The 72,089-nt window shown below is 37.1% G+C and overlaps 2 protein-coding genes across 4 annotated transcripts in view; both read right to left on the reverse strand.

Moving 5' to 3' along the window:
• The window catches only part of LOC131428210 (protein-glucosylgalactosylhydroxylysine glucosidase-like), a 16,911-nt gene extending 9,330 nt beyond the window's left edge, over positions 1-7,581 (reverse strand). The window contains exons 1-6 of one of the 3 annotated variants that reach the window (XR_009229352.1): positions 7,218-7,571; positions 6,986-7,159; positions 5,956-6,295; positions 4,291-5,832; positions 3,723-4,204; positions 3,346-3,661 (exon numbers count right to left, since the gene is read on the reverse strand). Coding sequence is in view for 2 of the 3 variants with exons in the window: in XM_058591956.1 (XP_058447939.1) it covers positions 3,477-3,661; positions 3,723-4,204; positions 4,291-5,832; positions 5,956-6,053 (2,307 nt within the window). In the remaining variant the exon portion in view is untranslated. Of the gene's footprint in view, positions 3,662-3,722; positions 4,205-4,290; positions 5,833-5,955; positions 6,296-6,985; positions 7,160-7,217 lie in introns of all 3 variants that reach the window. The other 2 variants (XM_058591956.1, XM_058591957.1) reach the window with 2 other exon arrangements.
• Positions 7,582-12,692: 5,111 nt separating this feature from the next.
• Positions 12,693-39,331, reverse strand: LOC131428209 (protein-glucosylgalactosylhydroxylysine glucosidase-like). The gene is made up of 8 exons (XM_058591955.1): positions 38,867-39,331; positions 33,290-33,648; positions 32,598-33,005; positions 22,152-22,551; positions 21,856-22,094; positions 21,696-21,783; positions 13,465-14,195; positions 12,693-13,401 (listed from the first exon to the last, which is right to left on the reverse strand). Exons 1-8 carry the CDS (start codon positions 39,079-39,081, stop codon positions 13,253-13,255), a joined length of 2,589 nt encoding a protein of 862 aa, XP_058447938.1. The 5' UTR covers positions 39,082-39,331; the 3' UTR covers positions 12,693-13,252.
• Positions 39,332-72,089: the final 32,758 nt, after the last annotated feature.

Genomic DNA, 72,089 nt, shown 5'->3' on the forward strand with positions numbered 1-72,089 from the left:
TTTGAATGAAATTCAGCTTTTTTGTCACCAGCCGAGAAGCGACGCGTTTCAAACCCAAAACATCAGTTAAAATGTGTTCGGCTGATCCATAAGAGATGCAGAATAACACAGCAATCTCTCTAATCGGTACAGAACGATTTTGCAACACGATTTGCTTCGCCGATTCAATGTTTTCTTCAGTAACAGATGTTGTTGGGCGGCCAGGGATCTCATCATGATCCAAGCTTGTACGACCACCTTTGAAGCGTTTAAACCACTCGTATGCCTGTGTTTTTCCTAGACAAGATTCACCAAAGGCCTTTTCTAACATTTTCAACATTACGGAACACTTAAATCCATTTGCAACACAAAATTTGATGCACGCACGTTGTTCTAAATTTTCATCCATTATAAAAATCGCCACACGAAAATTTTTCAACTTCTTTGTATAGACGCCAAACAAAAACTAATCGTAAGATATGCGTCAAAATTTGACAGAATGTGTATAAAAGTGTTGCCAACGTTGAGAGAATAAAAGTTTACCGATTGGACAAGCGCGGGAATTTAAAAAATGAAAATTCCGGTTCTTTTTTCATCATAAGGTATAATATGCTCTTATACCGATTTCAAAGCTCGGTCAAATAAAATGGTGAATCAGAAGCGGTTATCAGAGCTGTGGGTCTTGCATAGTTTTAGAAACAGGTTTCCTAGGCAATTTTTGTTTGAAATATGCTTACTAAAGGTCGTTTTTTCAATTACAACATCATCAGCGTGCATTGCTCACAAGAGATGAGTCCCGACGAAGAGAAGGAAACTATTATGATCAGCTGGAATGACCCTAGTAAAGCAAAGCCTTGGTATTACATTATTTATGTCTAATTTGACCTATGAATCAGCCGATTCATAGGGTAGTAAAACCATTGCATGGTTGGTGTTACGATCCTACTGACGCTAATGGCGTTTTCTCATTTGAAAACACTGGTGGCGTGGATTGCTCTGGTTTTGCGCTTTCAAGCAGAAATGACAATAAAACACCGGTAAAAAATTGCACTTCTGCTCGAAAGTGCAACACCAGAGCAATCGACGCCACCAGTGTTTTTCAATGAAAAACGACATAAGAATCCTTCTAGGTCGGGGGCTCGGACATACGACTACTGACTCGTAAGATCAGTTACCTTTGCATTGAACCGCTAATTTGGGAAGGAATGAACAGACGATTAACTGAACAAATAAATAACACGGACATTGTGATGATGACAACATACATCGGATTGAAGATTGATTTAGGCGAATCGGTCTGTCTATGATGACGTCGAAGAATAACAATTGACATATTCATGTGTTTGCAGTAGGTAATCGTACAAACCCACGTACAATCGATGCGAGCTTCGTTTTGGAGGAACTTTTTGTCATTACTGTTGGGCTCAAGAAAGATTAGGCCCTGAGTACATATAAAAAGGCGGGTGGGTAATGTCAGAGACATAACTGGATGTCGTGAATACGAAAACAACTGACATGTTCCTAAACACTTCCGAATATCAATTAGTTGATCAATTGTATGAATTATGCAAGCATTCCCCTTTTCCACATTTTTCGCAAAAAAAAACAAAGAAGGCTTTACTTGATCTAGATTACTGTGAATTTCACACAGCAAAAAGTGCAAAAATCAAATCAAACAGTTCTAGATTTGCACCAAACTGAGGATATTTCCCTTCTATTTGTGAGCAAGAAATCCTAATATTTCTTTAGAAAACTTTTGGAGCCATTAGAACGGCTGATTTTGTGTAATGCTCTCCACCGTTGCTTTTTCACCAATGCAAATGACTGGCAGCGGTGACGTAATCGCTCTTGTCGGAAGCGAAACTAGCTTTGCAAACGACACAAAATACATCTGCTCGCAGTGGCGATAAAATCCAAACTGATTCAATTTTTGTTGAGAGGCTTGTTTTTACCTGATTTCGTTTGTAACTTTTTCATTAATGGGCGGTCATAACGGCTATAAAAATAGCCGCATACAGAATTTTAATGTCGATTATTTCTTTTCGGATTTGCCTAATTTATTGAAAGTAACTATCAATATGCTGTAGAGATTCGTTTCTAGCATTCAGAACGACTAAATTGAGGAACTCACTACGATATTCAACACTTTTCGGAACATTTTTCTCGATCTATTTGTTATACAGCAGCAGATATTTTGTTCTCTTCCTCAGAATGCGTTCTGATTGGCTGCTGTTAACATGGGTCGAATGAGACAGGTTTTTCAATGGTGTATTATTGAAATACTTCAATGCTTTTGCTATACACGTTTAAGTTGAAAAATTTCGATTCTATTGGTAATTAGATTATATAAATCCTTTCACAGATCACTGAGCTATGAGCTTTAAAAATACGAGCAAGGCAAACGCGCCTAATGGATCATCCCCTTTGATACTCGTTTATACCAAACATTTCAGAAAAGTTTAATTTTGAATTATTTGAGATTATGTCACACAAACGAAAATTTTATCATAAAATTGTGATCATATTTCCGATGGGGTGTAGCAAAAATTACGTTGATTCGTTAGATACAACAAAAGATATTCACGATCAAAAACTTATCACTCTCTCAGAGGGTAAATTTTGAAAAGGCAACCCATAGTAAAGTAAGTCGTATTCACGACAAAAAAATCTACTCCAATGGCTAATGATCTTTATCGACAAGACCAATAGAAGGGTAGAAGGATTATGGTACTGTTTCTGATGAACACTGATACACCCAAACCGCCATTTACGTACTTTACATATGTATTAATATACGTACGCATGTGTGAAAATGTTTGTATTTCTTAATACATATAAAGATTGGTGAAGTAAAAACGATCATTTATATGTATAAATATATACACATATATGCAGACAGGTGAGTGTGTAAGCATACATATATAAGGTTCATAAATGGAGGTTTGGGTGTAGTGTTTTCGATTTACGTATACTGTTTCTACAATAATGTAAAACAGAAAATGATATCAATGGTACACTAGTTAAGAGTAGTGTAATAAACGAAACCGCTCCATTACTTGGCTAAAACACGCTCAATATAAGCGTTTTGATTACAAATTAAACCAATTGAACGGAACAGCAAATGCTACTCCAATTGTTTTAGTAGATAAGATAACTCTACTCCCATTGTTTGCTATTGGATGGTTTAAAGAACGGTTATCGCAGAATTTCGTCTCAAATCGATCATCGATGGCTGCTAGTGTCAAGAGTCTGCAAACTGAATTATCTTTATCAATGCGCCTCCCGAAATAGAAATTGCAAAAGATCCTTCTGCACATTCTAATTGTTGTTTTTTTTTCATTTCGAAACCAAACAAAAATTTATTACCTACTACATTACAATCGTTACGACTGATGTCGTAACCGTTTGGGAACCCGCTGCATCTTTCGTTTCTTTCTACTGTTGTTCCCTCTACTAATATCATTTTCCGTACTCGGAACGTGATGTTGCATTAATGGTCATAACAACTTCCTCAGAATGAACGCTATCAGCAGGGTAATGATGACGACGGGGCTGATCCGTGATGTAAATCCGGAGTTGTCTTGGTCTGCCACTTTGATGCCGATTTGAGTTTCATGCAACTTACATCCTTTCAGTTCCGGTTCGATCGCTGGTCTGATCACCACACGTTTATTGAACGAAGCTGTAAATATTAGTATAGGTAATTGTTTTTTTGTTTCGATTGTAATACAATAAAGACTCACTCGAACAGGTTTCGCACAAGCTTTGCTCCACATCGTCAATGAAAATCTTTACCACATTCAATAGGGAACCTTGTTTAACTCCAATCAAAACTTGGTCCGGCTTGATGTCCAGGAAAAACTTAACACCCAAGTAATTGATTTCCGGAATGTACAATCGGGTAGTATGAGGAAGAACCCGTGGTGAGCTGATGACAAGTTCACCGTGTCGCAGACGAACTCCCGCGTACCCATTGATGACGGATTGTAGGAAACCACCGGCTCCAGTGATGAAATTCCCGGCACCCTCAGATCCATCACCATTCTCGCTCCATACGTTATACGGTTCTCGCATGTATTGTTTGTAACTTTTTTCGAACATGGTCGCAGCTAAATCAAATTGTTCCAAATCCAGGAAACCGATCGTGTGAATCGCCCAGGTCATAGCAGGCCCATCCGAACGGGTGACATAGGCGTAATACCGCAGATTGTTTTCCTTTGTGGATCTATAGAAGAAAATCATTAGATTGGGATTTTAAAATTTCAGAGGTTCCGGTTTTGAAAAGCAAAACATAAAAACGTAAACACTCACCCATTCATCGGGAACTCCAGTGGGTAACCAAGCAAAGCTACGTCAGCCTGTTTGATCATGGCACCAAGCGTGTAACCGGCATATTGCGGATGGAAATCCCTCATTTCGTCATACACCAACGTTAGAGCTCGAGCAATTTTCGTAAATTCTTGGCGTTCGCTTTCCGATGACTCGACGACTCCCTCGCACAGGCATCCGGCAAAACTTCCAAACATTAGATTATGTGCAGCTACAACATTGGTAAACACGTTGTTGCTAATATTGTGGTGATCCTCGTCAGGGCCCATGATACGATGAATGTCGTACAAATCCGTCTTGTTATTGTACTCAGCCCGGCTCCTCCAAAACTTGGCCGTTTCGTATGCCAACCGACAACCTTCCGAGCGCATCCAATCTATATCCTGAGTTGCGTAGTAATATAACCGCGCCGCGTATGCGACATCCGCGGTAATGTGATGTTGAAAGTTCGACACATGAGGACAACAATCCGGTGTTACCTCTGCCCCGGTAAAGGCAGACTCCCAAGGGAACTGCCATCCTTCGTAACCATTCTTGGCGGCATTATCAGCAGCCGCTTGTTGAACTACTGTTCGATATCGTAGTAGCTTACGAGCGTTCAGGGGATCCATCAACAGCACCGGTGGATACATCCACATCTCCGTATCCCAGAAGCCGTGTCCTTGATATTCTTTCAATTCTTCTCCGCCACGACCGAGACCAGAGGGTGACAGACCATAGAATGGATAGTTACTCGGTTGATAAGTGTTGGCACCAGGCAAAGAACTAGATAGAAAGAAAGAACTGGCCTTGAGAACGCGATCCAAGTTGTCGTTGCCTTCGACGGTGATTCCGTATTGACTCCAAATACGATTCATTTCTCGTATATGCAGTCCCTCAACGTCGGCATTGGCCATGGCACGGATTTCATTTTCTGCTGCCGTTGTCGTGGTGGCGAACACAGTATGGAAAAAGAATTCCTCTGCAGTTTTGTCCGTAGTTAGGTCCAGTTTCAGCGGCAGCTGACTAAAATATACGCATACATCGTGTCCGCTGTTTTGGTAGCGAGAATCTTCAACTTGTTTCGTGACACCACAATGCCGGTTGTAAATCACCCCGTTGATATCTACCAGTTGTGGTTGATTGAAGGTAATATCCACACTAGCTGAGCCTGGATATCGTTGTATCTGAACCGATATCAAATTTTGTGAGCTTAGACGCTGAATGCGGATTTTGTTGACGATTGCTTTATCGAAAAACCGATGCGGGTAGACGTCGTGCACCACCCGAAAATACCCAAGTGGATCATCATAAACCGTCCGGAACATGTTGTTCTTCATATCCAGCTGGTAGTTACAACCGGTGACATTGACAACAGTAGCGGCGCAGTTTACCAACTGAATGTTGGCATAGTTTGGAATTCGGGCTCGATGACTCACTCCTCCGAGGCCATTGTAGACGCCATTCATGTGAACAGCATCGCCGTATACCACGAAAGCGAGGTGCCCGTTTGCTAGCGTTGGGGTGACGGCTTTTTCCGGTAGGCTGTGCGAGGATGATATAAAAGATTATTGAAATATTTAATTTCCGGTCCGGAATGTTTCTATTTGTTTGATAAATTAAACTAAGATTCATCAATGTTTCATATATTATGTTGTTATTACTTACCGCTTGCTCGTAAATAAGAAATTTGCATCGTTTCCGGCTGCATCGGACACGGCCACTACAGCCGCTATGGCAAGGGCCGCTACAACAGCCAGCCACATCCCAGCACCTTCCGGTCGTGTTCAGTAACAGATAACCAATGAATTGCTGGAAGTTTTTCGCCCGACGTTTTGTACTTTTCCGGCTTTACAATTGACTGAGGCGAGCTCTGGTTACTATTGAAGTTTGCGTTATTTACAATTGATATCTATAATCATTTATTGCATTGTTCGATAAGATATTTGCGGGCTCACACTTGAACATCAATGACGCATCAGCTATGACGATTTGTGTGGTAATATTGCTATATAATTGAGATATGAAATTATTTAGTTGTGTTTAATAATGAGCTGGTAGTTGTGCGGATCAGGAAATTACATTCGCCGGGTAACCCGATGTAATTCAAAGATGTTGTAGAACTATTTATGGGATGTCAAAACGAATATCTTGAACATCATGTGTTCTTGATCATAATATTATTTAACCTACTCCTTCGTTAATTAAGTCGTGTACCAAAAAATAGACTAATCAACTTGCTTAGTACCAGTTGGCATCAATTATAACTATAAACGTTGTTTGTTTAGTGAGACATGCGCCTAACTCGTCATAGGTGAAGTATGCAAGAACTACTCATAGGTTAGTACCTCAATTGTAAATTTGCTTATTGATAAGATAGATTGTTTAAATAAAGCCAAATTCTGGTTGACACAACAACTAACCACACTCGAACCTCCGATTAGTAACAAAAAAAACTATAAATGTTGCTTTTGAGAGGGTGATAGGTTGAGTTAATATTTCGAATCCTATCACGTAGATCTTGGCTATTAATTTTTTTTCTTTATCAAAATTGCGTGCTACATATTATACGACTGTAATTGGAATTCGAGCACCATGTAGTTTTTCATGTGCCGGTTCTTCGAAAGTATACATGGATTGTTATACGGAGCATCCCATTAAATGCACTAATATGCAACTTGAAAAATAATCTTTTTACCTTTTGAAAAAGAAATTATTGTACTTGATCCTGTCTCATTACTTATTGAATAGGGGAATCTTTTTTTTCTCTCTGACTTTTACTGGCTCAGACCATCAGATCCATAAAGCCAAGTTTGAGAGGAATCTATATTGTTATACGTGTTATCAATGATGACCGGCTTACAGTTTATATCTAAAAAGAGAAAATCATAATCACTATGAAACCGGCAACGGAACTCTTCATTACTTACAGATTTTTCGTTACTTTTGTCTGTAGTCCTTCTTTATAACCAGTTAATTACTTAAGGAACACGTCATTATCAAAATACCCTAAGCAACTTAAATCTACAACCTTACACTCACAATATTAGAAATATTTTTTTTTTTTTTTTGTTTGTACTTGTCCCTCCAGACAGGCTAAGACCATGGTCGGTCCATCTTATTAGAAATATGTGCTTACCGGCTTCTATTAATCACTTTTTCCACTAACAGAGCACATTGAAGAGAAAAAATAAATGCGTTTCTAGCAGTTTTACACTAAACATTGACCGCTTATTCTGCAAAACCCGTAATGCACAATCTCAAAACTTCCAGCACATCATCTTCAGTGTAGCTGTCAGAATATATCGGTTTTTGTTATGTTTTGCTAGTCGCTTCTTGACGTTTCTCTCGCGGTGTCTTCCTTTTGACGTTTCTCGCGTGTCCCGAGCGCAAAGCGGTTCGAAACATAATCCATTATAAACGAATGCAGAATAAAATATTTGAATTTGAATTCAAATGAAAAAAAAAACGTCGACAATAGAGCATATTCATTGCATTCAAACAAACACTTTGCATTCAAAAATATAACGTTGTTTTGAAAAGAACGTTAGAAAATTTAATAGCATTTATTGGTTCTCTTTTGCAGAAATGTATAAACTCTCGATGAACATTAGAAAAGGTCCCAAGTGCAATTGAAAGTTGACAAAAAATCATTTTATCGATTTTTTTTCTGAATTATCGTTCAACAAAATAAATTCAAAGGTTTTGCATGATAAAAATAATCATTTGAACAAGTCGGTGAAGAGATATTTTCAGGACCCTTCTTAAAAATCATGATTTGCGGTGTCCACTGTATCTCAGCGCAGACTTATCAGAAGTGAACAAATCAAACCACCAGTTTTTCTAGACCCCAACGTTTTTGTTTGATTTTTCATTTTTTTAAAATTTTTGGTGGTTGTTCAAAGTGAAAACTACGATTTTTCACAAAAAAAAATCCGCCGTTTAATAGCTGTAGATTCTCCCCAAAGTAACAAACAACGAAAAGAAAAACGTTGGGGTCTTGTATTTTATATGTAGAAAGTGTGTGCAAATTTGAAATAAATTTGTGCAGTAATTTTTGAATGACGATGGACACGGACTTTCAGAACCTGCTTTCGAGAAAAATGCGTTTAAAATTTTTTGTCGATAAAATCAATGGAAACATTTTATTATTCAAGGGAGACCGCAGGGTCTAACATTTTAAAAAAGTTATATTTTTTCTTTCAAAATTTGTTATAATGAAACATTTTAAGAATTTAGGTCAATCGAAGCAGATAAATTGGGCCTGTGCGCCGAGCTCTTACTTCTTCGCAGTATGAGATAAGCAAAGATAAAGGCCCATAACTTTCTGAGTTTTGTTCCGATAGGCTTGAAAATTTCACTGAATATTCTTGAAATGTTTTACTATAAGAAAATACAAAGAAAAAAAAAGATTTTTCAAAAGTGTTAAACCCTACCCGCCCCTTAACGAACCAATATTTTTCACCAGACGGCGCATTTGATGTCACGGGCTGCTAAATTACATTCCCTCATACACTGGGGAATCTAGACGTATTTTATTTATGACCAAACCCTGTAAGTTTAGAGAGAAATCAGTCTTCAGCTCAGCAACGCCATCACATTTAAAATATAATGTAAAATACGTGGGTTCATAGTGCTGCTATTTTCGCGCTCATTGGTTTGATTATATGTGTTGGACACTTAGGTTTTAGAGCGCAAAAAATACCTGTCCAAAAATAAGTGTTCTTGAAAATGTTATTAAACTTTTTTCTTTAAAACAAACATCTGATCAAAATAAATTCAGAACTATATTATCGGCTGATATAACTGACTATATATATTAACTACAAAATATTGTACACAGATAATATGATTTGTTGTTGCAATATAGTATATGGTTATTTTATAATACGCTGTAGTAACAAAAACATGGAGGTGGTTAAAATAATTATAAAAAACATATAATCTGACATGAATTCACTATGACTATTATCGTTGTAGTATAGTTTTATACGGCTTCATTTAATAATGCTCCAACCAAGTACTGTTATAAATGAACTTTAACTTGAAAATATTCGAGTGAACAATTACTGTCAGATACACATTTAAGCACTTTTTATCGATTGTTTTAAATCGATGCTAAACAAACATTTGGCAGACTGTCCAGTCAGTCCAAACTGTGTGTTATCATCATGAGGACATGTTCAGGAGTGTTCCATTTTTAAATGCATATATTGTGTCAGTTTATCAGGAATTAATAACAAAAAAGCCGTTTTTCGCATCGTCGCTCTTAAATGACGATTTTAAACATTAAGCCCTTATTAACTTATCGATTCGGAATCGGATCCAAATCCGGATCGGAACCTTTCAATCCAAGTTTATGAAAATCGGCTCAGCCAACTCTGCGAAATCGAAAGGACCACAGTCATCTTTACGAAATCGAAAGGACCACTATTTGCGAAACCAGAAACTGGGGCTCGGTATAATGGTATACAAACCAGAATATTTTTTAAATTTTCCAAGAAAATTGTAGTTTCTGAAATAAATAATTTTTTTCGCTGATCATCCTGTTATTCCAGAACCGGAAGTCGTATCAAGATACAAATTAGGAATTTCGTAAATAAAATAACCAGAGACCATTTGCTAGAAACAGGAAATGAAAATTATAGCATGATAGTACTCAAGGGAGAGCAAGGATGTGAATATGTACAGAACGGAAAAGTGAGACGTGGCAGATGGTCATTTAAGCAAGTAGAAATCTTGTAGTAACCTAACTTTTACCTTTTACCAGAGGAGTCGGGCTTAGGCATCCGATCAATGCGAATCACCCGAGTCTCTGGTATGCCAGAAAGTAGTGAGAATGTGACATTTTTATACCCATAGCCGCCGTCATATGAGGATCGTTGCCGTCTCCTAGACAATGGACCTCGGGAATTAGGAAGGACATATGCTCGAGCTACATTCGTAACAAAATTGCTTCTAAGTGCTGTTGACTGCCCTTTTTCTATTCAATAATATAATGTTTAAGGTACACTGCTTAAGCTCTAAGATGCCAAGGGCTTTTACTAATTTTAATTAACGACTAACTTAAAACTGGGGTTGTATCATTAGGTAATGTCGTATTGTGGTTGCTGTGGTTGATTTGGCAGATCCAGTCTTCAGCTGGCGATCGGCACCGGCCGGTGGATTGAATATATCATGAGAGTCTTCCAGATAACGTTGGTATGTATCTATGTTGGCCGCATCCTTCGGTCCGTGTGGATCCGCGGTGTTGACTGCCCTGTATTACTTGAGCGCCTAAATGTCTATTCTCCAGAGAGATCACTTCTTCAACGTAACTTTTTCCTCCTTGAGACTCATATTTTAATCGGATGCACATAATAATACAAAACGCGATAAAACTGCAACGTATTCTCGGTAGCCGGCTACCCAGAGCAATAAACATATCGGCCCTTATTACCATTTTCACTTCCACTTTCACATTCACTTCACTTACATGTCACTTCACTTGATTTTCCCTATTACCAGTATCACGCCTAGTGAAGTGATCAGTGTAGTGGAAAAAACTATTTTTTTCAACAAAATGTTGGTGGCGTGATGTTCATAATGAGATCAAGTTCATCCAAGTAATTACTTTTGTCTCTGAAGCGGCTTCCGTAATAAGGACCTAAATTCACTTCACTCGATTTTCACCGTGAAGTGTTATTGATAATAAGGGTCACAATCACTTCACTTTGTTTTCACCGTGTAGTGATACTGGTAATAAGGGCCATCATATATTATAACTAATAAGTTGATCGCATTATCTATCAAGATAAATCCTGATCAATACTATGTCCCACTAACACTACTCCTTTCCTGTGACACTTGTGGTGATGCAGAGAATTCCTCGGTCACTAGTAGTAACAAGTGTTGAACTAACATTCCTTCTCTTCCCATATTGGCCTGCTTTGGCGTGGTTATTGATCAGTACACGTTATTGATCAGTCCACGTTATTGATCAGTCCATGTTCTAAGTCAGTTTAGGTTGCACGTTGAGCATGATCTATGACTCCCCAAGTATCATGCATGCAAGTCGTTTCTGATCAATAACGGGAAACTCAACCAAGCTAAGCTTGACCTTTTTTGTGTTGTCTTTCGTGATAATTTAGCTTGATCGGTTTAATTTTAAAATTTATTCATTTAAAAGACACCTATTGTCAGATGAATCATTATGATGTAATAACATAAATATACAAATATAACAACTCTGGTTTGATTCAACCTGTTTATTTTTGGTTTTTGGAACAACCATATTCTAGTTTTGAAACGAGCGTAACCCGGTTTGAAACTGCGATATCTCGGTTTGAAACAACTAATTTTTTTTGGTTTGATGAGCAGCTACATGAAAGTACAGAAAAATTGCACCGCTTTTTTTTCTCAACTTTGGAAAACTTCACAGAACTTCACAAAGTTAGAAATTATGACAAAGTTAGAAATTATAGCATTATCATTATTATAAAGGGTGATTTTTTAAGAGCTTGAGAACTTTTTTAAACAATAAAACGCATAAAATTTGCAAAATCTCATCGGTTCTTTATTTTAAACGTTAGATTGGTACATGACATTTACTTTTTGAAGATAATTTCATTTAAATGTTGACCGCGGCTGCGTCTTAGGTGGTCCATTCGGAAAATCCGCTTTTTTATCGACAAATTTTGTTCAGCGATGAGGCTCATTTCTGGTTGAATGGCTACGTAAATAAGCAAAATTGCCGCATTTGGAGTGAAGAGCAACCAGAAGCCGTTCAAGAACTGCCCATGCATCCCGAAAAATGCACTGTTTGGTGTGGTTTGTACGCTGGTGGAATCATTGGACCGTATTTTTTCAAAGATGCTGTTGGACGCAACGTTACAGTGAATGGCGATCGCTATCGTTCGATGCTAACAAACTTTTTGTTGCCAAAAATGGAAGAACTGAACTTGGTTGACATGTGGTTTCAACAAGATGGCGCTACATGCCACACAGCTCGCGATTCTATGGCCATTTTGAGGGAAAACTTCGGAGAACAATTCATCTCAAGAAATGGACCGGTAAGTTGGCCACCAAGATCATGCGATTTGACGCCTTTAGACTATTTTTTGTGGGGCTACGTCAAGTCTAAAGTCTACAGAAATAAGCCAGTAACTATTCCAGCTTTGGAAGACAACATTTCCGAAGAAATTCGGGCTATTCCGGCCGAAATGCTCGAAAAAGTTGCCCAAAATTGGACTTTCCGAATGGACCACCTAAGACGCAGCCGCGGTCAACATTTAAATGAAATTATCTTCAAAAAGTAAATGTCATGTACCAATCTAACGTTTAAAATAAAGAACCGATGAGATTTTGCAAATTTTATGCGTTTTATTGTTTAAAAAAGTTCTCAAGCTCTTAAAAAATCACCCTTTATAACTAATTATTAATTATTATTATAACAGCTGTTCCAATTATTTTGATAGAATGCTATGCATGGAATAGTGGATGCATATGCTGTGCAAAGAAAAAAACCACATATAATATGTTTGAAAATCCGCCTGAATTTCACTTATTAATGCATTAATGCAACTCAATTCAGTTTTCCACTGCTACTTATTGGAATTCTCCTTACTTTATAAAATAAACGCTAAGCAAAGTAGCAATACAGCTTATTTAATATAAAAATATGTGGGCCACATTTGTGTCATCCGTTTTGTTACAATATCATCACTTTCATGTACAATCGAAATAAAATATGGATTAAAAAAATACTTTTAATATAATTTGAACTTGTGATTAAAAAGAAAATAATGAAAAACGATAGCATTGCTGACGAATGCCTTATGAAAACCTAAGGGCGATAATAATGATTCTATGGACATCAGGTTATCGAAAATTTCTGGATGAACTTGTCATGAGTTTTCAGTTACGTTGCAAAGATGTGTTGAAAGTGTTCTCGTATTATTTAACTTTATTGAGGATTCGAAATGAGCTAACTGTTTTTCCGTATTTCATTTAGTATCGATGTTTTATCATTTTCTTCTTCGACATTTATAGGTGTAATTATTTCTTCAGGCAGCTGACAATACTCGTAAATATCACGAGTAGCTTTTATTAATACTGTAACATCAGATATGTGATCTGAAATAGAAAAAAAAACATTCCGTAACAGATCTCGATGAACAACATTGTACAATAACCTACAAATTTTGTGCACTAGCATCATTTTCCTTTTTTCGTTTCCTATTTGTATGCTCAAACTACGTCCAATATGTGTGGCTTCTAACATGACACCATTTCTTGTTATATTCAAACTCAAGCTGGCGTCCAAATATTTCAATCCTTTGATCGATAGTTGGGTAGAGTCGGTTGGTAATTGAGAGTTTTTTATCTGCAATCTGTCCAAAAATATTCTGATTCCACCGAAACCATAAACTACGGCTTGAAGAAATCCACCGGCTCCTGTAATGAAATTTGTTGCCCCGGTCATTCCGGTTTCGATTTCATTCCATACCAAGTGAGGGCCTTTCACATAAGGTTCGTAGCTTCTTTCAAAGTTTTCCAATGCTTGTGGAATTTCATTCAAATCCAGATGATTGATGGCATGCATGGCCCAAGTCATGGCAGGGCCCGAACGCCTAGTTACTGGCTCATAGTATCGCAAATCATTGCTTCTAGTCTGTGCTGTCATTCCTTGGTACTGCAGAGGGTATCCCAGCAGCACAGTGTCCGCCTGCTTGATAATGGTTCCCAATTGGTATCCGAGATACTGGGGATGGTAGTCATTCTCCGGGTCATACAGCAGTTTAATGCGTCCTGCCAAGGTGCTCCAGTTTGTGTCGCCGTCGTGATCGATTGGAGCCCTCTTCGATTTATACCCGATGATGACACTCTTGTGACTGATGGGCTTGCCGTTGCACAAACATTTTGTTAAGCTGTAGTAATAGATTAGAGAAGAGTCACGGTAATTTCGGTAATATGATATTAATATTTAGTATATTTCATGTTACGGGATACATAGACAGTGCGAAGACGTTTATTTTTCTGCAAATAATTGAGAAATTCTTCTAGGGTTGAATTTGTTTGGAAAGTTCACGTAAACGCAGTGGCGTACCGAGGAAATTTGGCGCCCGGGGCAAAATAAGAGATTTGCCGCCCCCATCGTTGGTTTAGTGACAAAAAAAAAAGCTGAGCTCCGGAAAGCTGACTTGGGCGATCAAAAAAAAAAACAAGGTCCCAAGGATTACTTTGCCGCCCCCCTAAAATTGATGAGCCCGGACAAATGCCCCCGTCAAAGTCCACCTCCCTCCGCTAGATACGCCACTGCGTAATTGGAAGCTGTTTTTGGGGGTCTGTGCCAGTGATGTCAGTGATGGAAATCTCCGTAGATCTACGGATTCGAAGAGTTTCTAGGAAATTGGATTTTTTCTCCGGAAATCTACGGAAATTTGTATTTATCAGCGGAGAACTACAGGTACTAAAAAGCGGGAAAAGCTTTCCACTGCGAGAGCTTCTGACAAAAAAGAGGCAAACTAAAGAAAGAATTTTTATCCGTACTTTGTCGACTCAACGTTGCAACACAGCGAGGATTTCGCTTATAGTACAGTGAAAAGAGAATCCATTGGACTAAAAACGAAAATTAACTGGAAATATAACCTAATCGGAAGTGAGGTGACGCCAACCAGAAAGAATAAAAAGTAGAAAAGGGTCACAGTAGGAATAAACTGTTTCTTTTTATATCGTTTATTTATACCCGCCTTTAACCTAATTTTGGTCGTTCGCCGGGTTGTATAAAAAAGTGAGCGGGGTGTGATATTATGTGTAGAAGGGGAGGAAAGGTATTTGTAAATTGCAATTTTGGATAAACTGTTCGTTATCAATAGGCGAAGTCTACTGATAGCATAAAAAGTAATTTACCTATAGAAAAAAGTTATCAGTTTCTTATGAAAAGTTTCTTTTCCAGAGTAGATTGTAAATTCTTTATTTAAAGAACGCGACTGTAGGGCACTTTTCCAAGTAACGTATGGATGAATTCATCACACACAACAATCATATGGAGAACATAAGTGACTAGAGTATCAATTCATCAGCATACCGTTCCTAAACTTTTCTAAAATAGTGGTCATAAGATAAATCCAACCAAAATAGCATTTTTTGTGTTGCCCCAAAAACAACGGGGGACGTTATGACAAAAATTTCACTTCGCTTTCTATAGATGTTGATAGCCTACCAAATGATGTATTTCGATGCGAATTTCAACATCTTATTTTTTAAAAAGTCTACTATCCTGGTCACTCATCACACACAACACCTTCGTGTAGAGTTTCCTAGTATGGGCATTGGAAACAAGTTATTTGGCATCCTGTAGAAATCGAAATAAAAGGACACCATCAGTGGAGGAAATTACTGAATATTGAAAAAGGAAACAGAACAAACGTCGATGACAGAGCCCTGTGGGACTGAAAACCTACAAGCAGCAACAGAGGTAGAGAACTTCTTCGCGCAGTTAAGGGGCGGGTAGGGTCTACACATTTGAAAAATCATTTATTATTTTCTTTATATTTTCTAATAATAAAGCATTTTAAGGATATTCTGTGAAATTTTCAAGCCTATTGGAACGAAACTCTGGAAGTTATGGACCTTTATCTATGGTTATCTCATTCTGTGAAGAAGCAAGAGCTCGGCGCACAGGCCCAATATTTTTACTTCTACTACTTTCTAGTCGAACAGAAAAACTTTTACTCTAACTATGTTGCGTTCATTATGCGGTTCACTTTTGATTAGTCTGCTCTGAGATACAGTGGACACCGCAAATCATGGTTTTTAAGAAGCGTCTTCAAAAATACCTCTTCGCCGACTTATTTCTCAATGTTTTTCCACGAAAAAATTACAAAATGTCGTTCAAATGATGCTTTTTATCATGCAAAACATTTGAATTCATTTTGTTAAACGAGAATTCTGGAAAAAATCGCAAAAATGATGATTCTTTCATCGTTTTGACCCGTAATCGTAATGAGCATAATCATGAGCCCTTAGAATTAAGGGAAAATAGTAATCTGGCTGGGTGAATAAAAATTTGAGGTGTTTAACCGAAAGTGGATGGCTTCAAATGAACAATTTCTTATCAATCTAAAAGTAGTGATAAACGAGCGGTCTATAATGCGAATGTTGATGGTATGAATTAGTAATTATCTGCTAGTAATATTAACAAAGGTAACGTGTCAACTGAGTTTCGTTTCAAAATTTTAAATTTTTCTAACGGAAAAAAATGGTGCAAATCAATGTAGGAATTGACTTTTCTGACAGCTCACTTACAACCACAACGGCAAACGAGATTGGTTTGTTTGCATCAGGAAATGTCAGTATTAAATACGATTTAGACGACTAATCAACTCCGGTAGACGCCACACGGAAAAGCCACCGAACGCAAAACAACTAAAATATTAGTTGTTTTTCTGAATTTGATTGGTTAAAATTGTTCAATTGTTATTTTAACTAAACTGACATACACCCTAAATTTATATGCGTTAAGCGTTTTAATTACATTGACATGAACTGACCGAAATTACTTTACTCGGAGATGAAATTAAAATATTTATACTGTAGGAATATCTTAGAGTGCCTATAACCAGAGTGACGATATGTCATCCGTAATGATGCCAACAATTCAAAACATTTGATCTGAAATGTTGGCAGTCGCATTAGCTTTGCATTGTATTTGACAGGTTGTTTGCTCGTTTGGAAGAAAGCTGTCATTCCAAACGAACAGCTGTCGTCACTCTGGTTATAGGCACTCTAGAATATCTATTCAAACTTGTTTTAAAATTCTGCATACTTTCCCTTATATGAAACGTCCACTACGTAACTGACATATATGCGTTCATTTACCATTGAAAATTTTCGTTTCTGATGGTATGAAGAAGATTTTCGTTCTGCGTTTTGCTATCTTCGTTCTCCGCAAAGTGACAGTACACAGTTGAATACAGTAATTTCGTTTAGTTATGGCAAAATCAACAGATATGTTAGTTAAATCAATAACATTTTAGTTGAAACAACAATTGAAAAATTGTAAAATCAAAATGTTTCGGACGTTGACGTTGTGTGTCTCCATTAGAATTGTTTACAATTAATGTTGTCGTTCCGTAACCGTCCCAAGCCGGTGATAGTTGGCTGATGCCACGTGTGAATTTCCCTTACATATTGTTCTGTTTTCATGACGAAATATATCGGCCTCCAATTTTTCATATGGTTCGTCGCTCTTTTTTTCCGACCGGAAATAGAAACTTCAATGATAAGGAATCAAACGATATTGACAAGAACATCTGTAAAGATTCTTAGTTCTTAGCGCTAAAACACAAGACGGGGAAGGGCCCTCTCTCTCATGTAGAATTCATAGGATCATACTGAAAGAAGAAAGAATTCTGTTTCTCTATCCCTAATAAAAATCAGATCAGATCAGTCTCGGATTGGGCCGGATCAAAAAATGATGAACAAACAATAATGACATAATGAAAACAATCGCCAAACGACCGCTTCACGAAATGACAACATCGCGCAGAGAGGAGAAAAGTTTCCCATGTAAAATCAATCAATGCTCCGCATCGGCTGGTGCGGTTCCGCTGCTCCAGCAAGGCCCATAGTGGATGAGAAAATTCGAAACCATGGCAATGGTTGGAAATCGGATTGGAAATGAAAATTATAGTGGTCGGTACGTCGAATGCAGTCACAGACAATAATTGTACACGGTTTTGACACAGGGCTTAGAGACGACGAGACGTTTTATGATTTATTTGCTCTATTCCGGGGGGATTCTTCCGTATTTATTGAGTCGTGGCGCTCTAATATGATTGGTAACGGTTTGAGTTTTCAATAATGAGCGGTTTGGTTGTAACTGGATTGGCTTGTGTGGTCAACTTTGTTTGATCGGTGAGAAAGTTTTCTGGTTTTATCATTGATAATAGTGGTGGATATTGGTTTTATGGTGATACAAATTGGTACTGTAGATCTTGGGGCTTCTGATAGCACACATTAGTGAACAGGGCGACAAACGATGCCTGGAAGACACAACTTATCAAAACAATTTAACTGTAGCGATTTCACAGGGATCGTAAAATAGCGCAATTTGAAATGCGTCTGATTGTCGCTCACCATAAAATGGTGAAAACTTTGAAAACATGGGAAAACATTTTTGTATTGATCAGATTAATTTGTCGATAAAAACCCGGTGGTACTGTAGGTGATTTGTATTTCTGAATCAAAACTAAACTGAATCTAACCCTTCTAATGCTACAATTCCTGCGATGACCTCATTATTGGATGCAAATGTCTGTTCAGCATGCTTCTTCTTTTAATCTGAGAACAAAAAGCAATCACGGGGGGCTAGATCTAGCGAATCTGGTGGACAAAGTAGGATTTCGAATTTCAATTGATGGAATTTAACCATCGTAACGGAAAGTCGTTTTTGATCATCTGTGAAAAACGTGACATTAATTTTGCTAACAATTGTCCCATATTTAAGTGCTCATTTCCTTCTGATATCTTTTAAGAGCTTCAATCAGCAGCCTCATTTAGACAACCAGATCATGGTGCATCATCGGTGTTGGCACGACCACGTTTAAATGTAGTTGAATTGCTTGTAAAAGAGATATTGATTATCAATCTTGTACATCAGTTTTTTTGCCTTTCTTATAAATGAAGCCTAGGTAATCACTGTGAAATCCGACTTTTGGACCGAGATCCGAAGGGCCGAGTGTCATACACCATTCGACTCCGTTCGTCGAGTACAAGAAATATCTGTGTGGATGAGTGTAGGTTTTCTCGGAGATAGCTGTTCCGATTTCAACAAACTTAGAATTTCAAATGAATGGTCTTTCATGGTCTGCTATTGAATTTTACCCGTATCGAATTTCTTTTCCTGGATATTGTTGGGATCCGACTTCCGGTTCCGGAATTATGGGGTAAAAAGTGCACCAACTTTTCTCGGAGCAGGCTGAATCGATTCTCACAAACATAGATTGAAATAAAAGGTTTTGCAGTCCCATACAAAATTCCTGAGTTTTGTTCGGATATGACTTCCGATTCCGGATTTATGGGGTAAAATGTGTAAAAAAAGAAAACAACTTTTCTCAGTGATGACTGAACCGATTTTCACAAAATTTGATTCAAATGAAATGTCTTATGATCCCATTGGAAATTCCTGAAATTCATCTTGATCCGACTTCCAAAATTACAGAGTGATTAGCGTAAAAATTTCAATTTAAAATTAATTATTCACTATTCTCAGATATGGTGGTACCCATTTTTACAAACTCAGATTCCAAATTTCATCTGGATCCGACTTCTGATTCCGGAATTACAGGATAAAGAATGTTGAACAAAGGCCGAACGTATTCATTTCGGCTATACCAGTTTTCGGTGTCCGGTTCCGGAAGCACCGGAAATACTGGTCTCAAACTCTAAAATAACCCGTAAGTAGGCTAAAACCAAGTATAAATGTATGATATAAAAAACCTCTAAAATGGAACGTACTCACTTTTCTCAGCGATACCATGCATAAATTCTGAATTTCATCCGGATCTGATTTCCGGTTCCGGTATTACAAGTTTATGAGGTTTTAAAATTTTAAACTGTCTTATAAAGCGCACCGGTACGTACATGCGGTGGTACGGAAGAAGAACACACAAGCCTCTACGAACGAAACACGCTGAATGTGGTTTTCGATTTCGTACACGCGATAAAAAAAAGATGAAAACCAACAGCGAAGCTCGATTTTGAAAATACAAGCGAGTTCATCGGCACCGAGCACACTTGAGCACGGGTTTTCAACCGTTTTGAAGAAAACAGAATCACGACACAGGCACGAATATCTGTTACCGGTGTTTGATTTTTGTTGAATACGGTGCTGAGGTAAAGACAGGATAATGAAGGCCAAAAATTTCTCACGACACCAAAAAGTACAAAATTTTCGAAGCAGATTGTAAAACTATTCGAATTTGCAGATCTGGGTATTCATTGGTCCTAGAAACCTACTGCAACTGCGACAGTCTCCCGATTCCGGATCAGGAAACAGTTATTCAAAATGTTCCATATGAAACTTGGATCGATTTCTCGTGAGGTTTTAATGAGATAGGCCATTACATTACTAGGTGGATTAAAAAGGGCGTTTTTTACCCAAAAAACCTGTTTTAATCCATCTAATGGTGTAATGATGCCTTTCTCATATCAATCATACTATCATATATAATACTGCGGTATTCATCAAAATAATTTTCTTCGATTCTTAAAAGAATAATCGAAATTAGTTTGTTTGACCGTCTACGGATAACAACTATAAATTGGAGATTTGAGGTCGATTTAGAAAACTTTTCACGGTTTTTCATCCCTTCCAGTGATGGTAAAAAAAATTAACACATTTCACCTTATATTTCCGGATCCGGAAGTCGGATCCGGATGAAATTCAGGAATTACGTATGGGACCACGGGACCTTTCATTTGAATCTAAGTTTGTGGAAATCGGTTGCGCCATCTATGAGAAAAGTTTGAACACATATTTTCATTTTCTTGCACATTTTACCCCATAACTCCGGAACCGGAAGTCGGATCTAAATAATATTCAGGAATTTTTCTATGTGACCACAAAACCTTTCATTTGAATCTAAGTTTGTGGAAATCGGTTCAGCCATCTGTGAGAAAAGTTAGTGCACTTATTTTCACAATTTTTTGCACATTTTACCCCATGATTCCGGAACCGGAGGTAGGATTCAAATAATATTCTGGAATTTTTTCTATGACAACAAGACCTTTCATTTGAATCTAAGTTTGTGAAAATTGGTTCAACCCTTTCCGAGAAAAGTTAGTGCAAAAAAACGTTACATACACACATACGCCTATACACACACACGCACACACAGACTTTTTGCGTACTCGACGAACTGAGTCGAATGGTATATGACACTCGGCCCTCCGGGCCTCGGTTCAAAAGTCGGTTTTCACAGTGATTGCATAACCTTTCTATATGAGAAAGGCAAAACATGTTTTTTAAGGAACCTGGCCTTAAAAAATATGTGAATCATTAGGCAGCTTGCTGCTCTAATGCAGTTTTCAGAAGTTAGTTCAGTTGCGTCACGTGAGTTTACAAGTTGCGTCACGTGAGCTTACCTTAAGAAAACGGGTGGCTTAGAATGCTATTGTGTGGTTACTGTTGCAGACGACAAAAAAGAACTATTGCCATTATTCGCACTGTATTAAACTCACTTTAATCCATTTTTTTCGTTGAAGTAAGCGGATGGTAAACGTGAATTTTCTTCGTTGTACCCCACTGACGATGTTTGAGAGCAGTCGGACGGAAGAAATCTATGGAATATTGGCTGCTGGATGGAGGTGCTGAAGTTATTTAATGAATGGGATAAGGTAGCAATGAAAAGAAAACCACTTACTCGCCAAAATACAGTGCATAAGCTGCGATCACATTGGTGTACGCGTTGTTGGTTACATTTTCATGATCTTCATCCGGTCCCATCACCGCTGCGGAAGAAGTAAAGAAGAGAATGGTTGATTAACTGTTTCGTGCGGTTTTATGCTGCTGTGGGAACTGACCCTCAATATCGTACAACCCTGTAACGGGATCGAACGATAGCCGGCTTGACCAAAATTGGGCGATTTCTTGTGCCATGAGACATCCTTGAGTTTGCAGCCAATCCAAGTCTTGGTTGGTGGCAAAGAAATTACGCAAAGCGAAACTGATGTCGGCAGAAATATGCTGTTGATATTTCGCCACTTCCGGACAACATGGCTGAGTAACTTCAACGCCCGACGAGGCGCTTTCCCAGGGATATCTAAAATTTTGATAACAATTATTTGTGCTCATTTTCAATTGTTTACCATTTTCACACCTAGCGCCAATGTAACCAGAGTTAAGCGCATTGTCCCGAGCTGCCGACAGTCTATGAAATCTATAATCGATCAACATCCGTGCCAATTTGCTCTCAATTATGTTCACAACCGGGAACATCCAAATCTCCGTATCCCAGAACGAATGTCCCTCGTAGTCGTCCAGATTCGTGCCGCCCCGACCAAGTCCCGTTGGGCTAAGCCCACCGAATCGGTAACTTCTGAAAGGTAACGGCCGGCTCAGGTCGCCTAACGGAAAGTTGCTTATCAAATAGAAGATACTCGCGTGAATCACTCGCTCCAATTTCGGATTACCCTCTACGTTGATGTCGAAATTACGCCAAAAAGTTTGCCAAACGTTCGTATGACGCTTCAATAAATATTCATTCTTCAGCAGGAAAACTGCAAATGTAAAGCTGCGTTAGCCTTTCTGAGGAATTTCCAACTTAACTCAATACGATATTTGTTTTAATTGCAGTATCACTTGTTCATCTGTCAATGAGATATTCATTCAAGTTTAGTTTACAACCTTCGGCAAGCTTTTGTTTTTTGTTGTTGTCTGATCATGACGCGAAAGCTAACGGACCGCGAATGGTCACAGCAAGTGAGTTATGTATTTTTACAAAGAAAGACCCGAACCGTGACCCGAAGAAAGAAATGGAATTTATTTTGTTAGTCTGATTTAGACGTGAAATAAGCATAACGGGCGGAATAAAAGAAGTGGAAAAAATATTTTATCATCTCGAGGTGCACAACCAAGGCGGCTTTTTAGTGGCTTTGCCAATCTTAAACTTGGGATGTTCAACTACTCTTCGCTGTCGCCGTAGCCATCGCTTGTTGGATTCAAGTTTTTTTGAAAAATTTTTTACACACATTCTAATTACTCCAGATATATTGATAACTATTCATCTCAAAACATTCTATTAACTCAACCTAACTGGAGTTTGCATTAATGTAAATTACTTCAAATTCAGAGGCTAATTAGAAAGAATATCAGTAGATTATGATTCTGATCATACAATTTCAAGTCAAAAGTAGCTAAACATAAACTCACGTGGTATGACATAACAAACTCAAGACAAATTTCTAACCAATGGAAACTAGACGTAGCTGAATGTTTAAAAACATATTTAAAAAAATTCAAAATCTCTTTAAACCAAGAAAATAAATTCTCCTGGCTTTACAAGCTATTACCTAAATATGAAGACCGAACAAACATAGGAAATACATAAAAATTCCAAAATACTACTTAAAAGTAGCTTAGCAAAATGAGTTACCTGTAATAAAACAGGAATTGATTTACCAGAACGAGTACAAAAGAGACAGCATCGCACCTTCTTTTCATCATACTTAATTAAAGTTGGCAAAAAGCACACCGAAATACTAGTATCCATGTTTGTTACTATTTCGTGACATTAGTGGCGAAAGATTTTTTAATATAGAAGATTCTTTAATAACTAGTGGAATTAAATGGAATTTATTTCTGCAAAAAAATTATAAAATCTCTAAAATTAATAATAAAAATAATGCTGCATAACTGTAAGGTTTTTTTTCCATCGAGACGGAAGTGTCTATTTTTCATGATTTCATGATCAGAATGATTTAACACATGGGCTGAAACATGTCCCGGTCCTAAAAAAGAGAACACGATGGTTTTGGTTCAAAATTAACTTTTTCCATCAACGTAATCTCCATCAAGAGCAACGCCATCATTCCAGCGCCGCTCTAACATTTCGATACCCCTTTTGTAGAACGATTTATCTTTTGCCTCAAAATAGGCCTCAGCTTCAGCGATAACCACTTCATTCGTGCGAAATTTCCTACCAGCAAGCATTTTTGCAGGTCTGCGAACAGCCAGTAGTCACTGGGAGCCAAATCTGACGAATACGGTAGATGTGGGAGATATTCGAAGTTCCATGTAGTTTTGTCATTGTTTTGATTGATATGTGACACGGTGCGTTGTCTTGATGAAACAATTTTTTTTCTTTGCCACATGAGGTCGTTTCTTTGCAATTTCAACCTTAAAACGCTCCAATAACGCTATATAATTTTCACCGGTAATGGTATTTCCTTTCTCAAGATAGTCGATAAATATTACACTACGCACATCCCAAAATACCGAGGCCATAACCTTTCCAGTTGATCGTTGTGCTTTCGGAGGAGCTACCACGTTTGGCATAAAGTCGTTTGGCATAAAGTCGTTTGACATAAAGTCGTTTGGCATACTAGTTATTAGACATAATGGTTATTTGGCATAACAGATGAACATGCTGCTTAATGAAAATTGTTTTTATTAACTTCAATTTTGAAAAGTCTAATGCGGCTACGCCTCATCGTTTTTAATGACCTGCTGTCCGACCTCACTGCCACTCATTCGGACTAAACTGAGGGATAGCTCCTAGCTTTGGGTAATCCGGGCAAATGCCCGTAACTAGACAGAGGTGATTTCTGCGGGGGCGCTGCCCCCCGCAGTAGCCGGCGCACTCGCGGCCTTCGGTCGTCTTGGCCTGAATCATCTATGACGAACAGAAGATTGTGCTAGCACTAAGTGAGTTGCTTATATAAAATTACAGTGTTCTGTTTACTACAGAATTTTAAAAATAAAAAAAAAATGTCATTTCACCTAATGTTATCGAAATATTCGAAACGAAAAAACAACACTCGATCGAAAAAAAACAACACTCGATCGAAAAACACACGAAAATTTACATTAGATTAAAATATTGCGAATCCAACTATTTTTATGACAAATGGCATTATGCCAAATGACCATTATGCCAAATAGCCATTATACCAAACGGCGTTATGCCAAACGGTATTATGCCAAATGACCTTATGCTAAACGGGCCGCCCCCGCTTTCGGGCACTTTGGACGAGGTTCACCAGTTGCTGTTCACTCAGATGACGATCGTTTTGATTCCGGAATAAAGTGATGAATCCATGTTTCATCCATTGTCACATATCGACGCAAAAATTCAAGCTTGCTACGTTCAAACATGGCCAAACACTGCTCAGAATCATCAACACGTGCTCGTTTTTGGTCAACATCGAGCGAACGCGGCACTCATTTTGAACAGAGCTATCTCACAGTCGAATGCCCAATGAATATAAAACCAACACGCAACTTCACTTTTCGATCATTCAAAACGATTGCGTGGATTCTTTTTAGGTTTTCTGGTGTTACCGCCTCATTTGGATGTTTACTTCGTTCTGCATAATTGGTGTCTCTACGACAACGTTTGAAGTCAACAAACCAACGTTTTATTGTTGTTTCTGATGTAGCAGAGTCTCCATAACAGTTTTAAACCCATTGCTTTGCTTGAACGGTGTAAAATTATAACACGAAATTGTTTTTGATCCATTGTTCTGAAAATAACAAAAATAGCGTCACTCTTAGCACAATAGCTCACAAACAAATGAATAGAATATCATGAAATTTTAACAGTTGTATTCTAAAGACTAGTATTAACTGAAAAAAGTGACTGCAATAAAACTAGTGCTATCTATGTGTTACGTCCGGGACTTTTCAGACCATGCGTTATATCATGACAATTTTCATGATTGATAAGTTATTGTTCATGATATGAACCATTTTATTCATGAAATCATGAATAAAATGGTTCATATCATTTTATGAGAGGACATGTTTAATGATTTTTTGATTTCACTATCATAGTACCGGCAATCGATTTTTATCCGTGAATGTGCCCCTGTAACTTATTCATAAAAACAATAAAATAAAACATAGGCTGCCACCAAAACAAATCGATTATAATGATATGGAGTCAAACTAATGTTACGAATTCACATCTCATCATACTAAGTTACAATATTTTCCAACGTAACTTTGCGCAAAGACATCATATTAACAAGATATTCAGCTCTCACATTTCCCGAACAAATCATTGGCAACATCCTTTTTTGCGAGCATGGCGGCCTCAGACGAGTCCGCATCGAAGCTCGTACATAGAAATAGGGGAGGGAAATGTCAAATTCGTGCGCTTCAAAATAGCAGCACTGCGCACTCATACAATTGACATGATATGTTGAACGTGATGCCGTGAGATGGCGTTGCTGAACTGAAGATTGATTTTGCTCCAAGCTGCCAGGGTCTGCTTTGCAGTAATCTAATTCGTGTTACATGTTTGCATTGACGGTTTTTGGTTGCAAACTGGTCACCGTAACAAAATGGGAAGAACGTATAAATGGCACATCAGATGGTAGGGAAAACCGGGGTTGGTTAGTCGAAGGGGCAGGTTGGCCGAGTGTCTTTTGTGAACATGCTATTTTGCGCAGTGGAGACTTCTGTAGTGTAGTGGAGACATCTGTAGTTACATTTGTTCTTTTTTGACGTTGGTAAATCTCTTTTTTTTGCAAAGTATTATGTGTAACGCGACTATAGTTACATCCTATTCCCAAAAACATAGGCATTCCAAACTATACAAAATGGTATAACTATTTCCAGTGTGACCTTACTTATTTTTTTTAAAACGTTATTGTTCTCGAAACAGGTTGGTTGGCCGAGTTGTTCAATGTAGAGCAATGTGGACTTTAATATTCATGAAGTATTCACCTTATTTTGGACGAAATTGGCAGTTATGCTTATATTGATGAATATAAGAAGAAATATACATGAAAAAGAAATAATAAAAATAAATTAAAATGTCTATAAAAAACGAAATACAAAACTACAATCATTTAAGGTATATAGTTGATTAAAAAAATGATTTCAATATTTCATGGATCGAATGCCATCCAAACTCTGATAGGATTTCGAGTTTCTGCCAGGATTTGTTAAAGATTGACCCCGAGCAATACTCGCCCAACAGCATGGAATCTGCTGCAAACGTTGGCCTCTCTGGAGACGTCGGACCTCTCCCCAAGGCGAGTGCACGAACTGATTCGTAGGAGCGTCAATGTCGTCTTATGCAAATGTTTCACTGATTTATACAAATTTTGAAAAATTTCTTAGTAAACGAATCATTGGAGGAGGAGAAAAATTAAAACAAACGTGATCGTATACGCTGGCAAAGAAAAAGATAGCAGCGAAAGCTGTGAAAAGTTCACTAATGTTGCCAAAACTAAGTGTGAAAGTTAAACTAGTTAAAAAAAATCCCTAGAGGTGTAATGATGCCTTTCTCATATCAATCATACTATCATATGTAATACTGTGGTATTCTTCAAAATAATTTTCTTCGATTCTTGAAAGAATAACCGGAATCGGTTTATTTGACCATCTACTGATAAAAACTATCAATTGGAGAAGACTTGAGGTCGATTTAGAAAACTTTTTACGGTTTTTCGCACTTTTCAGCGATGGTATAAAATTTTTAACACACTTTACCCTATATTTCCGGATCCGGAAGTGGGATCCGGATGAAATTCAGGATTTACGCATGGGACCACAGGACCTTTCATTTGAACCTAAGTTTGTGAAAATCGGTCGCGCCATCTATGAGAAAAGTTAGAACACATATTTTCATTTTTTTGCACATTTTACCCCATAACTCCGGAACCGGAAGTCGGATCCAAATAATGTTCAGGAATTTTGTATGGGACCACAAGACCTTTCATTTAAATCTAAGTTTGTGAAAATCGGTTCAGCCATCTCCGCGAAAAACGTTACATACACACATACGCACATACACACACAGACATTTTGCGTACTCGACGAACTGAGTCGAATGGTATACTGGTTCAAAAGTCGGTTTTCACAGTGATTGCATAACCTTTCTATATGAGAAAGGCAAAACTAAAAGTGTCGGGTTTTTTACTTTCCTACATAATACAAAATGGTGCACGCTAGCTATTTTCACTAATAAATGTTTTCCATTGATGCATTTCATGTGTTTCACATATTTTATCAAACTCGGCCAACCTTCCCCGGCCCAGAGGTTGGTTGACCGATTTTTTTTTGCTCATTTGATTGTTATAACTGTTTCCCTGATTTTTGATTGTTATAACTTTTTCACTGATTTTTATTTAGTAATAAAAAATCACATATATGATCAAGAGTTGTTTCTTCAAGATAGCATAAGATAGTTTATCAAAAAGTCTAACCAGAATCAGTAAAGAAAGTCGGAAAACAAAACTCGACCAACCAGCCCCGGTTTCCTCTAAAGCTAAGCAATGATATATCGGTTACCCTATTAGTTGTGATTCGAAACAGATTTGATTCGGAAAAAAAGAAAAAAAAAGTTTCGATTGAAAGTTTCCGTAAATTCAATAAATAGTGAGAAATTATTCAATTTCTGAAACATGACCCGAATGCCTCAAAGATGGTAAAGTGTCGTTAATAAAAAAAATCCATTTCTAAAAGTTGGGTATAGTTCAGTCGGCGCTTATGTGGAAATTTTTGCCGATATTTGTGAGGAACAAGCTTCGTTTTTGTTGAGAAGCTGTATGAGTGAGTGAATACTAACTGTATTTCTTCAAAACCCAAAATATCGATGGCGCGCACTTTTGAAGAAGTGTAATGATCACCTCACCTTAAGTCTATATTTCTATTCGATTATCGGATATCTACTCGATTATCGGATTCCAAACTTTGGTCATAAAAGTTGAAAAACATCAACAAACTGTAACTTGACACAAACGTAATTTTTTCTGTTTTAATGTGAATTTTGTGCACTAGGTTTGGTAACTCTTGATAAGTCGCACAAGTTCCGCCTCTTACACTTTTTAGATTACATAGCTATTATAATTCAAGATTTGTGTATTACTTAAGATTTTGGAGATACCTATTCCTTCTTACTTAATTTCTGCTCAAAACGGAAGGTACGCTTCCAAATCACTGTTCACATACGAAAATCAACTGGCCACATGCCAGTACCGTCATAGACCTACCTACTTGAACACCTGGAAAATCAAGGTGAATTCTAGTAAAACACAAACTATATTTTTCCCGTACCGCCCATCCCCTAGGCTTATTCCCCAAGACAATTGCAAAATCATACTTCACGGCACATCCATCGAATGGTCAAATGAAGCAGTCTATTTAGGTCTAACAACTGATTCAAAACTTTTATTTAGAAGTCACACAGAAAAGATCTTGAATAAATGTTCACTTTTAATTAAAAAATTGTACCCGCTAATAAATAGGCAATCTAAACTGAATGAACAAAACAAGATAGCTATCTATAAACAAATTATCGCTCCGGTAATATATTATGCTATACCAATCTGGTCCACTTGTGCAAATAGCCATAAAAACAAATTGCAAGTCTTACAAAACAGATGCTTGAAGATGATTTTAAACTTCAACTGGCGTACCAGAACAGTGTATGTCCATAGATTAGCTAATGTCGAGACAATCGAAGAGAAAATAAGAAACACATGCGAAAAATTCGTTACAAAATGCCAAAACTCCGAATATGAAACAATTAAAAATTTAATTTAATTAATTAAATTAGGTAAAAATAGGTTAAGTTAGTATTAGGTCATAAAAACAAACCATGCAGTGAAAGCTGAAAACTACCAATTAGGCAATGCGAAAATGTGAACAAAACAAAAAATGTCTGTAAGAAAGATGCACAAATGTACCATTTGAATCACTTAAATTGTAAACCATACAGCAATGTAACAAAAAGGAACAATAAAAATTGAATGGAAAAAAAATGACCTACCTAACATTGCGAGAATTCAAAGAAAAAAACTCCTATACCCAAGGACATTGAAAACTTTTCTGTATCATCAACCCTAGAGCTGTGACAAGAATTTATAACAACAAAATATTACAACAAGGTACGTCTGAAATGGCTAGCAACGACACCAATTATACCTAAAATAATAGAGGCTAGTATAGTTCAAAGAAATCTTACAACGATTCCTTCAATAACAACAAGAGAAGCATCAGTGATTACTAATCAAAGGACGAAGACGCGATTTGAGAATCAACTGTTGGTCGGATGGTACCGAATATAAAATAATATGCCATACGATCTTTTCATATAGCATTACCGTAGCTATTGGCTCTCTGAACTCGAGCCTATTTGTCTTGTGCACCAAAATCTAAAATTAAACACATCTCATATACATCCAACTTAGATTATGAAGTATCTCTTGTCGCTGTGTGTCTTTTCCGTGCACATGAGTTACTGCACAGATTCTAGAAAGAAAAGAATTAGTTGGATTCCCGAGTAAAGTCTAACATCAAAATGAGAACAAATTGAAATCTGATTATGATAGCAACATCAGATTGAAATCCTAATATGATATCGATTCATCAAATCAAAAATTCATCAAATTAATATCACATTATGTTATCATTTTGATGTTTAAAGCGAAAATTTTTGTGAAACTCGAAAAATGAAAATATTAAAATCAACAACTTAGTGAATCCATTGAAATTGAGCAAATTTCGAATGGCAAGACAAAAATACAAAGTTAAGTTTCAATGGAAGAATTATTCCTCCGGTCCTATGTTGCCTTTTACAAAAATGCTTTGACATTCTGCCGAGATCCTTCAGTTGACCGCAACCATAACCGCGAAGAAACGATTTTTCAACATTTTCTCAACTTTGACTCAAATAATGCTCCTTCTTTTTAACAACGAGAATATTGGTGTCAAACCACACGTCTGGGAGGCATTAGATAAATTGGCGATCATCGGTACTACGTTTGTCTGAAGCAGGTCAATCTAAATAGTGGCTTTGGCATTCTCATCTCGTTGATCGTCTGCCGTAGAAGGAGCTTATTTCAGAATTTGATATGAGAAATATATTTGACGTCATCGATTTCCTTCTAGATACGTTAAGTATCCGGTCCTGTAACAATTCTTGCGTTCAGTTTAATTTTTTTTTTCGATATTAGTAATCATACGACGTCGCGAAGTTCATTCCAAAGTTTTTAGACCATTATTTACAATGCATCCAGAAATCGGGGACCTCAGTGACGAAAATAATCTACTCGTCAAACCCGTTCTGAAAATACCCATAACTTTATATCCAACAGTATGGAAAAATTCATTGTTTACGAAATTCGAACATCGAACATTGAATGTCTCAGATTTCAGAACCTAGAGCTAATTCTTAATAATACTTTAGTGGCTTAGAGGAGCCACCAAGAAAATATATGTTTAATTTGTATATTCCTAAATAGTTCACAAACTGTGTCGAAGACACTTTTCAAAACAATTCTCATTCCTAGTTATAAATGCTTAGAACTTCATATTCTCACTAACGCTAGATACTATGAGGAGTATTTTATCAATCATCTAATAGATCTTGGAACTTCAATACACTTTTCCAAAGAAACCGTCTAACTAAATCTTCATAATTTTGAGTCACAGGACTAATTCTGCATCAAATGATCGTAAATTATAAGTCTACACAAGAACTAAAAATTTACTGAAGAGATTATGGTTCAATTATCGTTCATTGTCCCAATTAGTCGAAAAAACAAATGATCCTTATTGCCGAACTCCTAATTCACGTTCCCTGTGTTGTAGAAGATTTCACTGTAAATTCGTATTTCAAAGTGATTACATGTGCGAGTTATGTGAGATCAAGTAGATAACTCAATTTAATGTTATAATGTTTGATTGCTAAAGCTTTGGATATGAGAAGGACAAAGAGAACATTTTTATACTGTGCTCAAATAGCCACACTGCTATTCACGGTGGATGCGGGATGCAAGCGACGCAACAAGTGTGCATTGACAGAAACTACCTGCATACAACTTCGTGAAACAACACTGCTTGTCATATAACCGAACATTTTTTGTCTCCTCATAGCTCTCTTACAGTCCATAGCAATCGCAGAAAGTCCGCATTCCAAATCACCTTGAGTTCGAAACCGGATTCTTTCCGCTGTAGTGTGTAGATTGCATAAAATCTTTTTTCTTGCTTGCGACTAATATGGAGATTGCATAAAATCTTTTTTCTTGCTTGCGAGTAATATCGCCTAAATGTATACTATCCCGGACCTGTTTTGGCTGTTCTATTTTTAGCTTATGCTTGTGACGTGTCATTTCGAGAAAATCTGCATCATATTATGTTTTCAATGTGCTTTCACTGAGAGCAAAACTAGTTTTCAGTTTGATGTCACACAGCATTTTATCTGCTTTCAATTTTGATCTTTTAACCGTTAAAACGACCAAAACGATAGCAAATTAAGTAATCGATATATACGAACAGCACAACATCAAATTGAGTTTTCTTTTTGATCTCACACTCTACTTGGGTTTGTTGTTCTCTCTATCACGTATGCACAACTCCAGGAGAAGCTTCAGTGGCTTATGCTTATAGCAGTTGAAAACAAATTGCTGTCTCAGATGCAACATCGAAGCGGTTGCATCGATAAAGTTATTGACAGATTTGCTCGACGCGCAGAGAGCCGAATTCGTCTATTGCATCGTTAAGTTAGTGAAATTTAAATAAATTTAATAGAATATTCCCATCTAAAAGTTCGATTCGATCATCCCTACCGCAGTGGTACCGCTGTACTTACCTTCGACTAGCTCTTCCCTGGCAAAACTGGCACTTTCGTCAGCCGTCATTATAAATTTGTACGACACCGTGCGCTCGGACCGTTTCAGTGTGAGCTCTTCTGGAACATGATTCCATAAGACACAGACGCGTCGCTGCTGGTTCGGCTGGTGCGCTGGATCCTCCAACATCACCGTGCTGCCACAGGTTCGGTGCACTTTAAATGACGACGAAATCGGACCGGCTCCGGTGGCTGTCGTTGTTGAATATTCATCCCGCAGCTGTTGCTTCCTCGGGAATTGGAATGGTAACGTCAGGTTGAACCACCGTTCCGCATCGTGGCTAATGAGTATGGTTTCGATTGAGTCGAACAAAATGTCTTCGCTGCCAGGGCAGGTGATGTTTTGGCTGATGCCAACAGTAATGTCATCTAAAGAGACGAAAAGTATTTATATCTAATGGTTATATTGCACAATTCCAGTTGTTCTAATAGCAAAACGTCTGTATCAATTACTTAATCACGATGAAATCCATACGTTGTTATAATTGATTGATTAAAAAATTGTTTCTATACTGTGAGCACAAATTTCTTTACCGATATGGTAAACAGTGATTAATATTCAAGTATCGTGATTTGTCGTCCCATTATTTACATCTGTTTTCATTGTTAAATCGATGTAGTTTAGCGCCGTTTTCCAACTAACGAATACTAACCTTCTGCGTCCAGTCGCTCGATCGTGAATTGATTGACGATCGCGCGATTGTAGAATTGATGCGGATAGATCAGTTGCTGTACCCTGTAGCTATTATTAGGTCCCCGGTAATCGACGCAAAACGTGCCCGACCTGAAATCCATCCGTGTGGTCGCTTCATTCCCACCGTTTACAGTTGCAGTGAAGCCCGATGCCACCGTCAGCCGAAGGTTAGCCACATTCGCTATCCTGGCTCTGTGACTCAACCCTCGGTAGCCGCTGTACAGTCCGTTCATGTAGATTGCATCGCCAAAGACCGTGAAGCCGAGATGGCCGTTGGCCAGGCTCGGAAATAGTTTCCCATCATCGGGCAATGGTAATCTAAAGAAGGGCAGGGGTTACTTGCGTGTGAGAATATCGTCCAAGAACAGGTGTACGCGATTTCACTTTCGTTAATCCAAAAATCCCATGATTAAAAATGCACATTTTTATTAGCACTTCCTGTCGGTTGCGATCAGGGGTTTGTCCTAGGGTGCTGTAATAATAATTATTATATGATGTAGGTAATTGGAGAACTATTTATAAATTACCCTAATCGAATATGTGAGAACGCGGTGACTAATTTCACAAAACATAAGATTATACAATGTGTGAATATTTGTAGTTAACAACGTACACAAAGTTAGGATTCGATCACTGGCGCAACATGTGTCGACAAGTTAAGCCCGTATCCTAGTCAGTTGCGTTGCGGTACGCTCCGCGCGTGCGGATCGTGATTGAAAAATTCTCTGTTCTGAAAGTATTATTCTTTCCACTTTGAAACTTCGTCAAGATTGAGTTAAAACCCTAATGCTTCTTTTTCAACTAAAACAAGAAAAAAAATTAGGCCCAAGTTTGATTTTTTTAACTTTTTTCATTAAATTAAGTTTAAAGTTTGTTTTATGGAATCGCTTATTTGAAAGCTAAGAAAAAAAGGTACATTTCATGTCTTGAACGAGTTTTTGTATTTTTGGGAATTTTTTCAGTATAGGCTGTTGAAAAAAGGTTCTTTTTAGTAAACGCGGAATTTCGAAAATCATATCTCGAAAATTCCACGTAACATATTGAAATAAAAAACCTGTTTTAATCCACCTAGTGGTGTAATGATGCCTTTCTCATGTATAATATTGTGGTATTCTATTCAAAATTTTTCTCTTCGATTTTTGAAAGAAACCAAGGGATTGCTTGTGCATGAACTAGTATAACATACAGAATGAAACAATACGCGTAGGTTATTCTTAAGAAAACGAAGTGGGTTCACTATTATATGCACTTCCGGCACCGGAACTCGAGAACCTGTATAATCGAAGTCGGCTCGTACGGCCACCATCTAACATGTCGCCCTTTTCGTTCTCCCTCCCCTGTCTCTTCACCATCTCGATGGAAACTAATTAGATCTCTGTCGTTTCAGACATTTTGTTCCCACATCCCCCTTTTTACTCCGTTTCCACAATATTTACTTTCTTTTTCATTCTCTTCCGTAACATCACCATCATCGTCCACGGAAGACCGCTCCAGTCGAAAACCCAGCATGCGGGCCACCCGCCGGGCTTTCGTAGCCTGGGGGTGTTTCCCGCGGACCCACACGGACCGAAGGATGCGGCCAGCGCTAAATATTTACCAACGCCATCTGGAAGACTCGTGCAATATTGAATACATCTCGACCACTGCCGATCGCCAGCCGAACGCTGGATTTTCGAGACGCTAAGATCACATATTATTCTAGTTTTAAGTTAGTCGTTAATTAAGATTAGAAAATAACCTTGGCATCTTAGAGCTTAAGCAGTGTGCCTAAGAATATATTGTAATATTGAATAAAAAAAAAACATGTCGTACAAACTCTATTAGTTTTTATTCAACTTTGAAGATTATATACAATTTTACCATCGCACTCTAAATGACGATTTAAATGTTTGTTGTATCCGAAAATATGCAGTAATTTAATTTAATTTATTTATTTAAGACCTTTCATTTCAGCCTCAGATTGGGAATAAGGGGTTTGAGCGCAGTTTACAACATTTTTTACGGTTTTGTTCCACCAGTTTAAGTGACGGTGTAAAATATTCAACACACTGCACCCTATAACCTCTGAACCGGAAGTTGGATCTGGATGAAATTCAGGAATTCCGCATGGAACCGTGAGACCTTTCATTTGAATCTAAGTTTTTGGAAATCGGTCAAACCATCCCTGAGAAAAGTGAGTGAGATCCATTTTAGTATATATGACCACTATTTCCGGTGCTTCCGGAACCGGATACCGGGAACCAGGATAGCCGGAATCGGTTTGTTTAGTTGCCTACTGATAATTACTATCGATTTGTGTAGTTTTAAAACCAGTATAGAATTTTTTTTACGTGTTTTGTTTCGCCGGTTTAAGTGATGGTGCACAATATTGAACACACTGCACCCTATAACTCCGGAACCGGAAGTCGGATCTGGATGAAATTCAGGAATTCTGTATGGGACCATGAGACCTTTCATTTGAATCTAAGTTCAGCCATCTCCGAGAAAACCTAGTGAGATAATTTGACACACACACACACACACACACACACACACACACACACACACACACACACACACACACACACACACACACACAAACATTGCTTAGATCGATGAACTGAGTCGAATGTTGTATGACACTTGGCCCTCCGGGCCAATTTTTACTAGTCGGCTTTTCAAGTGATTGCATAACCTTTCTATATTAGAAAGGCAAAAATACGTGTCGAATATTTTCGAGTTCTTTACCGAAAAAAAAAGTTAGGGTAAGGGCTCCCTATTTCATCTCAGCTCCAATTTCCATCTCATTCCTTCACCTTATAACTTTGAACATTAATCATATCTTTAAACGTACCTGAACAAAACTGTGGAACGTTTTAAAACATTTATTCTAGGTTTTGTCACACTTTCCAATTGAAAAAATAGTTAAGAAAAACCTTCAACGATCGCTTTTTTCATTTAAAATAAACTCACTTTTTGATTTAGGAACCACTTTGGTCTGAATTTTTACAATTCATCATGTTTCTGAATATTTACTAATCGATTCGTCTCAAAACATGATCACTATTTCACATAATGACACACTATTCAATGTTGGATGACTTTATAGTTAGTAATGTTCACTTTCCACTTGTTTATTCAACGATTAAAGACTTCTAAAATTATCTGATGAGTAATAAAAGCAATGAAAAATATGAGATGAAAATTTGCACTTAATTCACATGATTGCGCTATGTTTTCATCTCATTTCGTATCGCAAGGTTGCCAAGTTTTCTCATAATGTTAAATAAAAAAATATATTTTTTCTTCGTTAAATTATCATCAAAAAGTATTTTTTGGTATCCGTGACATTAGTTTAATTATATCATTGATATTTATATATAAATAAAACTGTTTCGGATTCTAATATTACCAAATAGAGCGTGTTAAATACTAATCAAATAACCATTGTGGCAAATCTAGTAGCACTGGTTCCTTTCCGCTATACGTCACCATAACACTGTGAAATGTGTGTGTTTCATCGGCTGTGCACAGAGATGCCAGATATTTTCATAGAAAATATGTATCTACTAATAATGAATTCAAATTCAAATCAAATTCAAATTGGTTTCAAATTTTAATATAAATGTTTATCATCAAACATTTGCACAAAAGATTTCCATTTGAACATAACGTTTTACTTCTCGCTTTTTATGAACCTTTACAAATCTGTATTAAATTTAGAAAATCTGTAATCTGATTTAACGAACGCGAACGCAAAAATCTATACAATACAGATAAATCTGTATGATGGCATCTCTGGTTCTACATTTTGTTTTTAGAAGGGCTAATGCCTAAATAGTAACAATTCTTTTTTTGTTTTTTTTAACTTCTCCAAATTAACTGCAGAGTAAAATTTTAAATTTGAAACGAAAGGTAATAAAAACGATCCAAAAAATTTTAAACGTCGAAATGATTCCAAACTGTTTTTTTAATATCGTGTGTTGTGTCATAGTTCGCATTGGGCCCTTTTTAAGGAAAATTCTGATATTTTGAACCTGAGAGTGTAATAGTGAAATATTTTAGTTTTGATTGCTGTCGCCATTGCTAATTTATGGGATGAATAAAGGACCAACGATTGGATGAATACAAAACCTTTGAGATGAGATTAGGAGCACAGTAGTGAACATATCAGAAGTGTTTTTTTGTTTTTAGTTTTGATTTTTTATTTTTTATTTTAATTTCCAAGGAATGTGAATCAATTCCCAATGTGGAGCAAGGCGAATTAAGCAGAAATATGATAAAATCGTAGTGATTTTGGGGGCTAAATCAGGTTTTTACGGTAACGTCTTTACAAATGAGATGAAATAGGGAGCCCTTACCCTATATGAAAAAAAAATTGGGTGGCTGATTTTGCGTGGAATGCCTCGTATATAATCAGCACAAAATGATTTGTTGCTTCCATTGATTACGTGGGATGAGACAAAAATAAATTTTCTAAGTAGCAATTCTAAGTAATTTTTATTTTCTAATTTTTAAAAACACAGGATGTACGAAAAATCGTTCAAAACTAAAACTTTATATTTTTCCAAACATAAACATTGTCATAGCTACGACACATGTAGCGATCAGGCACTTATTGTTTTGCTTCAAATAATGATTAGACTGAAACTGACAATGAACCGTGTGGATCGGAGGGTCCTATTCAAATGATACATGAGAAATCGCAGACCACTTCATCTTGAGTTTATCTTTGGTCTAACAATGTTCAATTTGAATTTTTTTATATACTGAAAGGCAAAAATTAACTGAAGTGACGAATTAGTATTTGACTTATATGTTCCTGCGATCATTATCCCAGTAAATGTTGGAATTAGAACCCCGTAGAGAAAATTAAGAAAATATTATTTAAAAATATCTTTATCATATGGAAAATTTACAGGAATACATTCAAAGTAAAGATGCCACGTATTCTCGTATGCGTAAATATTCGCATTTCCACTACGGAAAATATTAAATTTCACAGCTTAGATTCTCATCGAAGCGTACAGAAATCTTTGCTGGAATTCTTTATTATTTTAATTTGTGTCTCTGAAAATGGGAAATTTTTTTACTGATTTGTGAAAAAGTTTCATTGAAAGACTATGTCAGGAAAATGAAAGCGTATGTTTCATAATATTTTTATATGATTTTCCGAAATCCAGTAGTTAGTTGACATATGACTGTAAACTGGACACATTTTACAGATTGTTCAGATAAAATATTGTTTTACAGATCGTAACCGTAAAGTAAACCAAAAGAGAAATTTGGCGTGTAAACCAAATCATTCCCTTTTATCCGGATTTTTAGGTTACTTGGAAACAATTTGATCAGTCCAAGATTCATATGTCCAAGCATTCATAATCAATTTTAGTGTTTTTTTACACAGACTACTGCGAAAATCATAAAAAATACGTTTATAGATTTATTATCATCATTAGATATCGATCCTATAGTTATCAAAAGGTTAACATGCATCGATGCATCAACAAAACATAAATTAGTATCATTTCAGTAAATTCGTCGTGACCACACCAACCTTTGTCCTGGTGCTGAAGACCACGGCAAAGTTTCCTCTTCATCATCGCCGTCGTCTGACGGACTGACCGTGGCGGGTGCAGCAGTTTGCGGAGCTGTTGTAACCGATTCCCGAGAAGTGACCTCATTTGGGTTTGCTATGACAATCGCATCAACGCTGAGATGTTTAGTAAAACTGTCACCGACAAGCATGAGAACTACCGGCAGCAAAAACATTTTCGCTCTATACACTGCAATTCTTCCTGTCCCCGGCGTGCACTCGGTTAGTGTCTGTATTATTTTTCAAGCACTTTTCTATGTGCAAATCATGATGATAATTCTGCGGTTTGTGCACTTTTGTGGCCACGACGACTGCTGCCCATCGGTTCAGTGCGCGCTTATTACTACACCGCGGATGATGGGTTATTGCTTCCTGTGCGCCTCTAGGCTAACTACCACCGAGTTTTGATGTGCTCTGATTTGCATAATTGACTATTAGTGGAGCAATTTCGTTCCCTTTGGAGACGATCTGAACTGCTCACGTGACACGAATTGACTGTTCGATTTCGAGACATTCCGCGGAAACACTTCTTTATGAACTGTGAGAATATGATTTGTCGTGACTGACTACTGCCAGTATTCGATGATGTTGGCTCAGTTCAACTCGAAGAATCGCAGCTCGCTTGGACTCGATTCGGAATGGCTAAGCTAATGAATTCGCTCGATTAGTGATAGGGAAATGTTTACGACTAGTGGAACGCGGTGGACTAGAATATGAACTACTCAAGAATAATTCAATTTGAATTGTAAGAGTTTGTGGGTCAATTAATGTGAAATTGCATGTACTTACTTTGATTCATCAGAATAGGACTTATACTAAAAAGTTGATTCATTGCCCTAAAGAGGTGTTGTAATAGTCAAACAGGAACGGTATAACTGAACCTTTTTTTTTTTCAATGCGAAATATTCTAATCTCTGGCTTGTAGGAAAGCTGAAAGTTACCTGGAATGGGTTTCCCACTCTGAAACCCGGTGCGAACTAAATTGACATGACCTGGTTTAGTTGATTTGAGCAAAATTGAATACTTTCGACAATTTGTGCTTATTATTTAGTTGTTTAGCTTTGCCTGGTTATAACCTTTTGGTCATTCGCCTGGGTAAATGTGTGCTTCTTTTTTCTTAAATAACCATTTATTGGAATATGTGTTAAATTAAATTATTAAGATTTAAATTGGGTGTTCAGCCACAAGTGGTGACTTTTCTGCCCTATTATATACATGATTTGGTTATTACCATGAAGACATCATTTGCTTCCGCATTTCTGAGATTTTTGTGTAGGGAAAATTCTAAACCTACTTGTATTGTGTAATGGGAAAAAGGAACTTATATACTAACTTACTAACTAACACAGAGAGCGAATCGATTCAATTGAAGATTGCATCGATTTTGGTCGGAATTTGCTTATAATATTATGTGACATTACATCTAATGTTTCTATATTTGTGAGTCTGTGTAACTCATTTGTACTAAACCAGGAAGGACGCTTCAGAATCATTTTCAGAATTTTATTCTGAATCCTTTGAAGCGTTTTCTTCCTGGTGGAACAACAACTTGACCAAATTGGTACTGCATAAAGCATGGCTGGTCTGAAAATTTGTTTATAAATTAACAATTTGTTTTTTAGACAGAGCTTAGAATTTCTGTTTATAAGAGGATATAAACATTTAATATATTTATTAAACTTTGCCTGGATTTTTGTAATACGTTAAACCTAATTATTAAGCTTGATCAGACCATGACAATTCCAAGCCATTCCATTTAGGCATGTGATAAATGTGCTTGTTGTTTAGACTACCTGTACACTCATATTTCTTTGTATAAATGTAATTTCATTGAATTTACAGTATCTATAGTGCAGTTTTCACAAAGTTTCCACTGGGAATTATTTTAGCATAAAAATCCCACAATCAGCAGACCGTACCCGATAATCTCAATTTAGTTGACTTTCATCCAATTCATGCTGTTATTGAAGAAGACTGCGACGGAAACTAGAGATTGGTTGTTTTTTTTGTTTATGCTTTGCGAAGTAAACATTGCTCAATCGAGAAGTGATTTCTGGTTATGGCAGCAGGAAACAGGGTCATTAGCCGTGTGCACGATTCTGAGCGTTGCTCAAACTAGCGACGCTTCTATCGAAAGCATGGAATGCTGCCTTCTCGTTGAAGCATGAGAAAGTTTATCGCCTGACTGTTCATATACTATAATACTTAGAAGCTTCCCACAGAACTGAACTGTGTTTCGCTAGCTAGTCTAGAGAAAGTCATTGCTAAATACGTTAATGGTTTGTACTTGATTACCGCACAGATATTAAGATTTAGTAACAGAACTGTTGCATTCAACTTTTTTCTATTTCGTCATATATACTCTCGAAGCGACTCGATTTATATCGTTGTATGTATTTTAGTAATGCCGGACAAACATTTTTTTTGTGTAAGCCTGTACAGTATAAACGATTAAAGTTGCATTGAATTTCGATCAAGTGCATATCAACTGCTGCTTCAACGGATCGTGCAAGTCAGCCTGATTGATGGTTGAAATGGTGTATGAGCACAATCGAGTACTGGCGTGAAATAATTATTATAAATTATAATAATTTGCCTGTTCGGTTTGTTGACTTTCAATTTACACGACCACTCGTATATCCATTAACTGAACTCGACTAACTGACTGGCTGGCTCCCAGTAAGCGGTGGATGATAGGCACCACTCGAGGGTATCCTCAGTAGCAACCGACAGATAATTGTTCACAAAACCGTGAACAAAAATCTTCACTCGCTACTGTGCGCGGTAAAATAACCCGATGTTGGACGTGATAAAAAATATTGGCGTCCACTGCTGTTAATAACTGTTTCGTATAATGTTTCAAAAAAATGAGTGCAAAAAGAAACTATCTACATAAACTATCTAAGGCACTTGAATTGGAAACAATAGACAAATGTTATATATTTAAATTTGATTGGATAAAACCGCTGCCATTTCGCAATGGTTCAGAATCTGTCAATTTTTATGGCTGCGTCCTGTTGTTTACACTCTTCTCTAACCACTTGTGCAGTTGTTTATTCCTTTTCATTAGTTTGTTTCGAAATGCGTGGACTTTCAGTAGAACAACGTCGAAAAATTGTGTACAAATGGTGCACAGAACGCGGACTGTCACTGAGAAAGATAGCAAAAATGGAAGGAGTAAGTGAGAGAGCCGTGCGAAATGCAATCAGGAAGTTCGGTGAGGATAAACCGAAAACGGGTCGAAAAAAAAGGTCCTCAGTTGGATAAACGTATACTGAAGGCGTTCGAGCAAAAGAAGGAGGTTTCAGTTCGGGATGTGGCCAAAAAAGTGGGCACTTCGAAGTCAAAAGTTCTTCGTGCTAAAGAACGTTTGAATCTTCGAACCTATAAGAGCAGAAACAACTAAAACGTAGTCCGAAACAAGAAGCATTGATCAGGCCGAGGGTTCGAAAGCTATACAATACGATTCTTGCTGGAAATTTGAACTGCATAATCATTGACGACGAACCTACGTGAAACTCGATTACGAATCCTTGCCAGGACCACAATATTATACGGTGCGAGAAGGGCAAGTGTTAAACCAGTCCGAGACATCGATTGAAGTCGAAAAATTTGGTAAGAAAGCTATGGTCTGGCAAGCAATTTGTAGCTGCGGTAAGATTCCAAAACACTTTATTACCGCTGCTTCAATGAACAGCGAAATATACATCAAGGAATGTTTACAAAAACGACTTTTACCCATGATTCGAAGCCACAAGGATCCTTTTGTCTTCTGGCCAGAACTTGCTTCTTGCCACTACTCGAAATCATCGGTAGAATGGTATACTACCAAAAATGTCACTTTCTTCCCAAAAGACATGAATCCACCAAATTGCCCACAACTTCGACCAATTGAGGAATTTTGGGCATTTACGAAGGCACATCTTAGGAAACGTTTCTCGGCAGCCGAAACCATTCAACAGTTCGAAAAGGATTGGAAAAAAGTGTCAAAACTTGTCGCCAAGAAGTCTGTACGGAATTTAATGAGGAACGTTCGCAATAAGGTGTGCCAGCTAGTCTACAATGGCTAAGTAGCAAATGTTGAGAATAATATTCTGTTGTTGTAGTCTAATATTATCAGTATATCGAATAAAATTTGAATATCTAACACTTGTGAATTATTTACAGCGAAATCAAAGTGCGTCCATACTTTCTGGGACAGTCTTTATACTTTTAATATTAGACTAGCAAAACATATTAATATTCTCAACATTTGCTGTCTCGCGTTTGTTAGGTGTCTGGTGCACCTTTTTGCGAATGTTCGTCATTATATTCAGCACAGTCTTGTAGCCGACAAATTAAAAAAAAAAATTCAAAGTAATTTTTTTAATGGTGTAGCATTTTTGTGTTGATTTCGGGTAATGCCACGACACAAGCTATGGCCAGGATATAGTAGGATCCTTGTGACTTCAAATCATTGGAAGAAGTTGTAAATATTACTTGATGTGTACTGCGCTGTTCATCGAATCAGTTGTGATGAAAGGTTGCGGAATCTTGCCGCAGGCACAAATAGCTTGTCAGATCGTAGCTTTCTTAACAAATTTTTCGACTTGAATCGATGTCTCGGACTGGTTCAATACTTTCATTGTACAACTTAAGAACTCTGGACCTAATCGATGCTTTTTGTTTGGGATTGCGTTTTGGCTACTCTCGATTCTTATAGGTTTGCTGATTCAAATATTCTTTAGCACGAAGAACATTTGACTGCGAAGCGTCAACTTTTCTGGCGGAATATCCACAATTAAACCTCCTGCTACGGCTCAAACGCCTTCACACGAAACCACCCGCGAAACCAATTCAACCAGAATATTAGCTGTTTTTCTAAATTCGATAGGTTCAAATTTAGTATAACTTTTTTTTCTAAACTGTCATTTATTTTTTTTTAAATTAACAAACTAGTTCTTTTTAATTAACAAACTTTAGTCAAGACGCATAGTTTATAATTTCGATGAATTTTTCAGTTGGAACACCCAATGTTGCTACTAAAATAACACTCTGCTAGTTGAAAAACAAATCAGTTTTAGTTGTTTTAGATATTGCAATTGGTTGAATCTACTCAACTAATGTTATTGATTCACGATGATAATCAAAATATACGTTATGATATCTTTAACGAAAGTTTTGTATGAAAATAAATTTCATTTAATTGAACTACAGCAAAAAAATTCTTTACTATTTCAGCACTAATATCTCGAAATAGTAGCAAAAACCTGTTTTAATCCACCTAGTGGTGTAATGATGCCTTTCTCATATCAATCATACTATCATATATAATACGGTGGTATTCTTTAAACCAATTTTCTTCGATTCTGGAAAGAATAACCGGAATCGGTTTAGTTGGCCGTTTACTGATAATGACTACCGATTAGAGTAATTTTGATGCCGATTTAGAATTTTTTCAGGTTTTCTGTTTCGCTGCTTTAAAATCTGAGTGAGTGAGAGTCATTTGTGAAAATATGATTAGTTTACAGTTTACAACATTTTGAGTTTCTACACACTTTACCCTATAACGCCGGAACCAAAGTGGGATCCAAATGAAACTCAGAAGTTTTGTATGGGACCATAAGACCATTCACTTGAATCTATGTTTGTTGAAATCGGTCACGCCATCTCTGAGAAAAAATAGTACACATATTTTGATTTTCTTACACATTTTACTCCGTAACTCCAGAACCGGAAGACAGACCCAAACCAAATTCAGGAATTTTGTATGGGACTACACCTATCATTTGAATCTAAGTTTGTGAAATTCGCTTAATCCATCTTCGAGGAAAGTTAATGCAAAAAAAAAAAACACTCCGGGCCTCGGTTTCAAAGTCGATTTTCACAGTGATTGCATAACCTTTCTTTATGAGAAAGGCAAACATATTTTCATATGGTCCCATCGCTAATTCAGAGTGAATCCTAGACGCCTAATCTATCCCTATCTCCAACTCCGCGACTCTATGAAATAGAATGACGAGTCGTGGTCCATCTCTTTCTTATCATTTATCCTTCCCTGTGAACGATGGAGATGAATGCAGCTGGCAATGGTGTTAAAATGTTCAATTTCAGTTGGAAGTGTATCAATTCCCATTACCATTTTCTAAGCAACTCTGATTGGTCAATCATTGGTCAATTAGTTCTAACAGAGTTACAATCGATAGACATGAAAATTAAATGAAATTTAAATTCTGTCAATATTAAATATTAAATATCTACACTGGAAGTAATCTTCCCCTCGCTTAAAATACAGTAGAATACAGTAAATTTTAATATATTTGAGGTTAGGGTTGCAACTATCAAAGAATATTTTATTGTAACAAATATTAATTACTTTCAAATAGAATTTCAAACATTTTTTATCATGCCGTACATATATTTCGAAACGGCCAGAAGGTTACAAAAGTTAAATCATCTTTTTGATTGCTAAGAAGAAAACTCGATTACGACATCCAGTACACTGGAACCTCGATTTACGCACAGGGTCGGGGGCGCGTAAATTAAGTAAAACATCGCGTTATTTCGATTTTTTTGCGTAATAAAAGGTTTTTAAAATTTCATTTGATTTTAATACAAATAATATGAAAAACTCTTACTACGACCATGCGCTAAGGTAGCTAGGACTATCATAGTATGTTTTGAGAAATGCTTAAGAGATGTTCCAAGATTCAACAACTACTTGGAGTATTATCCTTAGGGACAACACTGGGTCACAGCCAGAAATACAACTGCTTACGGTCGTTTTTTGTTTTCTATTGTTACTTCCAGAGCAATTTATTGCTTATTTGTCTATTTTGATATGTACGTTCCAGAAATGTGCTCAGTCGTCCAAGAACTTTATTGAAAACAGGTCATCGGATCTACACGAACAATCAGCAGTCTATGAATAATTTTTCAATGCTGTGGATAACCGTGGGGCAACATATTGCTTACCCGTCTATTTTCCACTGTTCCCGGAACATTCCCAGTCATTCAAGAACTTCAGTGAAAACAGGTATTAAAATCTACATGAGCATTTTGTCACACGACACAGGAATCAATCTGAGTGCACGCTCAGCGGACGACAGATTCCCAGCACCTTATCTGTCGGAGATAAGTGAGGATATCGGCAAGCTGAGGAACAACAAAGCCGCGGGCAATGACCAGTTACCAGGCGAGCTGCACAAACATGGAGGAGAGGCACTGGTTAGAGCGCTGCACTGGATGATTTCTAAGATTTGGGAGCAGGAATGGATGGATGGAGTGGTATGTCCTGGCTACAAAAAGGGCGATAAACTAGATTGTTGCAATTACCGCGCAATCACATTGCTGAACGCCGCCTACAAGGTACTCTCCCAAATCCTTTGCCGTCGTCTATCACCAATAGCTAAGGAATTCGTAGGGCCGTACCAAGTGGAATTTACTGGAGCCCGCGCCACTACGGATCACATATTCGCGATAAGACAAGTACTCCAGAAGTGTCGTAAATACAACGTACCCACGCACCACCTATTCATTGACTTCAAAGCGGCATACGACACCCGATCGAGAACAGCTATGGCGAATCATGCACGAACACGGTTTTCCGGATAAACTGACGCAATTGGTCAAAGCAACAATAGATAGAGTGATGTGCTACGTCCGAGTATCTGGGACGCTCTCGAGTCCCTCGGAGAGGGCTACGGCAAGGTGATGGACTCTCTTGTATCTTGTTCGATATTGCCTTGGAAGGTGTGTTTCGACACGAGTGGCACGATCTTCCGAAAATTCGTCCAACTTATTGGCTTCCCTGACGATATTGATATTGTTACACGTAACCTTGAGAAGATGATGGAAACATACATCGAACTGAAAGCTGAAGCTAGGCGTATCGGACTAACCATAAATGCGTCAAAAACAAAATACATTAGAGGAAGAGGCTGTAGAGAAGAAACACTACGCCTCCCACCACGAATATTGATAGACGGTGACGATATCGAGGTGGTTGACGAGTTCGTGTGTTTGGGCTCACTGGTGACCGCCGACAATGACACCAGCAGAGACGTATTTTGGCATTGAATCGTGCGTGCTTTGGACTCAGAAAAATCCTTCGATCGAGAAAAGTACACCACCGCACGAAATTGACCATCTACCAAACGCTCATTAGACCGGTTGTTCTCTATGGCCACGAGACCTGGACTATGTTGGCAGAGGACCAACGTGCCCTCAGTGTTTTCGAAAGAAGGGTACAAAGGACCATCTATGACGGAGTGCAAGAAGACGGAACGTGGAGACGGCGTATGAATCACGAATTGCAACAGCTGCTAGGAGAACCACCTATCGTACGGACAGCTAAAATCGGACGTCTACGATGGGCTGGGCATGTCATAAGGATGTCGGACGATAGCCCAGTGAAAATGGTTCTTGAATCTAATCCGACTGGTACAAGAAGAAGAGGAGTACAGCGAGCAAGGTGTATCGATCAAGTGGAGGGTGATCTCAGAAGCTTCCGTGCCTTGAGTGGCTGGCGACGAGCAGCCATGGACCGAGTTATGTGGAGACGTATTCTTGATACAGCAAAGGACACCCCAGGACTATAGCTGTTAGGTAGGTAGTAGAGTAATCACAATAATCCTATTGATTGCATGTGGTATCACGAATATGGACCGAGAACGATAAGCACGTTAATGCACTTTGTTATGCTAATAGATTTTAAATCCTGAACTCCAAGTAGTTTTTGGATGGTCTAGAGTAATCACCATAATTGACATATTGAATATTCTCGTGAGAAAAAATCTATTACATTTCCTTTCTCTCTTAAAATACAATCAATAATTGAAGTTTCGCATTTATTGGTCTCCGAATACCGGTAGGATAATTATCGGGAAATATTCTAATCGGATAGCCCTCCGACATTCCAGCCACATAACCGTTTTAACAAGGGTTGTCCCTCCCAGCAGCTGATGCAGTACAATCCGTATCTAAATTTGTACTTTACCATAAGATGATTCGCAGAACCTTTCGTGTTCAGATCTCGTGTCCATAACATTGTGAAACGACGAAGCTCGAAGCATCCTGTGAAATCCAAAATAAGCACGATTTTCGGACAAGATATGTCTCTGAATTGTTCTACTGGTGTCATTATCGGCAGTCAACCAATATTCGAGCCCAAATACACGAACTCGTTTAGTAGCAGACACCAAATAGCAATCACTTTGTTGAAACTCTCTGCGAAATTCAAAGAGATTCGAGTTTATCCCTGATATTCGAACAACGAACGTCACTGGGCTCATCGTGAATTTTTTTCAATCGTATCAATTTATACGAAAAAATGTACTCGTACATGACTGCCCACAGCAGCACTCGATCGATTGTGTCGTAGGCTGATTTGAAATCGAAGAACAGGTGGTGTTTAGGAACATAGATTTTTTAGTTAAAACTAGTAATTACATCATAATTTACTGGTAGGTCCGTATCGGATTGAAGTCTCCATCGAATCCTAAATCAACTTCAGACCAAATACCACAAGATCCAGAAGATTCAAAAACTGTTGGTGATATAGAAAAAAGAGCGAAGGGGCTGTGTAAAAGGAAGGTTAGAGAATATGTATCGTGTTTACCGACGATAAACTCTTCGCCGTGCAGTAATTCGTGATAAACAGAACGGCAGATTTTGGTTGTCTGACATGGGGACGTGTCATTTTAGCCGATTTGTTATGATTCTTGATAGTAGTTCTATGGAACGTGTTTGAATCATGGGCACAACGTTATCTTCATATCATTGGATTTTTCAACAGGACTCGGCGTCGACACATGAAGCCAAGAAAACAACTTTAAATTGTAAAAAATTTTCCAGGGCTCATTTCGAAATCTGAGCGACAAGTGGTTAGGCTCAAGGGAAAACAAGCTTAATTTAACCATTTGGAATAAAGCGATTTATATTTTTTCTGAATTATAAGCTGAGATAACCGATTTAGAAATTTTTGGAAAATCTAGCTCACTGTTCTTCATTGAGATAATTCCTAAATCTTGAAAGGAACGGACTTATTGTATTCAAACCATTTAAATTTGAAAACGTTGAATTTATAAGACAATATACAATATTTAGCATTTCTATTCTCTAATTTGAATAGACGATTAATAGTACATTCTTACACTGTTTTATTCATTGTGCTGGTTCCATCCAGCGATAAGTTGCTCATAAAGTAGTTTATAACCTAATGCCACAAAAAATATTACCTACAACTAATGCTTTCCAGTCTCATATTTTCAATTTACGTTCATAACAGACATTATAATACTGTAATTCCAGCGCAAGTAACCCTCAAGTTGGAGTTATTTGCTTTTTTCTTACAATAGAAACAAGCACGCGTGTCGAAGAGGAAAGCGCCTCGGGCAAGGTGGCAACTGAACCGCACAGGTTAAATTCACCTTGCTCTCTCAACTATACCGTAAACATTATTTGAAATACTTTTATCGCTTTTTTTACTTGTTTTTTTTTCATTTTTTATTTTCCTGTAAGCAGCACACCGAGTACTTTGGTCGTGAGTGCGCGATAAGAGAGCATTTATGCTCGTTTTGAAATCAAAACGCGCCTGAAGAAGCGCAAAGTGAGAGCTCCCCCTTCGTCGCAATGCGCAATGGCATGGTTTAGCTTACCTGGCGAAGGGGATACTGGCAAAAACATCGAAAAATCCCTGGAGCGTGACGGAAGCACCGACGCGGCACCAAAATACGTATCCGCCATCGTTTTAGCTATATAGCTATGAGTGAGTATGGTGCCAGAGGGGAAGCAAAAAATAAAAGGCAACCTGGCTTAACAGGTAAAAAAACACTAGCAGAACTTGGGGCCCGGTTCAAGGTTTCGCTCTTGCTCATGAAGTTGTTGTTGGTAGCATTGTACTATAGGTTGTTGGCAGCAGCAACCATGCTGCCAGCTTCAACCATGTCCAACTTTTGATTTTATTATCATCACAAACCCAGGAATATTTCATGCCACTTCTGTTAACAATAGGAGCATAACTGCCGGGGACCCACGGTTCAACCTCCGATGGATTGAATGGAAACATCTACCTTCAAAAGCGGCATGCACGCTGGAAAGTATATAATTTATTGAATAATTACCATGGAATTCTATTAATGGGATCTAGAAAGAAAATACTAATGGGGTGTTTTAGTGCTAAAATATGAATTGGCTCTACTTGGTCTTAAGAACTTTATTTTATCAATTTAATTGATGTGACACTATGTGTAGGAACGCGTATGCGTAGATCCTGATCTATGATCAAATTCTTTATTGATTTACAGATCATACTATCAAATTAAGCAATACTTCTCGACTGATCATAGCTCCGTTTTAAGTGCCATTTAATATGAAACATATTTCAAGTTTACTGTATCACATATTTCAAGTTTACTGTATTCTGATCACAATCACAATCTCCGCTTATTTGAAAAGGAAAATAGGTTCCTTCAAAATTTGATTTGAAAACTTTTTATTTTCTTCCTTGCACTTGATTTGGCAGATAGCGGTGCCCTTTTCGCACTATTTTTAATGTAGCGGTTCGTGCTATCATTGAAAATGTTTCACTTGATAAATGTTAGTAATTTTTTTTATTTCGTCCGGAGATTAGCGAATTTCTGAAATCAAAGTTCTTTTGTTGTCAGTCGTTCTTTTGAAGAAGAATCTATACTTGGTAGAATAACCAGATCGGTTTTTTTATTCTTGTTTACTGGTTTAGATATGTGCTAAAATATTAATTATCATCTAGATAACTCGTTCTGCTCACACCTTTGTAGAGGTATGAGGTGGGACATCACAGCATTCTCGGTAGCTGGCTACCCAGAGCAATAAACACATGCGAATAGTATTAGCTAGCAAACGTATTGCTTGAAAAGATCATTTTGCAACTTTAATTGACCCTGACCAATAACCGAATAGCAACAGCCTGGGTGACCTCTGTTGCTAATGCTTTCTTTCATTTTATTTAGAAATCGTATTGAATGAGCTCTGAGGACTCTGAGAATCTTTTATTCATGTAGATTCTTCACTAAGCTTGGATCAAAGATATGGTGTTTGGAGTTTTGTTTTATTCAATCCAGTTTTTTCCCCTCGAACAGTCGTGTTTAGTTCATTTCTTGATTTAACCATGGTAAGACCAAACCATAACGTCGTTAACCCTAGAACGCTCTCGCGGGTTGGATTTCTATTCCAACGCACAGTGGAAAAAAACCCAGGAAACCCACAAAGAAATCGGCAACCATGGAGAAAGGCAACAAATAAGAGTGTTTCTTATGTAAAAAAATCTAAGAAATTCAATGGAATGGTTTTTAATGGCCGCACGAATCGCCATCCTGCTCGTTTTACCCCAAATGCCTAGCAGTTTTAGGGTTTTCTGTAGTATTTGTTCTGTAACTTGAAAAGAAATCGAGTGCGGTCTACTGAAATAGCTTGATTTTATGTAAAAATCTCTAGAGAATCGAATGGAAGAGTGTACACTAGCCGCACGAAACGTTTTGGTGGCTATTTTACCCCATTTCCTCCATTTCATGATATCTTATTGTAAATCGTCCTTAAACCTCGGTAAAACTTATTGGAAGTTTACTAAATCTAGCTTATCTTATGTAAAAAAAAGTCTGTAGAATCGAATGCCAGAACTTATACTGGCCTCACGAAACGTTTTGGTGGCTATTTTACCCCAATTCCTCCAATATGTGAAATTTTCATCTAAATCACCCTTAAGTCTCAAGCGAACCACTGTGAAAGCATACGAAAACTATCTTATATTATGTTAAAAAATCTACAGACATTTTTTACATAAGATAAGCTAGATTTAGTAAACTTCCAATAAGTTCTGGCATTCGATTCTACAGACATTTTTTACATAAGATAAGCTAGATTTAGTAAACTTCCAATAAGTTTTACCGAGATTTAAGGACGATTTACAATAAGATATCATGAAATGGAGGAAATGGGGTAAAATAGCCACCAAAACGTTTCGTGCGGCCAGTGTACACTCTTTCATTCGATTCTTCAGACATTTTTACATAAAATCAAGCTATTTCAGTAGACCGCATTTTATTTCTTTTCAAGTTACAGAACAAATACTACAGAAAACCCTAAAACTGCTGTACATTTGGGGTAAAACGAGCAGGATGGCAATTCGTGCGGCCATTGTAAACCATTCCATTGAATTCCTTGGACATTTTTACATAAGAAACGCTTTAGTTTGTTGACCTATCTCTATTAGTTCATGGGTTACAGAATTGCGGGTTTTCATAGATTTTTTCACACTGTGCAACGCTACTTCAAATCTTCGCTTACTATAACCTTGAACAATTTTCACGATGATTCAATCTGATGTTTAGTCTTTCGTTTACACAGGTGCATTATTTTTGTATCACTTAACCAGTTGAGCTATGACAGTTTGAAATTGACCTGGGGTAGAAATATACCGTATGAGAGCCGTTACGTTAGTGTTTTGTTGGGAGCGAAAAATACAGAAATTTGGTTATAACCTTTTGTGTGAGCATAATATCAAAACATAGTAAGCGAGAAAGATTTAGAGCATATTGTAAATTATAACATTGCTGAACAATAGCATTGTCTATATTGTATGTAGAAGTAGCTAATTGATACAAAAATACAGTAAAGTAATGACATATACGAGTGAAGCGATGATAATATTTTTTGGTTTCGCGAATAAAAGAGTACATTGAAAAATCTTCCTTTCTAGCGAAAGTACTTCACTCAACCTCATTGCCCATTGTTTCATACCACGCACCACATGATTTCTCATCTTCTATCGCCCTCGGTTCTTTCTTTAGCATAAGTAATATACAACACCCCAACCTATATACGGCGTTAACAAATACATGTACGTGGTGCTCACAAATACGACGCAATAAATATAATTTTTGAAGTCTTTAGAAAACATTCTCCGTTTATCGAATAAACAGTTTTGAAACCTTTACAATGCTTCATAAATTTTCAAAATCGGTTGGAAAATGCTGGAGTTATAGCAAATTGAAGATAAACAGACATAATTTAAGGCCTAGTTTAACAACAAAAAAGTTACTATTCCATAATAAAATTTACTAAAATTATATCTTTTTATAGTGACTTTCTTGTGAAGGGTGTTGGTTTGACACTATACCGTTTATTTTTAGTCATAAATTGTAACTTCGTGATTTTAAAGAGATTAGAGATAATGAACACGACTCAAAGTCGAATTATTTTCAAAATCGAATCCTATCGGGTTCGTTCTCGGGTCGAGTTACGTGGTTCAGATACCCGAAACCCAACCATCTTTAAATGCAAATTCCTTAACCCAAATATACTTCGTTTATCATTCAATCCTTACAAGCACGTCTGCAAGTAGATGCCATATACACCGATTTCTCTGCGGCTTTTGACAAGATAAATCATCAGATTTCAATTAACAAACTAAATAGACTTGGTTTCAATGGCTCTTTTCTGAGCTGGCTTAGCTCATACCTAACAGGGCGCAAAATGTCAGTGAAAATTGGTGACTGCTCTACATCACCATTTGATGTCAGCTTCGGAGTTCCACAGGGTAGTCATCTAGGACCATTCATATTTTTACTCTACTTAAATGATTTAAATACTTTGCTAAAATGCAGAAAATCATCCTTAGCTGACGATTTCAAACTCTTCCATCTTATCAAAACTTCCAATTCCTGCAGCCACAATTGGACATCCTTACAAATTGGTGCAGAGTAAATAGAATGACTATAAACGCCTCGAAATGGTCAATTATGTCGTTCACACGAAAACACTAGTTAAATTCGACTACTCTATCTCACAAACCGTTATTAAAAGAGAATCGTTCGCTAAAGACTTAGGAGTTATGCTGGATTCAAAAATTAACTTCAAGCAGCGTATGGATTACACAATCAACAAAGCCTCTAAGTTATTCGGATTTATTTTTCGTGTTACGAGATGTTTCGAGAATATACGAGGTCTGTTCAAAAAGTTCCCGGAATTTTTTAATTGCGCGCGTCTGGAGAGTCCGGTGGTCAAAAATTTTTTTTTTATTGTGTTGGTACCTATGTCCCTAATGTATGGTGAAATTTTCAGCTGTATTCATTGTTTACATTCTGTCTTGTAGCCAGTCGGTGTTGAACAGTCGTTCGCACCGCACGCGTATAGCTCTTGGCTCCTGGAATTTTTTTCTGGCTACCTAGAGTTTCATTGATTCAAGGCTTCAGTCTTTTTCAAGGCTACCTGAATCACTAACTAAGTGACTAAGTGATACAAAGAGTGATATTAGAGTGACTAAGTGATACAAAGAGTGATATTAGAGTGACTAAGAAATTAATCAGCCTTTTTGAAGGCTAGCTAGGAGTCTAATCGAAGACTAATTTAGCCTAGTTAATTTAATTTAAAATTTCATTAATTTCAAAAATGCCTGCGTCCAACCGGAAAGGCAACAAGCCTAAGGCTAAAAATAATTCAATACGGAATAAATCACAATCCGTTATTCAACATTTTTCTAATAACATTCACGATCTTATAGAATCTGAATGTAAAAATAAAAGACAACGGACGGATTTCCCTTCCGTTGATCCTATGCCGTCTAACAATATTTACGAGATTCTTCCTGAATCCGATTGTAGCGACATAGAAGAAAATTCTTCAAAAATTCCCAAAATGGACGCTTGTCGTTCTGGGAAGAAACATCAATCTATGCCACCAGTGACGGTGATGATTTCCGACTTCAAAGCATTCCGTACTGAGCTTTCTACTTTTCTCCCGGAAGTAAAAGTCTCATTTCAAATCGGACGAAGAGGAGAATGTCGAGTCTTGGTGGATGGATTGGAAGATTACGAACGTCTTATTCGATATTTGTCCGAAAAACTTCATAAATTTTATTCATATGATATAAAATCAGACAGACCCTTCAAGGCTGTCTTGAAAGGATTATCAAATGATCAAAGTATTGATGAAATTAAAAATGAACTAAAAGAATTGCTTGGTTTTGCCCCTTCCCAAGTAATACTTATGAAAAAAAAAGAGCGAATGGTACTTCTAAACCACGCTCTGGAATTTCCCATGAACTTTACCTAATACACTTCAATCGAAGTGATGTAAACAAGTTGAAAACTTTAGAAAAAGTACGTTTCATTTCCCACATTAAAATTCATTGGGAACATTATAAACGGCATAATCGTATTGCTAACTTAACGCAATGTCGTCGTTGCCAAGGCTTCGGTCATGGAACCAAAAATTGTCATATGGATATACGGTGTTTGAATTGTGGTAAATCGCATTCGAAAGACGTTTGTCCAATGAATGAAACCACTGATAAGTTTTCATGTTCAAATTGCAATGGAAATCATAAATCCAATTATTTGAAATGTCCTGTCAGGGAAAAAATTTTAAACGCTCGTTCGCTTAGACAACAAGTCAAATCAACGACCTTAAATTTACAGAATATACCTGAAAATTCTTCTAAGGCACCTGCCAATTCGTCTTCTAACGAAAACAATTTATTGACAGGTAGATCGACCTCGTCATCATCTTCTTCTAATGTCAGTTATGCTGGTATATTAGGTAGAAATCTATCTCCTATTTCTTCTAATGTAAATAATCAAAACACAGGACCGCCTTGCAGTTCTTCTTCTAACGAAAACAATTTATTAATAGGTAGACCGGCCAAATCATCTTCTTCTAATGGCAGTCTACCTACAAATATTCCTTCAATGCCATTCGCTTCTTTAAATGAAGTCGATTTAGGCGATATAACTGAAAATAAAATGATCTACCTACAAGATCAACTTTTTCAAATGATCATCCAAATGAATTCGACTTCATCACTTTTTGAAGCATTTCAAATCGGATGGAAATTTGCAAATAATATTATAATGAATTTAAAATTTAACAGTGATGTTAAATAATTATTTGAATATTTTAAATTGGAATGCTCGATCTTTGAAATCGAGTGAAGATGAATTTTATAATTTTCTCAAAGTTCACAAAATCCATATTGCCATTGTGACAGAAACTTTTCTTAAACCAAATGTAAAATTGAAAAGTAATCCACATTATGTGGTTCATCGATTTGACAGGTTTACTGGAATTGGTGGTGGAGTTGCCATTTTTGTCCAACGGCAAATTAAACATCGAATTTTACCTTCTTTCAATACTAAAGTTATTGAAAGCTTGGGAATCGAAGTTGAAACCATTCATGGAATTTATTTCATCGCTGGAGCATATTTGCCATTCCAATGCACCGGCGAACAATTAAATTTCTTTAAAGGCGATTTGCAAAAACTTACAAGATATCGATCGAAATTTTTCGTAATAGGGGACTTAAATGCTAAGCATGTCCAGTGGAATTGTAGGCAAAATAACAGTAATGGTAAAATACTTCATAATCAACTCTCAGCTGGTTACTTTACATTTCTTCATCCCAGTAATCCTACTTGTTTCTCTTCCGTGAAAAACCCGTCTACAATTGATCTGGTTCTAACAGATCAAAGTCACATTTGTAGTGAACCGATTACTCATGCTGATTTTGACTCAGATCATCTTCCTGTAACATTCAGACTTTCCAACGAAGCTATAATTAATCCAATTAGTTCTATTTTCAACTATCATAGAGCTAATTGGTTGGATTACAGATCTCACATTGAAAATCATGTGGATCATGAAACTATTTTAGAAAATTCTGCGGACATCGACACAGCAATTGATAATTTGAATCATTATATTATCGAAGCTAGAAATCTTTCAGTTCCCAAAGCTCAAACTAAATTAAATTCTCCTATCATCGATGACAATCTTCAACTGCTCATTCGGTTGAAGAATGTTCGTCGACGACAATATCAACGTTCTCGTGATCCTGCTATGAAAAACATAGTTAAGGATTTACAAAAAGAAATTAAACATAGATTTACTCTTTTGCGAAATGAAAATTTCGCTAAAGAAGTTGAACAAATTAAACCATATTCTAAACCTTTCTGGAAACTTTCTAAGGTTCTTAAGAAACCTCAGAAACCAATTCCTGCTCTCAAGGAAGGAAATCAAATACTTCTTACAAATGGTGAAAAAGCTCAAAAACTTGCTCAGCAGTTCGAGAGTGTCCACAATTTTAATTTAAACGTTGTGAGTCCTATTGAAAATGAAGTCTCACTGAAGTATGATCATATTTCAACCCAAGTGTTATCACACGATGACATTATTGAGACGAATTTTGATGAAATTAAATCAATTATTAGGAAACTCAAAAACATGAAGGCTCCTGGTAATGATGGAATTTTTAATATTCTTATTAAAAATCTTCCCGATGTTGCCTTGAGACTCCTGGTTAAAATTTTCAACAAGTGTTTTTCATTAGCTTACTTCCCAAAAAGATGGAAAAACGCTAAAGTAATTCCTATCCTAAAACCTGATAAAAACCCAGCAGAAACATCAAGTTATCGCCCAATTAGTTTACTTTCTTCTATCAGTAAACTTTTTGAAAAAATTATCTTGTTAAGAATGATGACTCATATAAATGAGAATTCAATTTTTTTACCAGAGCAGTTTGGATTTCGTCATGAACATTCAACTACTCATCAACTTGTCAGAGTAACGAACATGATAAAATCAAATAAATCTTCTGGGTTATCCACTGGAGTTGCTTTTCTAGACATAGAAAAAGCATTCGACAGTGTTTGGCACAAAGGTTTAATAGCAAAAATGTCTGATTTCCAGTTTCCTATTTATTTGATCAAAATGATTCAAAATTATTTAACTGATCGTACTCTTCAGGTTAGCTATCAGAATTGTAAATCTGAATTGCTACCCGTACGAGCCGGTGTTCCGCAGGGTTCGAGTGTAGCTCCAATCTTGTATAATATTTTCACTTCTGATCTTCCAAATCTACCCGTTGGTTGTCAGAAATCGCTATTCTGTGACGACACAAGTCTGTTAGCCACAGGTAGAAATCTAAGAGTGATCTGCAGTCGCCTACAAAGAAGTTTAAATATTTTCAGTGATTATCTGTCAAAATGGAAAATTAAACCAAATGCAGCAAAAACGCAATTAATTATCTTTCCTCACAAGCCAAGAGCTTTTTTTTCTAAAACCAAACAATAATCACATTCTCAAATTGAATGGCTTGGAATTGACATGGTCTGATCAAGCTAAATACTTAGGTTTAACGTATGACAAAAAACTCACTTTCAAGGATCACATTGAAGGAATCCAGGCAAAGTGTAATAAATATATTAAATGTTTATATCCTCTTATAAACAGAAATTCTAAGCTCTGTCTAAAAAACAAATTGTTAATTTATAAACAAATTTTCAGACCAGCCATGCTTTATGCGGTACCAATTTGGTCAAGCTGTTGTTCCACCAGGAAGAAAACGCTTCAAAGGATTCAGAATAAAATTCTGAAAATGATTCTGAAGCGTCCTCCCTGGTTTAGTACAAATGAGTTACACAGACTCACAAATATAGAACCATTAGATGTAATGTCACATAATATTATAAGCAAATTCCGACAAAAATCGATGCAATCTTCAATTGAATCGATTCGCTCTCTGTATTAGTTAGTAAGTTAGTATATAAGTTCCTTTTCCCCATTACACAATACAAGTAGGTTTAGAATTTTCCCTACACAAAAATCTCAGAATTGCGGAAGCAAATGATGTCTTCATGGTAATAACCAAATCATATATATATATAACAGGGCTGAAAAGTCACCACTTGTGGCTGAACACCCAATTTAAATCTTAATAATTTAATTTTAACTCATATTCCAATAAATAGTTATTAAAAAAAAAAAAAAAAAAATTCTGTCTTGTAGCGGCTGGTGTAGACGTGTTTTTTTGAGCTCGGCGATTTTTGTCTTGGTGACGTTGGGTGCTTCCACGTGGACGATTGTGCTTTTGTTTCGACATCATAACCGTACACCCATGTTTCATCACCAGTTATGACCCTTTCAAGTAAATTTGGATCGTCGTTGACGTCGTTTAACAGCTCCTGAGCGATGGTAATGCGTTTGTTTTTTTGATCAAAATTCAGCAGTTTTGGAACGAATTTTGCTGCCACTCGTTTCATGCCCAAAACATTTGAAAAAATATGATGGCATGAGCCAACTGATATGCCAACCATCCTTGGCGACCATCCATAATCATTTTTTCAACTTTTCCCACATTTTCATCGATTATTGACGTGCTGGGTCGACCGGAGCGTTCTTCGTCTTCAGCGTCTTCGCGGCCATCTTGGAAACGCTTATACCACTCGTAAACACTTGTTTTTTTCATAGCAGACTCACCGTAGGCTCTCTGTAACATTTCGCACACTTGGTTACACTTTATTTCATTTTTCAAGCGAAATTTAATACTAATTCTTCAATTCTTCCATTGTTTAAACTAACAAAAATCGCCGAGCTCAAAAAAACACGTCTACACCAGCCGCTACAAGACAGAATGTAAACAATGAATACAGCTGAAAATTTCACCATATGTTAGGGACATATGTACCAACACAATAAAAAAAAATTTGACCACCGGACTCTCCAGACGCGCGCAATTAAAAAATTCCGGGAACTTTTTGAACAGACCTCGTACATTGCCTAAAAGTGCTATATTGTGCTCTGGTTCGTTCTACACCCGAGTTGTTTGGTCACCTTATTATCAAAATGATATTCAGCGTATAGAAGCCATCCAACATAAATTCTTTCGTTTCGCGCAACGTAAACTTCTTTGGGGAGATCCTCTAAATCTTCCGACTTACCCAGATCGTTGCAAGCTCATAGGTCTCGATCTATTGTCTGTTCGTAGAGACGTTTTTAGGGCAACATTTTGAACACTTACGCTCACTAGACTTTGATATTCGCTGTCGTGTTCTTCGAACTCATACTTTTCTCCGTCTTCCTTTCGCTAGATCCAATTACGCTCACAACGAGCCTTTCGTCAGTATGTACCGTCTATTTAATCGTTGCTCAAATGTATTCGATTTTCACTTAACTCATAACACCACAAGGAATTTGTTTCTAAGATTTTTGTCGCTCTAATTATTAGTATTGTATTAGTATTAGAGATAAGAATGGTTCTGTGTGGAGTAGTAACCAATGTTATTTAAGGAAATGTGTCATTTGGATAGTTATAATCTGTTGGTACAAAATATGAGAGTTTCTATGCCTATTGGAGAGAGAGCTAAAATTTGGCGATGCTTAGCTTCAGTGGGCCTCCTGCTCTAAATAAACAAATAAAAAAAATTAGTTCCGACGACTAAAAGAAGGCCTCCAAACCCTTGGTGGGACAAAGAGTGCTCAGATGCTAAAACACGCAAAACAAAATGCTTGCAAGACGTTTTTAAAACGAAGAGGAGGAACTCCCCAGAATTTTGAAAAATTCTTGGTTTTAGAATGTACTTACAAGAACATACTTCGGGCCAAGAAATGTAGCTATTGGAGACATTTTGTAGAAGGTTTGTCAAGAGAAACCTCAATGAACACTCTTTGGAACACGGCCAGACGGATGAGGAATCGTAACGTAGGAAATGAGAGTGAGGAAAACGAGCCGATGGATATTTGACTTTGCTAGGAAAGTTTGCCCAGATTTTGTTCCTTTTTAATGATGGAATTTTCTATAGCACTCTTGTCTTGTAACAATAACACTCCTGGGTTGGATATAATTAAATTCAACTTGGTGAAGAATCTGCCCAACCCGGAGAAAACAGAGCTGGTCGTCTTTTCAAGAAAGTATGATCCCGCGCAGCTTCAGCTTCATATGATGGGAAGAATTTTCTTCGAACAATAACAGGATCTTGGTGGGGTGCTCATCCGGAAGATCTAATAAAATTGTATCAGACAACGATACTTTCAGTGATGGAATATGGATGCGTTTGCTTTCGTTCCGCTGCAAACTCTCATATTATCAAACTTGAGCGAATTCAGTATCGTTGTTTGCGAATTGCCTTAGGCTGCATGCATTCGACATTTTCAATGAGTCTTGAAGCTCTGGGGGGAGTTCTTCCATTGAAAGATCGCTTTTGGGAGCTTTCATCACGACTGCTAATAAGATGTGAGATACTGAATCCCCTGGTTATTAGTTACTTCGAAAAACTAGTTGAGCTTCAATTTCAATCAAGATTCATGACAGTATTTTTCAACCATATGTCACCCTTTATCAACCCTTCAAGATATCCTATCCGTTTCAGCCACCTAAATATGCCTGACTCAACTTTATTTTTCGACGCATCCATGCAGCACGAAGTGCGTGGAATCCCGGAACACCTACACTCGATGGAAATCCCAAAAATATTTACAAGTATGTTCAGGCATATTGACTCTGAGAAAATGTTTTACACGGACGGATCACGAATTGAAGATACTACTGGGTTTGGTATGTTCAACAATAATGTTTCGGTCTAATTTAGGCTTCAAGAACCTGCATCTGTTTATATAGCAGAGTTAGCAGCAGTTCATTATAGTTTGAGTGTAATCGTCACATTATCTCCAAACCATTATTTTCTCTTCACAGATAGTGCAATTGAAGCCATTCGTTTAAACGCTGCTGGCAAAAATGAACCGTTTTTCTTGAGCGAAATAAAACAGTGCCTGAACGACACATTGAACAATAATTATCATATCACAATAGTTTGGGTCCCGGCTCATTGCACCATTCCAGGCAATGAAAGAGCCGATATTTTAGCCAAAAGTGGTGCTATTGAGGGTGAAATTTATGAGAGACCGATTGCTTTCAACGAATTCTATAGCGCGTCTCGCCAAAGAACACTTGCCAGCTGGCAAGCTTCTTGGGATAAAGATGATCTGGGTCGGTGGATGCACTCAATTATTCCTAAAATATCGACAAAGGCATGGTTCAGGGGACTGGAAGTGAGTAGGGATTTCATTCGTGTGATGTCCAGACTCATGTACACGTTAGATGCACATGTCCTTCGAATTGGAATTTCCGAGACTAATCATTGTGATTGTGGCGAGGTTATCGCGATATTGATCATGTCGTTTGGACATGCGTGGAGTATCGTGATGTCAGATCTCAACTAATAAATTCTTTGCGTACCCAATGTAGACTATCCAATGTAAAAGTTCGAGACATTCTTGCTTGTCGTGACCTTCCTTTCATGAAACTTCTTTATCATTTCATAAAGACAATTGAAGTTTCAATTTGATAATTGACCCTTTTGAGACTTAGTTCTGACTCCTACTGCGTCCATTAGTTCATCCTATAGCTAAATTTGAATAGAAATGATGTGCTGATGCAAACAAACTCGAAATAGTTTATGAAATTATTAACAAAATGTATTGTTTATACAATACATGAAAATATATTGTTCAGCTTATTTTATTTATAACAGCTAATCGTTTGGTTCAAATAATATGATAGTTAAAAAATAAGCGGAATATGTATTAGAATTATATTAGGAAAAGATTTCTATGTAAAAGTGATGCTACGGCGAAAGAAAACTTATGTTAATTGCCTTAAGAAAAAAAAAGTATTTATGGAAAAAAGTGAACAGGAATGTCTCAAACACCGCAGAAAAAGGAAATCGTTACTATTGAGATATTTTAGACGCGAAATTATGAAGTATAATAGTATATAGTATTGATTGTTGTGCAGTCATATTTGTCGTTCAACTTAGCGATCATATGCATAAGAAGGAAACAGAACCTTTTTGACCACTGAAGTTTAGAAGCTGCTTGGTTCCAGCAAAATTATGTCTCGTTCCAATAGCAGAGTTGATCAGCAGAAAACTCGATTATCTCAGGTACCAAGGAACGATAAATCTATAATGAGTGCATCTGTGAACTACCACAGCGTGATTAAAAAGAACTGTTCTTTCCGAAATCAATCAGGTTTACCGTGCCTGGGTAGATCGACAATGAAACAGATTTGACATGATCCGTTGAAATTTAATCAATCAAACACCCAACAAGATCAAAACAAACCTTTTCATCTTTCCGAACAACGCGTATCTACAGTAAGTATAATGTGATTATACACCGCCGGCGGGCGGAGACCAAATCGTTGCTTTAATTGAAAACGACATTAAACCTCTTCCGGCTAAAAACTCTCACTGATAGAGCCGCACACGAACCGCACCAATGAGAAATTCCGGGTCGAAAAAAAAATCCATCAATGCCTCGCACTTCATTCACATAAAATTCTTTTCGGACACAATCGCCAGAGAAAGGGCTGGGAATAACATTTTCATCGAAGAGGATGTCTGGAAGATGTTTATTCATTGCGGGTTCAAGTTCAAAAATTTGAGCGACTTCGGTGGTGAGGAACAATATTCATTGAGGATCATTTTAGTTCAGCTTATCTTCACTTGGGAGGTTCGCTGCGTAATGACTGTTAAAATCCGATCTGCTACCCTTTGGTGAAGTAAACACCGACCAGTTATTAAATCCATTGTGGTTCACTTGTAGTGAGGCATTGCAATGCGAAAAATGGTATTACCATTCTACCGATAGTTCTTCCGAGACGACTGCTTCCTAGGAAAATTTTGAAACGCATTTCTCATCAATCTTCATACTTAGCTAAGTACATCTGATAATATTATGCGGCATTGGTCTATACATGCAGCTGCACCGAGCCAGTTCGATCACTTCGGTTGCACATGCGGAATGCAGCTTGTAAGGGAAATGTGCTGTAAATGAGTACAGACCGCAACATACCACCACATGAAACCGCAGTAGTTGGTATACCCTTGGAAGTAATTTGAAAAAATAAAATTATAACAATACACGAGGGAGAAAAGGATAGCCGGCAAATTTATTCATCAACGCACCGGTTGCTCGTGCAAGCTCGTTTCGGTGGGTCCGTAAAGTGTCCACGGGAAAAAGTTACCGGAGCGTATCGATGAGAAGAATTTAGTCTGACCGACCGTCAGGTACAGGGACGCACTTGTTTCTCTCGTCAGGCCGACAAAATTCTCACCCGATGGTATAGAATCTTTCGCAAGATGGAGTCGAACATAAACTTTATGGTGGTTTACTAAGCTTGGCTCAAAGCAGACAATGATTATTATTTAAGAAAAAGTCTCGAGTAAGGTTATAAATTTAAGAAACATTATTAATAAGGTTCAGACACTTTTGCCCAATATTTAGGATATCTTTTATCTATTCCTGTTCATATACGATACCCATAAAATGGTAACTACTTCGTTTACCCAAAGCTAGTTCATTACATTAAGTTGAATCTGAACGATTGGCCGGATCTAACTTACTCTGTTTACCATGTGGATTGATGTGTGAAATGGTTCTACCACCACACTATTAATTGCTTTATTGGAATGGTCTGGCTTCACATGTCTAGATGATCAATTATTCCTGGACACTTCGCTTATAAAAACAGGCATTTTGTCCATACGATTCATGGGAGTCTCTTTTCAATGACTGGCGTCAGTCGCAATGAAAGTCGTCATAATGGTGATTCGTCTCAAAAGGTGGGGAAAGGAACCCACTTTTTGTCCACGAATTTAAAAAACAGGAAGCTGGCATTTACACTCTTCCTAACAGCTGAAGGATGCATCTAAAAAACTACAACTACAAAATGCATCTAAAGTTCAGTAAGAAAATCAACCGAATGCTTGACTTATAACATTCTCTGATTTTGTGGACAGTGTTTTTGTTAGGTTTTATATATCTAATCCCCTTAAAAGACTTTTGTTGGCCTTCATACCAACAGTTAAACGTGTTTGAATCATTTGACTGCAAAATAGTCTTTCTTATAACCGTGAGTATCCTTCAATGGATAATTTTTTAACTCATATGGTACGGTTTTCGGTAAACACGTGACATTTATTTTAAATTTAAATTGATAAGATCAGCGTCCTATGCATTCCATTTAGATAGGACACTTAAAACGCGATGTTAAGGACAACCATAGTATTCGAATAATCTACGAAAATTTAAATGACAACTTGTTCATAACAGGCGTTTGATTTGTAACAACCAAACTACATTGGCAATATTTTTATGAAATGTAATGTATTTTATTTTTTTTATAAATTTTTTTTTATTCAGGCCATTTTGCGTACAAGCTTTACGTGGCCGAATGAGCCATGTTTTTATTAGATAAAATAATTTTTTTACCGTTGGATCTCGTTGTCACCCTTTTTCTAGGGGGAGAGGAGCTTCCATTTTTATCTTGCGATGAGTGAGGGGCACTTTGTTCGTGGCTCATCTAGTCCTCCGTTGCCGCATCGGTGGTATCGTTGTTGGTTTCCGTTTTTTCTTCGTTTTCATTGTAATGCGCATTCTTGGGTTGGTTGTTAGTTGCTGTAGACGCGCCTTGTTGTGCATTAATTGCAGTTGCTGGTGGGTTTGATGGTACAACAGGAGTACTGCGCTCACTTGTTTCCGTTGTTGGGCGGTTGTCCTTATTTTTGTTTGAAGGTATCCTTTTTGCAGTTTCAGTGCAAGGTTTGCCGTAGTGTGCAGGTTGTTCTCAAAACTGACATGTAACCAGTTGATTTTCATACGTAATCAGCGTTTTACACAAATGTATCCCGTATTGATCACAAATGATGTAAGATGGAATTGCTTTACGTAGTTGCATACGTACCACTCGCACGCCATTCCGGATACCGGGGAAAAATTTCGCCATACTTCCCATTAGATGGAAAGAACTTCACCGTACTGCGACATACTTTCCCGAACATACCCATCGCTGGTCTGCGGGGGAAGGTCATGCACGCGTACTTCTATGTCCACCATGTACACAGGGATTTTATATCTAACATTGTCATGATCAATACTGTGTACCCGTTATTAACCGAAGCAAATGCAATTGCATCTTTTTCACGTTTGAACATAATGTACACACAGTTAGACGCCTTGTTGAATTGAATCTCACTTACATCAGTAACGTTTAGATGCATTCGTTCCTCAAGCAAGATTTCAATTTCGGTTGCTGCTGGTCTAACTTTGCAGCGTTTAAAATCAATATAAATTGAATTTGGTCTTGTAGGCCAAGTTTCAGGCTTTGTTAAATCGTATTTGCCCATTTCGTACACTCTATTGTTCACTACACTGTATTGTCTTTGTTTCTATCCTCTCGACCGTAAGCAATTGTCGACTGTGTCTGATGAGATGCGAGCACGAACTGTAATGTATTTTAGTAGTTAATTGTTTTATTTGTGTGTTTGAATAGCACACTTTATAAGGCAAAAATTTGAAAAAAGTAATTACCATCAATTCTATTATTTTCCTTTGCATTCTGAACAGATGCACATTTCGTCTACTACTTGTATTCTCCGTGTTCTGAGTGTCTATCCAGAATATGCGGAAATCAATAAGAATTAAGGGGAAGGATTTTTTCGGTTTTTGCATCAATTATATAAATATGATCAGTATTTAATGGAGAAGCAGATCGGACAATTGACATGTGAAGACGAGACTCGAACCCGTAGCTAACTCCTAACCGGGAAAATTGTTTTACCAATTAAACTACCCTGCATATGTTAACACATGAAGAGAATTGGCTAGACGAAAACCAGGCATGCTTCGCTGTACCTGATCACTACGGCATTCAACTTTACAGTCCGAAAACAAATTCAACAGAAACGCACATATCACGTCGATCGCAAGTCCATTCTTCTTCACTTCTACTTTGCCGCCGACACTGATCCGACATTTTTTTTTATCTATTTTTGCTATCTACGGGGGAACATATAGTATCACCATCTATACCTAATGGTCTTCTTTAGTGTGTAGGTAGAGCAGCGGTGACAATTGTGATCCCGAACACAATATATCGAAGATGATCAAACCTTCGATTGACTTTCAACGATTTGTGTTTTATATCTACCCATAATTGGTAAAACAATTTCCCCGATTAGAAGTTAGTCCCGGGATAGTTGCATTCGCATGTCATTTTTCCAATCTGCTTCCCCGTTAGATACTGATCATATTTAAAACTAGCTCAAGACGGCTCTACGTCTTAACAAAGACTAAAACACAAATCAATAACTATACAGTATTTCGTTGTTGTCAATCTCTAGAGAGCCGGTTACCGAGAGAGGAATATGGAATTACTTTAATTGACGCCCATTAAGCTCTAAACTAAGGTGCACTGACAATGAGAAATGAATACAATAGTTGTCTGCTTGTTTTTTTAGATTATTTATTTTTGAACTTGTCTTGGCATGATCTACTTCCACATACTCGACATACTGATCGACCCATTGTAATGTGATGTGATGTGAAGTGAAGCCACCATCAGTTCAAGGACTTGCCAGTGGATGCGGGTAGACTTACAGTAGCTCCGATATGATTCATCCATTCACCTTCTTACTATAGCTGTTACCGAAAAGCGAACAAAAAGGGTTGGGCGGATATGTAAGTAGAGTAACTTACTCGTATTCCGCGGGAATAAAAGATGCTCTTCCAACCATAATATCCAGTGCATGGATGAAGCATATCGCTATACATGCTTCAACCCGCCTGATGGTTTGTTTGAGAAGGGCGCGTCAGACTCATTTCAAACCTTCAGAAGGAAACAAGTTTCCTTCAAGTGACTTGGGCGGGCTATCCACAATCCCTCGTCCAGTCATCAATTCGTCCGACGCCCTGATGCTCCCTCCTCTTTACGTCCCCGTGATAAATGTTTTATATTGATAAATACAATGAAACATAGTGTAATGAAATTAATATAACATAAAATGATGGATGATAGATTACAAAATAATATAATATAACATAATATAATATAATACATATAATACAATGTCATACAATATAATATAATATATTATAAAACAATATATAAAATAACAGTTAATATAGAGTGTCAGTTATGCTCTTCTATCTTCGCAATACTACAGGAAGTAGAATATTTCTCTTCTAATAACAATGATAATATCCACATCTATAAAAATAATATATGTTATTATTGATGACAAATTAATAATAATAACAATAAATATAATAATGAAAATAATAATAAAAAACAATATAATATAGTACAATGAATTATATAATAATTAATAGAATGAATAAAATGATTTGTTGCGATATGCTATGATATTATATTACTTGAATTTATATGTCATTTCTCATCCTCTCATTCTGCCATCAACGCATTCCATCGACCAATTGTCACCACAGACACACGTGTAAGCATGAAACAGGAACCAGTGAGGACCAAGCTCACCTTGTGACGACCTTGATATTTAGTTAAAAGATTACTTTAAAAATGATAACTTATAAGGAAAACAAATTTATATTTTGCGCAGATGTACGTGGTACTACTCATAATAAACCCTATAATATAATATAATACAATATAATATGATATAATGCAATGCAGTATAATACCATACAACATATTATATAATAACATAAAAGACAAAAAAACATGTAAGACGATAATATATGAAATAATATGCTATGATACAATATAACAGTTAATGTGCCAGTGTAAGTTACGCTCTTCTTCTAATAATAATAATAATAATAATAATAATAGTAATAATAATAATAATAATAATAATAATAATAATAATACATGATGTAATAAACAACAGAATCATATGTTGTAATATACTATGATAAACATTGCACTTTAGGATGGGCTTTAACTTATGAGTCAATTCGCACCCTCTCATTCTGCTACTAACGCAGAAGGCGATAGCACCCAGTCGAAGCCGTTCTATTGACCAAATGTCATCATAGACACACGGGGAGGAATGAGATAGGAACTTGTGAGGACTTAGTTATCTCACCATTTGACGACTTCGACAGACTGATCAACCAATTCGACAGAAAATATATATGAAAGATAGAGACCCACTCAGGCAATATAATTCGTATTTATCCCGGACAGATCGCTAGTTTGTCGTATAAATAGTAAACAAGGCAATTGCGTGTATTGTTGCAGTGGAATAATTTCGTTCGCCCATATTCAAAATGGCGACAAGGGATCGACTCGACTTGAACTTACCATCTCTACCGCTGAAAATCACCGAATATTTTACGGGAATATTGTACGTCTCAGAACACTTGTGATGAGTGGTGATGTGGTTATACGTTTAGAAATGGTCGATTTCCTTATGCCAGACCGAAAAAAGCGAGAGGGTAGTGTCAGAGACATAATTGGATGATGTGAATACGAATAAAACTGACATGCTTTTTCCACACTTTCGAGTATCGATAATCGGATGTACTAGTTAACTTATTGTGTAAGTTTCGCAAACTTTCAATGCGTCACTTGCGTAATTGTGACGGTACAACTATAAGACGGAATACACTAAAGAAAAAAAGTATGGACTTGTGTAGGGAAAAAGACCGATTAATTTAAAAATGCAATGTTCAAATTCATTCATATATTGAAAAATCCACAACAAATCGTTTTTGGCCATCTAGGATTTCTTAATTTAAGTTGGGATTAAATATCACATTAATTTCAATAACTTACTTGTCAAACCCGCCTCGAAAATATAAACTGTATAGCGATTTGAAAGAATATCCTCAAACCGTATTTAAGAACTCTAAAGTATAAATTATTGATATTAACTCGCCAAGCTTGGACAAAAAGTATCTATAATTCCTTCAAAAATGTATGGGAAATGGTAATATATTATTCACTTGTATTAGGTGTACAACTTTGCTTCCGCCGTTTTTTTCCAAAATTTAAAGCTTTATTGCGAAAAAGTGCTTACAGATGTATTATTCAAAGTATTGTCCGTCAACTTTCTCCCATCTTTCCGGAAATTTTCGGATCCCGGCTCAAAAAAAAGGAGCCCTGTTTTGACGCTATCCATGAAGCAATCTATTTTTCCAACTCTTCGAAGGATTGAAAATGTTGATCTGCCAGGCCGTGTGCCATCGAACGGAATAGGTTGAAGTCAGAAGGGACAACATCTGGGGAATACGGCGGGTGGGGACTTCCCATTCAGGGTTTCCAGGTGCTTTTTGACCACTTTTGCGCCGTGAGGCCGAGCATTGTCGTGTTGGAGGATGGCTTTGTTATGTCGCTCTTGATACTGTGGCCGATTTTCTTTTAGCGCGCGACTAAGGCGCATCAGTTGCGTTCGGTAGCGATCTCCTGTGATGGTTTCACCCGGTTTTAAGAGCTCGTAGTAAATTGTTGTTCATCTTTGAAGGTTTTTTCTCTTCCACCATCATGTTTGTCTTCGACATCGAAATCACCTTTTTGAAAACGTTGAAACCACTCCCGACACGTTCTTTTACTCAGAGCAGCATCACCGTAAATTCCTGAAAGCATTCGATGCGCTTCAGTTGCATTTTTTTCGAATTGTAATAGAAAAGTTAAACTTCCCGCAAATGGCGAGAATTGGGCACATAAACAGACATTTTCGAGCGTGAATAATACGAAAACAAGAACAACTGTCACTAAAACGTCGATGACAATTCGTTAGGCACTGTACACACTCACTTTAAAGGCATTATCATCTATGTATTTTAACCAGCCTCAGCCGGTACAGCCACCTATCGGAAAACGGCGGAAGCAAAGTTGTACACCTGATATACAGATATGATATGCAGCCAGTTCTAGTTCCTTATAAAAACGATCTTGTTTGAATATTATTCAGTTCTTTCATTAAAATACATACAGTTAGGTGATGTATTGTCATCATGCCAAAGATTTTTATGTGTAACAAAGAATGAATAATTTCGCAATAGGCGAGAACATGAATTATTAAAGCATTTTAATTATAAATTGAAAGTCTAAAATGGCCATCTTAAACAACGTGCACATATGCATCTTCCGCATATTAGTCAATTAAAATACATAGGTAAAAACGTGCTTAATCCACCTAGCAGTGAGATGATACCTTTTTTTTTATCATTCCGCATGTGTTTTTTGCATGGATATTCTTCAGTGTTTTAGTTCTCATGACATTATTTTAAATATCGTCGTTTTAAACGGCAAATTGAGATTTTATTCATTCATTACTCTGTAATTTCGAAACTGCAAATCGTATCGAATTCCAATCTTAACGTGTGATAATCGATTGATCATTCCATGAGATGTCGAAGTAAGTTCCACTTTAGAGTTTTTCGTCATTATTTAATTACTTCCAAAGTCGGTATTCAGGAACCAGCATAACCCAAAATGATTCGTATGGCCATAAATTAATACGCCAAACAATTTACATCTTCTATATCTGTATGAATTTTTAAAACTCATCATCCTGTAATTCCAGAATCGGATAAAATTCACCAATTTTGTATGGGACCGTAAGTCCTTTAATTTGAATGTTAAACGATAAACGATATAATAATTTGAATTTTTGTTTTTAAAGTTCGATTTGGCCTTTTTGAGGAAATGTTCGAGCTTTGAGAAACGTTTCGATACTGGAACCGGAATCCTAAAATCGGTGTAGCCGAAATCAGTTAACTTCACCTGAGGAGTGTGTAGAATCTTTGAGAAATTGTAGTGCGAATTTAATTTGTGGGTACCTTCCGAATCGAAAACTGAATACCACTAAAACTGAAATAAAGTCACTTGGTAATCGACTACTCAAATCTGCAAACCCGATAAACCTGATTTATTTATGTGAAATGAACATTTTTATACTAATCACCCTGTATCTCCTAAATCGGAAGTCGGATCTGACTGAAAATTAAGATGTTTTATAGAATTTTAAGACCTCTCATTTGAATCACATCCTGTGGTTTCGCAATCAGAAGTCGGATTCAAACGTAATTCAGGAACATTGTTTGGGAGTATATTACTTTTCCTATATATTTGAGTTTGTAGAGAAAGGCCATCTTCGAGAAAACTGAATGAAATTATTTGTCACACACGCATTTGGTGATCTTGGCGAACTGAGTCGAATGGTGTCTGAGAGTTATGTTCTTCCAGCATGTATTACGGTAAGTAGTCAAAATAATTATGGAATAACCTTCAACTTGAAAATGCTGCCATCATCTAGTTTAACATACATGTCATACTCGAACGATTATGTTGCCAAAAATGAACCGTGCTGAAATCGGTCCGAAGCAAAATGCCATGAAAAAGATGCTGTACACAGTCTGGAATAAGGAGAACTACTGGAATAAGGAGAAAAGCCGTCTACAAAGAAAAATCGATATCTCCGTTGAAAATGGACGGATTTTGACAATCTATGGCTTGTTGTATAGCTATTACCGTGCGGAATCTAAGTCTGGAAACATATTCTTTTTCTAAGGTCAAATGTGATATATACAGTCAAAAAACTGAAAATTTTGACATAAAACTTCTATAACT

The sequence above is a fragment of the Malaya genurostris genome, chromosome 2, assembly GCF_030247185.1.
Source record: "Malaya genurostris strain Urasoe2022 chromosome 2, Malgen_1.1, whole genome shotgun sequence".
Taxonomy (NCBI): Eukaryota; Metazoa; Arthropoda; class Insecta; order Diptera; family Culicidae; genus Malaya; species Malaya genurostris.

Excerpts from the sequence above, each read along its gene's own strand:
- LOC131428209 (XM_058591955.1), bottom strand. The coding sequence starts at position 39,081 with ATGTTTTTGCTGCCGGTAGTTCTCATGCTTGTCGGTGACAGTTTTACT. Across the intron at positions 14,196-21,695 it reads TATGCACTGTATTTTGGCGA|CTTAACAAAATGTTTGTGCA; the intron begins GTAAGTGGTTTT and ends CTATTACTACAG. Across the intron at positions 13,402-13,464 it reads GATGCTAGTGCACAAAATTT|ATCACATATCTGATGTTACA; the intron begins GTAGGTTATTGT and ends TTTCTATTTCAG.